This window comes from Brassica napus, unplaced genomic scaffold (assembly GCF_020379485.1).
Source record: "Brassica napus cultivar Da-Ae unplaced genomic scaffold, Da-Ae ScsIHWf_127;HRSCAF=226, whole genome shotgun sequence".
NCBI lineage: Eukaryota > Viridiplantae > Streptophyta > Magnoliopsida > Brassicales > Brassicaceae > Brassica > Brassica napus.
Window position 1 is genome coordinate 1 of NW_026014698.1, and position 68,034 is coordinate 68,034.

General features: G+C 36.3%; 12 protein-coding genes, 2 long non-coding RNA genes and 2 pseudogenes across 16 annotated transcripts in view; 11 read left to right on the forward strand and 5 right to left on the reverse strand.

The window, feature by feature from the left end:
• Positions 1–232: 232 nt before the first annotated feature.
• Positions 233–3,455, forward strand: LOC125596747 (annotated as a pseudogene).
• A 1,265-nt stretch (positions 3,456–4,720) lies between these two features.
• Positions 4,721–5,539, forward strand: LOC125596748 (annotated as a pseudogene).
• A 168-nt stretch (positions 5,540–5,707) lies between these two features.
• On the reverse strand, positions 5,708–7,462 carry LOC125596749 (prosaposin-like). The gene is made up of 6 exons (XM_048771802.1): positions 7,228–7,462; positions 7,041–7,145; positions 6,685–6,833; positions 6,413–6,610; positions 6,192–6,248; positions 5,708–6,088 (listed from the first exon to the last, which is right to left on the reverse strand). The coding sequence occupies exons 2-6, from the start codon at positions 7,132–7,134 to the stop codon at positions 5,942–5,944; spliced, it is 645 nt and encodes a 214-aa protein (XP_048627759.1). The 5' UTR covers positions 7,135–7,145; positions 7,228–7,462; the 3' UTR covers positions 5,708–5,941.
• Positions 7,463–9,041: 1,579 nt separating this feature from the next.
• On the reverse strand, positions 9,042–10,993 carry LOC106444341 (PAN domain-containing protein At5g03700-like). The gene is made up of 2 exons (XM_013885829.3): positions 10,507–10,993; positions 9,042–10,183 (listed from the first exon to the last, which is right to left on the reverse strand). The coding sequence occupies exons 1-2, from the start codon at positions 10,915–10,917 to the stop codon at positions 9,173–9,175; spliced, it is 1,422 nt and encodes a 473-aa protein (XP_013741283.2). The 5' UTR covers positions 10,918–10,993; the 3' UTR covers positions 9,042–9,172.
• A 1,965-nt stretch (positions 10,994–12,958) lies between these two features.
• Positions 12,959–14,998, forward strand: LOC125596753. The gene is made up of 2 exons (XM_048771807.1): positions 12,959–14,380; positions 14,462–14,998. The coding sequence occupies exons 1-2, from the start codon at positions 13,343–13,345 to the stop codon at positions 14,984–14,986; spliced, it is 1,563 nt and encodes a 520-aa protein (XP_048627764.1). The 5' UTR covers positions 12,959–13,342; the 3' UTR covers positions 14,987–14,998.
• Positions 14,999–15,872: 874 nt separating this feature from the next.
• On the reverse strand, positions 15,873–16,990 carry LOC106444351 (uncharacterized protein At4g04775-like). Its single transcript, XM_013885837.3, has 2 exons — positions 16,246–16,990; positions 15,873–16,163 (listed from the first exon to the last, which is right to left on the reverse strand). The coding sequence occupies exons 1-2, from the start codon at positions 16,417–16,419 to the stop codon at positions 15,873–15,875; spliced, it is 465 nt and encodes a 154-aa protein (XP_013741291.2). The 5' UTR covers positions 16,420–16,990.
• A 1,889-nt stretch (positions 16,991–18,879) lies between these two features.
• Positions 18,880–20,157, forward strand: LOC106444342 (short-chain dehydrogenase reductase 2a). Its single transcript, XM_013885830.3, has 2 exons — positions 18,880–19,059; positions 19,217–20,157. The coding sequence occupies exons 1-2, from the start codon at positions 18,971–18,973 to the stop codon at positions 20,028–20,030; spliced, it is 903 nt and encodes a 300-aa protein (XP_013741284.1). The 5' UTR covers positions 18,880–18,970; the 3' UTR covers positions 20,031–20,157.
• A 4,570-nt stretch (positions 20,158–24,727) lies between these two features.
• On the reverse strand, positions 24,728–28,795 carry LOC106440091 (patellin-6). The gene is made up of 5 exons (XM_048771811.1): positions 27,954–28,795; positions 27,632–27,706; positions 25,865–25,989; positions 25,629–25,770; positions 24,728–25,228 (listed from the first exon to the last, which is right to left on the reverse strand). The coding sequence occupies exons 1-5, from the start codon at positions 28,575–28,577 to the stop codon at positions 24,965–24,967; spliced, it is 1,230 nt and encodes a 409-aa protein (XP_048627768.1). The 5' UTR covers positions 28,578–28,795; the 3' UTR covers positions 24,728–24,964.
• Positions 28,796–29,278: 483 nt separating this feature from the next.
• Positions 29,279–30,215, forward strand: LOC125596756. 2 transcript variants are annotated; one of them, XR_007331226.1, is made up of 2 exons: positions 29,279–29,638; positions 29,725–30,215. It is a non-coding gene; the product is annotated as an uncharacterized LOC125596756 (long non-coding RNA). The 2 variants fall into 2 exon arrangements; XR_007331225.1 differs by having other exon boundaries at positions 29,279–29,619.
• An 11,062-nt stretch (positions 30,216–41,277) lies between these two features.
• LOC125596757 (macrophage migration inhibitory factor homolog) lies at positions 41,278–42,699 on the forward strand. 2 transcript variants are annotated; one of them, XM_048771813.1, is made up of 3 exons: positions 41,278–41,387; positions 41,467–41,636; positions 42,337–42,699. In XM_048771813.1, the coding sequence occupies exons 2-3, from the start codon at positions 41,526–41,528 to the stop codon at positions 42,562–42,564; spliced, it is 339 nt and encodes a 112-aa protein (XP_048627770.1). In that variant the 5' UTR covers positions 41,278–41,387; positions 41,467–41,525; the 3' UTR covers positions 42,565–42,699. The 2 variants fall into 2 exon arrangements, with proteins under 2 accessions (XP_048627770.1, XP_048627769.1); XM_048771812.1 differs by having other exon boundaries at positions 41,348–41,636.
• A 2,806-nt stretch (positions 42,700–45,505) lies between these two features.
• Positions 45,506–47,223, forward strand: LOC106442484. The gene is made up of 5 exons (XM_022705989.2): positions 45,506–45,690; positions 45,953–46,034; positions 46,106–46,217; positions 46,293–46,450; positions 46,519–47,223. Exons 1-5 carry the CDS (start codon positions 45,576–45,578, stop codon positions 46,592–46,594), a joined length of 543 nt encoding a protein of 180 aa, XP_022561710.2. The 5' UTR covers positions 45,506–45,575; the 3' UTR covers positions 46,595–47,223.
• A 1,666-nt stretch (positions 47,224–48,889) lies between these two features.
• LOC125596759 lies at positions 48,890–50,240 on the forward strand. Its single transcript, XR_007331227.1, has 3 exons — positions 48,890–49,160; positions 49,485–49,564; positions 49,674–50,240. It is a non-coding gene; the product is annotated as an uncharacterized LOC125596759 (long non-coding RNA).
• A 3,896-nt stretch (positions 50,241–54,136) lies between these two features.
• On the forward strand, positions 54,137–55,292 carry LOC111208341. The gene has a single exon (XM_022707402.2). The coding sequence runs from the start codon at positions 54,811–54,813 to the stop codon at positions 55,015–55,017; it is 207 nt and encodes a 68-aa protein (XP_022563123.1). The 5' UTR covers positions 54,137–54,810; the 3' UTR covers positions 55,018–55,292.
• An 877-nt stretch (positions 55,293–56,169) lies between these two features.
• On the reverse strand, positions 56,170–59,283 carry LOC106444344. The gene is made up of 9 exons (XM_013885831.3): positions 58,995–59,283; positions 58,614–58,805; positions 58,393–58,485; positions 58,052–58,234; positions 57,869–57,971; positions 57,424–57,612; positions 56,795–57,339; positions 56,433–56,734; positions 56,170–56,323 (listed from the first exon to the last, which is right to left on the reverse strand). Exons 1-9 carry the CDS (start codon positions 59,163–59,165, stop codon positions 56,266–56,268), a joined length of 1,836 nt encoding a protein of 611 aa, XP_013741285.2. The 5' UTR covers positions 59,166–59,283; the 3' UTR covers positions 56,170–56,265.
• A 5,422-nt stretch (positions 59,284–64,705) lies between these two features.
• Positions 64,706–65,462, forward strand: LOC106444345 (non-specific lipid-transfer protein 5). The gene is made up of 2 exons (XM_013885832.3): positions 64,706–65,117; positions 65,220–65,462. Exons 1-2 carry the CDS (start codon positions 64,771–64,773, stop codon positions 65,227–65,229), a joined length of 357 nt encoding a protein of 118 aa, XP_013741286.2. The 5' UTR covers positions 64,706–64,770; the 3' UTR covers positions 65,230–65,462.
• Positions 65,463–66,743: 1,281 nt separating this feature from the next.
• The window catches only part of LOC125596760 (non-specific lipid-transfer protein 12-like), a 1,403-nt gene continuing 112 nt past the window's right edge, over positions 66,744–68,034 (forward strand). The window contains exon 1 of the mRNA XM_048771815.1: positions 66,744–67,122. Coding sequence (XP_048627772.1) covers positions 66,782–67,122 — 341 coding nt within the window. The 5' untranslated portion in view covers positions 66,744–66,781. The remainder of the gene's footprint in view (positions 67,123–68,034) is intronic.

The following is a 68,034-nucleotide window of genomic DNA, read 5'->3' on the forward strand; positions in this document are numbered from 1 at the left end:
TCTATTTTTACGAAAAGATTCGTAAATTAGTGGCAACAAAGAATAAACGAACCTGAGAAGAAGACACTGCCAAAAAAGACAATCTCTTCGCCGACGAAGAAGAAGAAGAAGGAGCTTCGTTAAACTTTTTTCAAATTTCGTGACGAAAGATCACATTTTTAATAATAACTTCGTGTTTTGACCGAAACCCACATCTCAGATCTTCGTAATTCGTTGACATGAATCCAAAGCTTGTCCAATTCGATCTGGGTTTCCGCTCAATTGAAAGAGATGCATCACAATCCATTCACCACAATGCGAAGCTTAAAACTTGCCGAAGGTTGTAAAGGCACGCAAGTCTACGCTCTCAACCCTCCTCCTCCGCCTGGAGGAGTCGGTGACAAGCTACTCCAGCATCTTCAAGACCACCTCCGCGTAAACTCAATCCGATCCAAATCAAGCCGCACGTACCACCACCAATCAACCTCCTCCTCCTCCCTTACGGCCTCCCCGCCACCGATCTCCTCGAGCCTCAGATCGATCCTTCCCTAAAATTCCCCGACTTGGTGGAGAAGATGGCGGAGGTCTACCGCCGCATCGACGCCTCCACGAATCTCGAGAGATCCCGAGCCTTTTTAGAGCAATGCGCCGTCTTCCGAGGCTTATCCGATCCGAAGCTTTTCCGGCGGAGCCTCCGGTCATCGAGGCAGCACGCGGTTGACGTCCACGCGAAGGTCGTGTTGTCCTCGTGGCTCAGGTTCGAGAGGAGGGAGGACGAGCTGATCGGGACGTGCTCTATGGATTGCTGCGGGAGAATCTTGGAATGTCCGAAGGCGAGTCTTTTACCCGGGTATGACCCGGAGACCGTTTACGATCCGTGTCTCTGCTCCGGATCCGGAGGAGGATCAAACGGTGTCGTTGTTAACGAATGTTCGACTTCTGATGAAGCGTTCGAGTATGATATGTCCTTTTGTATAGGCGACGAGGAGGTTCGTTGCGTGCGTTACAAGATAGCTTCCTTGTCTAGACCTTTCAAGGCGATGCTGTACGGAGGGTTTAGAGAATCGAAGCTAGGGACCATCAGCTTCACGCAGAACGGGATCTCTGTGGAAGTGATGAGAGCTGCGGAGGTGTTCAGCAGGACGAAGAGGCTAGATGAGTTCCCTCCTCACGTTGTCTGGAGCTGCTCAAGCTGGCGAATAGGTTCTGCTGCGACGAGTTGAAGTCTTCTTGCGATTCGCATTTGGCGGTCTCGTTAGTACTCTGATGAGGCGATGCTGTTGATCGAGTATGGATTAGAAGAGTCAGCGTACCTTCTCGTGGCGGCTTGTCTCCAGGTTTTCCTCAGGGAGCTGCCGAGCTCTATGCACAACCCCACGTTATAAAGATCTTCTGCAGCGTTGAGGGAAGGGAGAGGCTGGCGTCTCTCGGCCACGCTTCTTTCGCGTTGTACTTTTCTTAGCCAGATTGCTATGGAAGACGATACGAAATCCAACCGACCGTGATGATCTTGGAGCGTCTGGTCGAATGCGCGGTGGAGAGTTGGGAGAAGCAGCTCGCCTACCACCAGCTAGGCGTTGTGATGCTTGAGAGGAAAGAGTATAAAGACGCTCAGAGAGCGTTCAACACCGCGGTCGAGGCTGGTCATCTCTACTCCCTCGTGGGGGTAGCTAGGTCTAAGTTCAAGCGTGACCATAGATACTCGGCTTACAAGATCATCAACTCGCTGATCTCGGATCACAAGGCGGCTACCGGGTGGATGCACCAGGAGAGGTCCTTGTACTGCAGCGGTAAAGAGAAGCTGCTTGATTTGGATACAGCGACCGAGTTAGACCCGACTCTGACGTTCCCTTACAAGTTTAGAGCGGTGGCGTTGGTGGAGGAGAATCAGTTTAACGCTGCCATCTCGGAGCTGAACAAGGTTCTTGGATTCAAGGCTTCCCCTGACTGTCTGGAGATGAGGGCGTGGGTTTCTATAGGCAAGGAGGATTACGAGGTGCTTTGAAAGATATCCGCGCGCTTCTGACCTTGGAGCCGAACTTTATGATGTTTAACGGTAAGATCCATGGTGATCACATGGTGGAGCTGCTCGTCTCTGGCTCATCAGAGGAGCCAAGCTGATTGCTGGATGCAGCTGTTTGATCATTGGTCTTCTGTAGATGATATTGGATCTCTAGCGGTTGTTCATGACATGCTTGCACATGATCCTGGGAATAGTCTCTTACGGTTCAGACAGTCTCTTCTTCTGCTACGGTATGAAACTCTTTTATTCTATTTAGGTGGTGTCAGAGTCTTTTAACAAAGGTGATTGGTTTTCATTACTTGACAGGCTAAATTGTCAAAAGGCAGCAATGCGTAGTCTAAGGCTGGCTCGTAACCATTCGAAGTTGAAGCATGAGAGACTTGTGTATGAAGGATGGATACTGTATGATACTGGCCACCGTGAGGAAGCCTTGGCCAAGGCTGAGGAGTCTATTTCTATACAAAGATCTTTCGAAGTGTTTTTCCTCAAAGCTTACGCCCTCGCAGACTCTACGCTCGACCCAAGTCCTCGGAGTACGTTATCCAGCTTCTTGAAGAAGCGCTTCGTTGCCCCTCTGATGCTCTCCGTAAGGGACAAGTAAGTATTAAAAAAAATTGTTGTGTACTCGAAGGTGGTCGCAGACTTTTTTTATTTGGTGCGTTTTTGATTCTTGCAGGCTTTGAACAACCTGGGGAGCGTATATGTGGACTGTGATAAGCTGGATCTTGCAGCTGATTGCTATACGAACGCGCTCAACATCAAACACACACGAGCGCACCAAGGACTTGCTCGTGTTTACCATCAGAAAAATCAGCGTAAAGCTGCTTATGATGAGATGACAAAGCTAATAGAGAAGGCTCAGAACAATGCGTCGGCGTACGAGAAGCGTTCTGAGTATTGTGACCGCGAAATGGCGCAAAGCGACCTTAGTCTAGCAACGGAGCTAGACCCTCTCCGTACCTATCCTTACAGATACAGAGCCGCGGGTAATGCTAATTACAAAAGCTAGAATGATATGATGATGGTTTTGTTTTATACTTGAAGTCTTGGTTTGCAGTTCTTATGGACGACCATAAAGAAAATGAAGCAATAGAGGAGCTTTCGAAGGCGATATCCTTTAAACCAGATCTGCAGCTGTTACATCTACGGGCAGCGTTTTATGATTCCATGGGAGAAGGAGCATCTGCTATCAAAGACTGTGAAGCAGCATTGTGTATTGATCCAGGTCATGCAGATACACTCGACCTCTACCACAAAGCTCGTGAAACAAATGCGACCGACCAAAAGTAGAACAAGACTACCATTTTGTTTGGTGGGCAAGTCTCTTCTCTTCTTTACCTCCTGGTATGCTTCTACACTGTTTCAATCAACAAGGTTTGGTTTGAGTGAACAGAGAAGCAGAAGAAGAAGCATAGCCATGAAATAGAAACTCTTAATATATATATATATATATTTTTTTTTCCTTTAATTTTGGTTATTGGGGGGGGGGGGGGGGGGGGGGGGGGGAAGGTGAGGATACTACAGCAGAGCAAAGAGTGTTTCTTGCTGCTGAAAGTAATACGTTTTCTTGACCTAAAAGGGGAAACCAGAAAGAAGAACTTTACCTCGGGTGAAACTGGACTTCTTCTACTGTCCTATTTCTACATGTATATTGTTTTTTTTTTTCTTTACTGGAATTATGTAATTGTGTATCTGTAAGTTTCTCTACTTTTTTCTTTACATGCTTCTTGTATTGATTCTCAAAGCATCCAGGGATGTGTTTTTTTTATCCTCGTGAAACAAAAAACAAAGAAACTATTCATTCACTATACATTTCCAACATCTTGGTTTAAGCTCTTGTTTTGGCCTTTGAAGAAACGTGATAATCAAGAACATTTCCATCAAAGGGACCTAGACACAGTCGATGTCTTGTCTCTCACGCAAGCCATAGACATGGTCCAACAAAAGACAGTGTTACGGAATATGATGATGGAAGCAGCGAAGGAAGTGACTCAAACGGCTACGTAACTATGGAGAGCACAGAGCGAAGCGAGGACATGTCGTCAAGCTACATAATAGAGCGGTTTCTGCCGGATGCAGCAGTTCTAGCAGCCGTGACATCGGCGGCTAGCCAGAGGAAGAAGCTCTCTGATTTGACTGCAACGGTGAGACAATCTTGTTTCTCACCAATAGCTTGTGGCTTGCATGTGTTGCTGCCTTGGAGCACTAAGCATAGGATTTGTGGAGTCAACAACGCATTTTCGCAACCAAAGTTTATTACAAAAGATAACTAGTTTAAGTAAAGTTCTTGTTGTTACACTATTATATTAAGGTGGTTAATAACACTATCATGTATAAACATAACGCATTTTAGCCAACTTGAAAAAAAAACCTTATATCTCTGAGAGTTCAAACACATGTTAACAAATCCCTATAACCGAGTAACATGTACTAGTCTAATGTTTAAGAATTAGAATTAATCTTACAAAATGTTAAGAATGGCACAAGGGATGTATGTGTAATGAGATAAAATATCAATATTCTTTAGAGGACATGTGTAATGTAATATATGGGTACACCGTACACTACAAGTTACGAGGTACGTGTAAGAAGTACATGGCTGCTTGTCTCGAATAGTAGACGTGTCGTGTCTTTCAGATTATCTCAGACCCATTGTGGATACCATATTGTCTTTCTTTTGGATATATACAATGTTTGTTAACACTGTATTTTCATTGATTCAATACAAAACATAGTCCATTTATTTATTCAGTGCTTTGGCTGGATAAAGAGGTTACTTTGACCAGGTGTATAATGACACCGCCATAAGGAAAAAAATGGAAGAGGGATTACCAGAAGCAGACAACCTCTCACGTATCAAACATAAAACAGAAGAAGAGGAAGAGAAGGGAGCTAATGGTGGGATTTTGAACAATCTGATATCCAACTTGATTGGTACAACAACAACAACAACAACAGTAAACGACAAATCTGGTGAAAACATCCCAAAATCTGAATGTGAAGATGGAGATCATGAGAAGAAGAAAGAGAGTTCAGGTGCTGGAATCTTGGAAATATTATTTCTCATCTGCCAGGTACGCCTTGTTTTAAGACATAACTCCATATTCGGTCCTAACACTAGGCGTATGTCTATTTTCATTTAGGATTCGGCTTAAAATGTTCCATTTGTGGAAAGTATTCACCATATAGTGTCTCTTCAGTGTTCACTCCTGTAATTATTTGGATGCTTCTGTGAAATCTAGATGTTTAGCGTTGAATCTTTAACAGAAATAGTGTTAGCTTTCAAGGTTTGGAAAGGATTTAAGTAGCTTATTGATAATTAACTTTGGTTTAATTAAAAAGACCACCTTTTGTTAAAGCAGGCGATATTGAAGTTCCAACGACAAAGGAAGCATCCATGCTGATCCACTCTGTGATTGACTGAAGAAGACTTAAACCACACGTCATTTCCATCGTTTCTGTTGTTAGGACTTCTGATTTTTGTGCCTCTCTTAGAGAAACCCTTTGTTTTTTTTTTTGCTTCTTAGTGAATTTGAAATCTTCTCTAGAGTCCAGGCTAAACTTTGAATCCATCATGGACTTATCTTGTCTATTTCTCAGCTCTTTAATCAAAAAACAAATAAATAACTTTTAGTTAAATAAATCTATCTATAAATGTCGTGAAGGCAACAAAAAAATCCAAGTTAAACATGGAACAAAGAAACGTGAGAGTAAAAAGAAGAATAAAGAGTATATTTTGGTAAAATACAAGCAGCTGGCGATGGAGATACAATTGTAGCAAAACGATCATTATTTACACAAAACGCAAAATAAACCATGTTTTTAAGGAGAGTCTTGTGTCTAAATCCAAGTTCACAATGCCCTTTGCGACAATTCTTATGGACAAAAATACACAAGCAACTTTTTTGTGTTCCTACCACCACCACCGTTTTAAACCATTCAAGAATCCGCCGACCCTGGCAGCCTTAGAACCGTTTGCTTGTTCGGACAGGCGCGTAAGAGTGTGCAGATGTCGTTTTTCACTAGGAACTCCTCTGCATTTACGAGGATCAAAGGTCCATACTCGAACACCAACTTCTTGCACTGTCACCAATAAAAGACACAGCGCCTTAAAAAATGAGAAAAGCCTTATGCTAACTACTACGATCATGCAATTGAATTCTTAAATATTGGATCCTAACCTTCTCTCGTATTCATAGTTCTTGAACGATTTGCACCCCTTAAGAAGCAGCTCAATTACATCCAGCTGGATAATCAAAAGAAAACAAAGTCAGTATATGAAACTCATAAACATTATAAGAAAAAAAAGAAACGGTCATAGTTAAACTTAACAGAGTAAATCTTTGAGGATAAATAACATAGCAAGGCTCAAACTACACAATCTTGTAGTTACTACTTTCTTCTACTAACCTGTGTGTCAGGATCTTGTAGTTTGATGAGAATCTCAGAAACAGTCCTGTGGCAGACATCGCAAGTATCCTGACGAGCTTCTTGTACAAGAGCAACGACGTGACCACAGAGATTCATCCTCTTGCAGAAATAATGAGGTTGGAAGGACTCGAGGTGCAAGAAGAACAGAGGGAGATAGTAGTCAACCAAAGTTACGCACTGCATCAATTTCAAAACACAGTTTTGTTATTATTATATACTAACACACAGAAGAAACAGAAACAGAAACAAACCTGCTGCTCGAATCCGCGGATAAGGGAACACTGATCATGAAGGTCCTCTAGTATCTGAGTCTGTGTTTCGTTTTTCTCAAGGTAGGCGAGAGCAGAGGTAACATACTCCTCACAAAGAGTGCACACGTTTTCGTTCTTGGATACTTCCTCTGCACAAAAAAAAGAAAAGACTTTTTCAGATTTTTAAATCCATTCAGAGCTTCTATTACACCATTCTTACAGAGGTAGTGACATAAAAAAAATATTCAGTTATGTCTAGTCTAATAAAAAGCCGAACTTTAAGGTAAAATCTTGTATAGGATCAATCAAGGAAGAAGGTCAAAAACCCAGCAAGAGCTTGTCTTCAAATTAGTTACCTGAGAGGGTGGGCTGATGAAGGAAGGATCTAGCGTCGGAAAGAAAGGTCAAACCCAGCAAGAAAAGAACAAAGGTTCCAGCTTTGGGTCCCATTGATATTAATCCTGGGGAAAGGTTAGAAGATTCCAAGTGTAAGACAGACTCTTTACCTCCTGAGATTCAATAAGGTGAAGGGAAAGCTTTTACCTTTTGTCTGAAGGATCGAGAGCTACTAATTCGTGCAAGGAGAAGGAATCAAAAGAGTTTGCAGATCCGTCGAGGTGGCGTTATGATAAGAGAAGATCAAATAATAATGAAGAGGAGTTATCTCAAACGACAAGCAATTATCCCTCCACGTCACCTTGATAATTCGAATATTCCCACTTAAAAACTATTTTATTTTCGGTTCCTTTACGTTTTATCAACTGAGAGCTAAATGAATGAAATCTCTTTTGTTTTGATCTTCTCTTGATAAAGTCAGAACAGAGGAGCTGTAAGAGTTCTTAAAAGAAAAAGAAACCAATCTGTTATAACAACAGTGATGTGTTCTATCTGTTATAACAACAGTTATGTGTTCTATTTTAAGTTCAAATTATCTTCATTCGAATCGTCTCCTCTCTCTCTTATCCTTTCCCATCTCTCTAAAAATCAAAACAGATCTCGACCACAAACTCAAAGAACCTTGCTGAGCTCCGGTGGCTGGTGTCTTGACCCGATACCCGACCACAAACCCCACCATTAGTGCAGGATTGTGTGTTGCTGTGTGGTGGTGCGTGGTCTCTGGTTCCGGCGTGTGACAGGATGTCAAGCTTCGTTTTGCCTTGTCATCTATGGCTAGGCGAGCTAAGCTTCTCATATGTCCTCTCTCCTTCTCTCTCTGCCAGTGTTTTGGTGTCCTTCTCGCCTTCCTGGAAGTGGTGACTTCCTTTGAGGCGATTGACTCTTGGGCTCATCCTTCTTTCCTCTTCGTTTGGCGCCGGAGGGGGCTTATCTCAGTCACTGGTTCTGATCTGTGCTTCGGTTCTCGGAGACAGGCTTATGGCGTTGAACTGGCGTAGTCGGGTTGTTCTCCGGTTGCTCAGTTCCTCGGTGGCTCCATTTGTAAGGGTAATTGCATCCATGTATCAACATTGGCATGTTGCTTTGTTCGTAGCGGTTTCCTTTTCAGTTCGTGTAGGTTATTAGAGTCTCAAGGATTCCGGAACAGCTTCCATCTCAAACCCGTCTTTGTGCAAGTTCAGAGCTTGTTATTTTTTCTGGGTGCGGCTTCCCGGTCGTGTCCGGTTCAAATAATTGCTCGTTCTGGTTGACACGGGTGTGCGTAGCCTCTCCCTTGCTGTTTATTCTTGTGGGCAGGTGCTATTGAAGTCTTCAGCGAGCTGTTCTCGGGTGGGCCATTATCTTTAAGAGCGGATCATCGGGGAGGCCAATATTACCGGGTTCCGGCTCTCGGTTGAACTTGGTTTATTCTTTTGCGGCAAGCGGGTGGTGCGGAGTTAGTCGAGCCTCTGATTTTCGGTTTTGGGTTGTTGTGTTTGCCCCTTTAGACAAGATAGAGCATGTGTTTAGATTTTATTTTCGGTTGTCCGCTTCTTGTTATCCTCCGTAATTCTGTCAAAAACTTAAAAAATTGGTAATAAAATCTTTACATTTTTACCAAAAAAAAAATAAAAAATTATCTTCATTCTTATTATTCTTGCTCTCTTTGTTCAAAACTTCACTAATAACTTCTAGAAAATCTTTTTAGGTAAAAAGAATATCAAATTTTGAGGATTATAAATATGGATTCACATCATTGATTAAAAAAAAAACTTGAATAAAGATGTTTTGTTTCAATCAAATTCCTCTCTAATTTCAGCACTTCTATCTCTTCCAATATTGTTAGACTTTTCAAGAACCAGTGTATAAAGATGATCTCCTCCTATCTTCTGACCACTATCATTTCCTCTGCAGTGTCTCCTCTGTTCCCATTTTTCACTTTCTACACCATATAACTCATTTTTGGAATATAAACTTCAAAAAACTTTGATAAAAAAAAACTTCAAAAAACAAAATTTTCTACAATTAATCTCAATACATTACAACTTTTTTGATATGGTAACCTAAAAAATGTTATCAAAGTCTGCATGAGCAACACAACTCTGAAAATCTATTATGTATTGGGCTCTTCCTGCAGCTGTGGTTGTGGCTGCGGCTGTGGCTGTGGCTGTGGCTGTGAAGATCTCTTCCGTCGCTTCCTAATGTAATAAAAACCAAAACCAGACAGAAGCAGCAATATGACAAGGGCATCAATCCCTCCAACTAACCCCACAACCCATTTTCTCACATTAGACTTCTCATCACTCAACCTCACTCCTTTAGGTATCTTCACCATATAACTCAACCCACTCACTCTCTCAATCTCCTTAACACCCATCACAACCCCATACATCACACAACTCTCATCAGGGACAGAGTAACTCGCCCCTCTACACTCACAGTCTTTCTTACACAACTCCTCACATCTTTCTTTGCTCACGTTCCTCGCTTCAGTACCGTTTCTCAGCACCGTCGTGACTCCTTCTAGCTCAACCATCTCGTGATCGCATAGCCTCTTCATCGAAAGCCATTCCTCCTCGTTGCTGTTGCAGTCTCCTTTGCTCATAACTTTAATGCAAGAACAAGACTTGGAAGATGTGCAGATTCCATATGGTTTACACGCTACTGGAAGATCACACGTGTTGCTCAAAGCTTGAAACGTTGCCTCGAACTTTCCCTTGTCCGGTTTATACGAGTAAAGACCTAGATTACCGGTTATGTTCCCAATAGCCAAGAATCTGGTCAAGGGCTGCTCTATTCTCCCTATCCTATGGCTGTTATCATCATATATGTCAAGACCATTTGGCCCTAATCTCAAGAAGTTGACTGTGTTGTTCTCTATAGGTTTGTACTCCCAGTAAGAGTACTTGAGCTTGTCCAAGTTGAGGAAGAGAGCAATCTTGTCACGTAGAACTTCAAAAGAGTAGAACATAGTCGAGTCTCTTGGGAATGAAGTTAGTTGCGTAGCCACATCAAGTCTCTGACCACTCAGCATCACATCTGTTGGGAAGTAAAAACTTTGCCACTTGATCATATTCATAGCATCAAGCAACACTAGATTCCCTGTGCTTTGTATCTCCAACCTCTGCAATATTTTTGTTTCCAAACACATAAATGTTATTCTATGATTTACTCCAAAATAGAGTTAAATTTTACTATAACATTTTTCCATTTTGGAGTAAAAAACAAAGCAATAAACAAAAAGTAATTAGATTACTCTATTTTTTGGAGTTAGACTTTTTTTTGTTTCATTTTTGAGTTAGAAATGGAATATGGTTAAAGTATATTTTACTGCAAAATAAGATTTGAAGCGAAAAGTAGAGTATGGATTGGAGATGTTATAAGTTACATGTTCTGTCTTTTAAAAAATGATTTTCTTCAAACCAATCTAATGTTGTTTTGTAATACCTCAATGCCTTGTCCTGAGGTTCCACTTCGCCATCCAACGCGCTTATTGCTTCTCTTTAACCTCATGTCTCCATCTTCTGTGAGCTCGAAGATGCATTTGCTAGAAACATACATCTTTGTGTAATGCCCTGAACTCCAAACTCTTACATCTCCAAGGAAAACTTGGATAGAGCACAAATATCGTCCCTTATAATCGCTTGACTCCATCGTTAATGCGGCTTTGAAACTTGGTTCCCTTCTTGATGATGTTTCTGTCTCCATTAAATAAGCTTTGCCAATAAATCCAGGAGTGTATTCTATAGGAGCAGAGAGTGGCAGAGTAAAACCAAGGTTGATATCTGATTTGCAGTGACCTTGGAGTTTATAGATTAAGCAAATTAAGAAACTGAATGTAATGATCTTCATCACCATATCATGAGATGTTTCTTCTGTTATTGATATTTGGAAATTTTGGGAAAAGAGGAAAGATGATAAGAAAAAAAGAAATTTTGGTATGAGTGTGTTTTTCTCTACACTTTTGCTGGGAAAAGGTTTTTTTTTTTTTTTTTGCTTTCATGTTGCCATGGTTTTGTTGTTTGTGGAGCCTTCTTTTTTTTTTTTGTGTGGAGCCTTCTTGTTATCCTTAACTCTTTCTCCTATATTTGGTATTAATTTTTGTTTTACTTAGAAATGTTTACATATTAATATTTCTCAGTTTTTCCACTTATTTGTATAGTTTCATAAAAGTTTAATAAAGCATGCGAGCAGGATATGATGCATGATTTGGTGTTCCACAGGCTGTCTTGTCTATGTAGGGTTCTGCCTCTGCATTCCACATTTTTATGACATAATATTAATACTAGTTCTTTTCTTATTGCATACACAAAATTAAAATGAGTCATTTAATCTCTGAATGTAAAAAGATATATGTACGTTTATTATTTTAAGGTAAAAATATTCATGTTCATTTTCTATTTCCACCTCAAAGCGTAAAAAATAATAGCTAATTTTTCTTTAAGAGGAAAAAAAATTACTCGTAAAAAAACAGAAAAAAAAAACATGAGTTAATTAGTGTGGTGTTTTCTAAAATGTCCCTAATGTCAAGTAATAACCGAGACCACTATGAGGTAAGTTGTACACGGGGATAGATATTGTAATATGTTCTTTTGAGCTTTAGTACGAGTTTAGTCTGGGTAATGAAAGGTTTGATTGTTTTGTTATAATGTCTCATACCGAAAGTAGAGTAACATCTGACATTAAAGGCTTATATAATGTTTAGAGATATGAATTTCTCTAATCATAGCCAGCTGATTTTAAGTTAAAGGCTAGTGAACAACAGGTTGCTAACAGTAATAGTTTTGACAAAGTTTATATATGTAATGTAAAGCAGGTATAAGTTGGGAATTAGGTGAGATTTTTTTTTTTTTTTGGGTCGAATTAGGTGAGATTTGTTTAGTGGTAATAATTTAGTCGGACTAGTTAATATATATGTTTATTTGATTTTCGGCTTTAACATGGACCACGAGCAGTGGCAATCCCTGTCTCTATGCTGTTAGGTGCAAAGTAATGATGTCAGCAATGCGTATGAACACCCTGGCCTCCAAAAATACTCAAAGCTTATAGGCTTCGACATTTCGGCCCGCGCATTATCCATAAACGCAATTTATATGAGATTTATTAACTTCTACTATCTCACTTCTTAAATGACAATCTAAAAGATGTTTCGTACTTATTACATACATACGTTTTTGATTAAAACTACCGCCGTGAAACTTATTTACTTAGTATTTTCTAAAGTTTTAAAGTGTTTTATAATAAGATTGAAAACTACGAATAGATATCCAACGTCTTCGAATATTTCTAAAACGCAGCACAATTTATGATAAGCTATGATGGCTTATGTTCCATGTTCAATATTTGAGAAATGGCCCAAAGTTACAAATTACACAAATCGGCATACAAGGCGTAAATCATTAATTGAACTCAACCGGGCTTCAGCACAGCTAACATGCAATAAATGGCACGGAAGGATTCTCAAATAAAGACTTCTGTTTGTTTTGATTCCATAATGAACTTAACATTTTGGAGGCCATTGTAAAAAGTAAACAATGGCCTAAACTTTTTATAATGTATGAATCCCTTTAGACAACAAGGAAAAAGATTTCGTTGAGCTGTTTTTCACTTTTTCTATGCGATATATATACAATAAGTTATTCACACTATTTATTTATAATAGAGAATTATTGAGAGGCTATATATATGATTCGATCTTAAAAGATTTGCCGTAGCTAGACTTATGTTAATCTATGTTTAAATTAAGATTAGATTTTCCTTATGATCGAAGTCATTCACTTAACAAATATAGTTAAGTGGTCCAATGGTTCAAATATTAATTGCATTAGCCGCAATGGTTCCATCAAACTACACTGCACACAAAAATATATATACATTGACTAAACAGGGCTGACGATCTATTTCCCCACCGGAACTATGGTGTCGCACTATTTCTCCATCAAACTATTGCCTCGTTTCATTTCCCCACCAAACGAAAGTTAAATATCTATATACCCACCATATCAAAGTTAAATATCTCTTTCCCCACCCGACAAAAATTAAACATTCAAATCCACATAAAACCATGTTGAGTTGGTTTATTAGTTTGGTTAAGACGGGTTACTCATACCGAATCTCGACTTAACCGAACTTAATTATTTTAACCCGACTTAAACATCCTAATCTATCTAAACCCAAAAAATCCCCAAATCAAAAACCCAAGAACCCTAGAACGTGAAATAGAGAGAGTGGGATAGAATTCCTGAGAGAAAACAACAGGAAATCGATTGAATTCGTGTTTACCATGTCTGTAGTACCTATAATCGGCGAAGGAGAGTTCGAAATTGATGATGAAGAAGTTGAGCGAGAAGAGTTTGAACTCGACGAATTGTTGCGAAATTTCGTGAGTGAGCCGCCAATTCAGCATGACGTCTTGCCTGAGAGTGATGAAGATAATGAGGAAGAAGAAGATCCTGAAGCCCCACAGAGAATGAGGACGCATATACGCCGTGGTGATGGGCATTTGTACCGAGACCAGACATTCTTCAATGGTGTGGCTTTCAAAGACAGAGTCCTCGATTATGCTCTTTGGACTCGCTGCAATATCAGACAATACAGGTATGATAAGGATAAGCTTGGTTTCGAATGTGCTGGTCTTGGTGAGAATGATGAAGCTTGTGGCTGGAAAATTTATGCTTCGATCCTTCCGAAGGATAAAATTTGGAGAGTTAGGTTGTTTGTAGATAACCACACATGTGAGGTTAATGGAGAGTGTGAGATGGTGAAGGTCCCTGTGATAGCTAGGTTGTTTGTGAACAAGATCCGTGAAGAGCCGGCATACTATATGCCTATGAAGATCGAGGAATTGATCATGGCAAATTGGTCTATTAGTGTGTCTAGGCCTCAGTGTCAAGCTGGTAGGAATAAAGCTTTGAAGTGGATTAAGAGTGAACATGATCAACAGTTTGCACGCCTTAAAGATTATGCTGCCGAGATAGTAGAATCAAATCCTGGTTCTTCTGTTGAAGTAGACACGTTCCAGAATGATGAAGGTCAAGATGTCTTCAATCGAATCTATATTTGCTTTGACGCCCTAAGGAATACTTGGAAGGAGAGTTGTAGGCCATTGATAGGACTTGATGGTTGCTTTCTCAAAAGAAGAATCAAGGGACAGTTATTGGTTGCTTTAGGTAGAGATGCAAACAATGCAATTTATCCAATAGCTTGGGCTGTTGTAAAGGTGGAAAATAACGAGAATTGGCAATGGTTTATGCAAAAACTGAAGGTTGATTTGGATCTAAAGGATGGTGACAATTACATTGCTGTCTCAGACCGTAGCCCGGTAAGTTTTTTGTTTTTTTTTTTTATTGAAATCACTGTTTCTTTATGTTGTTGTTTGATTAAGTTTGTGGTTCTGTATCAGGGATTGATCAGAGCTATTAAGATAGAGTTGCCTAAGATGGAGCATCGGAAGTGTGTAAGACACATCTACGGGAATTTGAAGAAGAAACATGGCAACAAAAAACAGATGAAGTCTTACATATGGAGTGTAGCATGGAGCTACAATGAAGCAAAGTATCAGCAAAACTTGGACAGGTTAAGTTGCTACGATACAGGTGTGTATACAGATGTTATGGCTACAAATCCGAGGAGTTGGTGCCGAGCTTTCTTCAAGCTGGGAAATTACTGCGAAGATGTGGAGAACAACTCGACAGAGTCCTTTAACAGCTCCATCAACAAGGCAAGAGAGAAGCCATTTGTGCATATGCTCGAAACAATAGCAAGACTTGCTATGGTGCGTATAGCCACAAGATCCAGAGAATCTCATGAACACCAAGGTAAGTTTTTTTCAATACTTCTAATATCTAAAAATATAAATTCAGTTAACTTAATTGGCTCTCTCTTTGTCAGGAAAATGTACACCATATGTGCAGAGAGTTCTCGCTAAGGCTCTTGTTGATAAGCCCTTTAAAGACGGAGCCAACAAATGTGTTGTTAGAAGAAGCGTTAAAGGCTACTTTGACTCAAGATTGAATGGCCAAACTCATCGTGTCCATTTGGAGAAAAGAACTTGTTCGTGCAGAAAGTTCGACATCACTGGAATTCCATGTAAGCATGCATATGGTGTGATGCTGAAGTTAAAGGTTGATCCGTCAGACTATGTTTGTGAGTGGTTTCGCACGGCTAAGTGGAGAAGAAACTACACAGATGGAATTGTTCCAGTCCGGGGTTCTATGTGTTGGCCCAAAACAGATGCTCCTGATGTACATGCTCCACCTGTAGAGGATGAACAAGGGGAAGAAACAGAGGGAGAACGAGGGAAAGAAACAGGGAAGAAGAAGAAGAAGCTCACCAAAGCGGATAAGACAAGGAAAAGAGGTGTGAATGAGTCACCAACCAAGAAGCTACCAAAAGCCAAGAAAAGGACTATGCATTGTGCCATTTGTGGTAAGGCTAATCACAACTCGAGGTGGCATACAAAGCAGGGCAAGCATGATGATTCGGTACCGGTAAGCACATCTCAAACTGCAGGTGAATCCTCACAAGGAACTCTCACTCAAGCTAGTGTTTCTCAAGCTTGAATGATTTGATATGTAATGACATCTATTATCTTTTGTTTTGAACTTAATTTTCGACAGCTATGTAATGACATATATCTTTGGTTTTGAACTTAATGGTCTTGGATCCATGTAATGTAATGACATTTATCTATCTTTGTTTTGCACTTCATATTATCTTTGTTACTGCAACTAGAAGCTTGTACACAAACCACAATGATCAAACACACAAAACATAAGATTACTAAAACAAAGGCCATTCCTATATAAACCTATTCAACCAAAGAGCTTACTAAACCCAACCATGACCATACACAAAACAACTACAACAACCATCATTTTCTTCATCGTAGAAGATGATTCAACCAAAGCCTCTTCAACTCTCTCGAAAATCTCCTTTTCAAGCTTCATTTGCACATTCTCAAACACTATTCTCTCAAACTCATTCCTCTCCATTGTAACTGTCTCCAGTTTTGCCGCAAGTGAAGCATTTTTCATTTTTAATGCCTCTATCTCATCTAAATAAGCCTCATCGACCCACTTGAAAGTGTGGTTGTCATTCGAGAGCTGTGCATTATTTAGACAAAAAATTATGAAAAGAAAACATTAACTAATACAATGAAGAAGAAGCAAGGATTAATCAAATTACCTTCTTAGATACAGCATATCCGCAACGATAGTAACGCCGATACGGATTGTTGCTGGATTTAGAAACCAATTCCATTATTTGAACCCCACAATGACAAATTCTCGGCACACCAAACACTCTGCCTCCAGAACGTCCACTTGACGAACCACTAGAAGCTCCAGACACGTTACTCATGGCTTTAGATCTGAAAATTAACACAAAGTGAGAAGAGATTAAGAACAAAAAGCAAAAAGCACTCGACAATAAGAAAAAAAGAAGAAGAACTCTGAGATTCACATTATACAGTTTTTTCTAGGGTTCTTATCAATTTGGGATTTTTTAGATTTGGGATTTTTGACCGTTGTGTCGGGTTATCACCGAGATATAGGTCCGGTTTAACAATATTTGGGTTTTCCTTCGGTTTACTAACGGAGGTTTGATGGTTTGGTACTGGGGTTTCGACATTTAACCATCGAAATTGGTCGGGTGGGAAAAGAGATATTTAACTTTGATATGGTGGGTATATAGATATTTAACTTTCGTTTGGTGGGGAAATGAAACGAGACAATAGTTTGATGGAGAAATAGTGCGACACCATAGTTCCGGTGGGGAAATAGATCGCCAGCCCGACTAAACACGCTCAGCGCGCGCGCAAAAAGAAATCTGATATATTGATCAGTATACTCAAAATTCAAAAACTATAAATTAACACAAGTGGGGACTAATAAAGTAAAGAAGATAATTACGGTCTAAGATTCAGAATCTATTGTTTACAAAGCACACAAAATAAACAAGATTTTATTCAACTAGCTACAAAATTAGGAGTAGTTGATCGGATTTGTATCTTAGTAGACTAGTAGTTGTGCATCATAGTGTCATCGTCCAGGACCATGTCCAAAAATGTGAATGTGCGTTATATATGGTAAATGTCTTGACGAAAAATAGCTAGAGAATAGTTTTGTGTTACTACTTTGGTATCAGCTGTTATCTTATTTCATTTGTATCCATTTAATTTGATTAATAATAATAATAATTCACTTTCTCATGGATTTAATTTTTAAAAAAATTAAGGTTCACGTTGCAGGTTTGATACCCATTACTTAATATATTAAAACAATCTAAAATGATTAAAATGTTTATGAAAATAAAAATAGTTTGTAAAATTAATCATGATATATATAACTAATTGAGTTGAAATAATAAAGAAATTTAGTATAAATTCGTTGTTAGAGATGAAAAACATAATTAACACATGATGAAAAAATTAATTAGAAAACAGTGCGTAAAATGGATTATGAGCTATTATATATATATATAATATACTAGCGAGTATATAAAGATGGGAAAACACATGCATATAACATCAGATGAATAAGACGATGATACATATTTAGTATACTCACTTAGCTCGAATCAATCAACCGGACGACGACACCATTGACCATTGATTTAAAAGCATCAAGAACACCTGTATTTATGCTATAATGTTTATATGGACCTCAAGTTTGGTGATTTTTTTTTTCCTTTTCGGACATATATTGAGCTTATGTAACGTTTGATTTTAATATTGAAAATCCTATTGATATTCACTGTGAAGTATCTAACGTTACTCCCATTTTTACTAGAATCCGATATGTTGCCACACATCACCACCAGTCACTCGAATCTCATAAAAGACCTTCACATCTGGAGAACCAATATAATTATTAGACCATGATTAATCCGGAGTTTTTAGAGTGAAGTTCTTAACGGAAGTTAAGAAACTGTTTCTTAACTTTTAACTAAAAAGGCTAAGAACCAGTTCTTAAATTCCTTATTTAAGAACTGGTTCTTAGTTTTTTTAGTTAAAAGTTAAAAAACAGTTTCTTAACTTCTGATAAGAACCTCATCCTAAGAACCCTGGGTTAATTATGCTCTTAGACTTTTAAACATATAAAACTTGTGTTTCATACGGTCTACCTAATTATATAGTTGCTTGATGGCTCTGATCCGCCAAAAAAATGATGTCCATTTTCTTGGGTCATTTGCTCTATATATCACTATCTCCCAACATACAACCACCAAAAGTTTTAAAACGTGTATTTTTGATGAGTGGAGTATTTTGAAAATAGTAATTTTCGTGAAAGCACATAAAAGTATGAATATGAGAGAAAAATGCTAATATTTATTGTGTTTTTACGGTAACATTTTTAAGTATGTACCTCGACCCTTTCTATATGGTTGAGGAGGACTCTGGTATATAACTGTAGCCTCTGCATTGCCAGCATAATAAATACTACTGGCTAGATCTCAAATATAATTACTAATGTACTTTATAGATTTTTCTGACATTAAATCTGATATCAAATCATCAATGATACATTCCAAAATTATTTTGTTTCTGGATGGTTGCGTCTAATTTTGTTTTATACAGAGATCACAAGTAGATCCAGTTGACCTAAATAAGATTATTAGTCTCTCTTAAGTCTTATCAATTTAGTTTCTATAATTTAGAAACATTCATCCAATAGATAAATATAATTTGTTTGTCTTTCCTATCTGTTAGCTTTTGTGTATACTAAATTATTATTTAGAATGATTCCAAAACTTGAGCATGATTGGTTGTTTCACACTGGTTCGGAACTTATATTTCGTACACATACACACTTGTATAAATAGGTGTAGATGTATGCATCTACTACTATTCATTTCAACGCTAAGCTACAGATTCTCCCTCTATCTCTAACTCTCTCACTAAAAATCCGCCATGCCGGCTCAAGTGATCACTGAGCAGACCTTTCAATCCCTCCACGACACCATCATGGAGGATACAAATTCAACTTTATTTCATAAGAGGTACATATCTATATTTACATACATATTACATTATTTGTCCGTCTGGTGAAAAATCATAAGTAATAAACACAAATATTATCAGTATAAGTGAAGTACTTTTAGTTTTCTTACATATAGTAGTATTGGTCACATCTCATTTCCTATATACTTTATATAGGTTGGAAGGAAAAGTAGCCATCATAACCGGAGGAGCACATGGGATCGGCAAAGCTACCGTCAAGCTATTCGCGAGACACGGTGCCACGGTGGTGATCGCTGACGTGGACGCCACAGCCGGATCTTCCCTGGCTAAATCGATCTCATCATCCCAAGTCGCCTTCATAAGCTGCGATGTCTCGGTCGAAGCTGACGTGGAAAACCTAGTGAACGTGACCATCGCACGTTACGGTCGGCTTGACGTGCTATTCAACAACGCAGGAGTTCTCGGAGACCAGAAGAAACACAAAAGCATATTAGACTTCAACGCTGAAGAGTTCGACCAAGTGATGCGTGTGAACGTGCGAGGCGCAGGGCTCGGCATGAAACACGCGGCACGTGCCATGATTAAAAGAGGCTTTAAAGGTTGTATAATCTCGACGGCGAGTGTGGCGGGCGTTATGGGTGGAATGGGCCCACATGCTTACACGGCGTCGAAGCATGCGATCGTTGGACTGACCAAGAACGCAGCTTGTGAGCTCGGGAGGTATGGGATTAGGGTTAACTGCATATCACCGTTTGGAGTTGCTACGTCGATGCTGGTGAACGCGTGGAGGAAGACGAGTGGATGTGGTGACATGGAAGATGGTGATGATGTAGAGGAGATGGAGGAGTTCGTGAGGAGTTTGGCTAATTTGAAAGGAGAGACATTGAGAGCGACGGATATAGCTGAAGCGGCGTTGTATTTGGCGAGTGATGAGTCAAAGTATGTTAATGGACATAACCTTGTTGTTGACGGGGGTGTTACGACTGCGAGGAACTGTGTTGGTTTGTGATGATATGCCTCTTCTCTAATTAATCTGATAATTAACTGCATTTGGTAAATCTTTTTGTTCGTTTTTTGTTTGTGCCTTTGCGTTGTTGGAAATTGCTGGTGAATCAATAAAACAGTGATTTTAATCATTTGTATATGTCAACGGTACCTTTCTATTTTTGCCGGCAATCGATTAATGACATTATTAAGTATGGCTGATTCCAAATCTATTCTTAACTGATTTATATATAAGTTACATTATGTACATGGTGGAGCTAGTTTTTTTGAGGGGGACATATGACCCACATGTGGTTCTTTATAGAAAAAAGTTTACTTGTACTTTGAGATAAAAAAAATGACGGAAATTTAGCTTATTAACCTACATAAAATATGCCTATTATGAAATTGACCTCAATAAAAGATTTAGCTGGTTCCACTATATGCTTAATTATTAAGTAGCGTTATAAAACGTCGAAAATTTAGTTTCTTTAGCAAATCAAGAAGTAAAACTAAGTAGCTGTCAAGTACACTCTATAGCGAATTTGGCTTTAAGCAATTTAAGCCAAGGAATGACAGTTGTTCTTAATGCTCGCTTAATTTATGTAAAGCTATGTGTAATGCAAGGTAGCTTCCGAATTGATAACTGCGAAATATACATATACATATATATATATATATATTAAACATTTGATCCCTAGTAGGTTAGTCTTAATATTCGTTTACGTCATTAGATAAGTGTATAGTTTTAAAAACTTAGAAAGTTTGTTAATTAAAACGCATTTGGAGAAGAAACCCAAAAAAGCGACCGACCGATTCAATACTTGTTCTAGGAACAATTCTCTGGAAAATGATATAGTACTAATTATTACTAATATAGTAATTAATAAGTATAATTGGAAGTATGGAATACGAATCTCTTGGACCAACTCAGAATTTTATACGTGTTTTGTCATGTTGAGGTTCACCAACAACGAATTTTACTTTATCTTATGTGAAGTTTTTTAAAAGAGAAGTTAATTGGCTTTTATAGTCGGAGCTAAAGGTTTGATCTTATCGATATATTTAAATGAATGCAAGGCTGTATTGGGCTGTAATACATATGATATCAACGAAAATATTAAAATCAATAGTAACTTTTTTTTTTGAAACACAAATCAATAGTAACTATTGCGGTATCGTGAATCGTTAAACTCAAATTGAAAAGTTCTGAGAAATGCACGAAGTAAAGATTGGTTCCCAATGTTCAAATACACAGCTATATACACTGAACACTCCTGAAATTAAGATTTTCTATAGTATGCACGTTTATTAAAAATTTAATAAATGTTTATAATTTAATTTATTTTTTACTTTTTTATACACTTTCCAATAAATTTCCACCAATAAAATTTAATCAATTCAAATATTCTCAATTAATGTTCCTCAAAAGTATAAAAAAATATATATATATATATATTTTTAATAAAAAAATACCTTAACAATATAGAAAATCTATCTTTGTGGAACAAAAAAAAAAATCTAAAACATCTTACTTTCGGAAATGGAGGTACTGTTCTTTTATTAAAATTGAACAGAGGAGGAAAGTGATCTAATATTCTGAAGCCATCACTTTAAGGACGATTCGCTTTCTTCGATAGCCTATATTTGACTATATGGTCTACTATTCACGTTTTAAACCATAATAATAAAATACTACAGAAATAAGAGCCATGTTATCAAAACTAATTAGTTTTTTTTTTTTTTGAAAAAATCAAAACTAATTAGTTTTGTTGACTTTTTTAGGTAGGTCATTTCTTGAGGTGTTCGAATGCGGAAACCTCTTCAACAAAGAGTTGAAACCATGTTAAGGATAAATAAAGTCATTGTAAAATTAAGTCAGTTTTCACTTAGCATGTACTTATCCTTTTGTTAAAAATATTTCTTGTGTTAAGATTTGAAAAGTTACCAAAATATTGGTAGTTTTGTAATGGTACAAGAAAGTTAAATCATTTATGATCCGAGTTCAAATCACTTTCGGTATAATTTTTTTTCTTAAATTAGAATATTTCAAAAATGATTTTAAAAAAAAATCTAAACGTAGAACTTCCATTTTATAATATAAGATTTGAAAGGTTTACCTCTGATTTTTTTAGAAGTGTAGAGAAAGTCATAAGTTTAAGTGTTTCAGTAGTGAGTTTAAGTATAAAGTAAATAATAATTATAATGTGGATGATTGAATTTTATCTCCATTTTTAGCTTTATTTATTTTTAAATCAACTAACTTTACCAATCATTATGTAGCTTTATTTTTAAAAATTATAGACTATATCATTTTTTTATTTATTTTTACCAAACATGATTTATCTTTATTTGTAAAACTACAACAAAAAAAAAGTTAAAGAATTTTTTCTATGCGTATTAAGCAAAACAAAACTACATATTTATTATTTAGGCCGTAAAATCTATAACATAGAAAATATCATCAATAAAACATCATTTATTACTATTTAATACTCCATACGTATCATATTAAATTCTGTTTAAAGTTTTTGCACAAATATTAAAAAAAAAATCAGAATTTTATGCAATTTATCTTGGTTACATAAAAGTAACAATTAAAAAAATGTAATATTTTGTAATTGGTCACAAATTTCAAATGACATTAAATTTTATCTTGAATAGTGAGAACATCACTTATTATGAAACAAAATAAAAATCTTTAAACACCACTTAGTGAATATTTTAATAATTTTATTTACTTTTGAATATTTTTAAATTATTGAATTTTTAAATAATATAAATTTTATTTATTGATTACAATAAATAATAGTAAATTTTGATAATGTATGACTTATTTATTAATATAACTTATTTAAATTGACAATTAATTTTTATATGTATATCACATATCTTATATATTCTATTCAAAAATATCTACAACTTAAATTGGGAGATACAACCAATTTAACTAAAGTAAAAATTTCTACAAAAAATCTACAACTATAAAAATACAACTACAACAACTCACCTACAACACAAATTTCACAACTAAAATTTTAAAGTTGCAGTGTAACCAATCATTCCAAATGTCATCGATTTCTTTAGTCATGCGTTCTCGCTATACTTTTAGTTTTCTACTCTCTATTAGTTTTATCATTTATGTTTGATTAAATCACTTTACACATCTATTAACTAAAGAAAAAGTTTATCTCATGTTTGTTGGTGTTCTGGTTTCTCCGTGGTGGAAAAACTAATTATTATTCTTTTGATTAGTCAAATTACTGTGAAATTGTTTTTCCAAGATAATGCTAATTTTTTCGTCTTCAACATGTATGTGCTTCTTTTTTTTCCTTCGTAATTTCAGATATTCCATTATAAAACTTTCTAGGTTTTTTTTCTTGCAAAATGTAAACGCAAATGATACTTTTTTTGTTTGTGTTACTAAACATTTTAGTATCCATTTATTAGAAAAAATATACTCCCTCTGTTTCAATATAATCCATGTTTTAAAAAAAGTTATGTGTTTCTAAAAATACATATTTCACATTTTCTATGCATATAATAATGGTAAATTGTGAATTTCAAAAACATTAATTGTGTTTACTGAATTTTGATTGGATAAAAAATATGAGAAATAGCTAATCACAAAAAAATAATACATTTAACAATATGTTTTTAAAATTTGTGTGAAAACTCTAAAACATACATACATCATTTAGAATCGGAAAAAGAGTATAAAATTTGCCGAAGAGATCAACATTTAGTTCACTTCACAAAATTGGTATTGTCGCTCTTATCTTATCTTGTAGGAAAAGAAAACTATCTGTTTCTGTGCGTTGGGCTTTTATATGCTATTCATTTTGGTTTGGTAGTTAGTTAGTTTTCCTTGGGCCTTTTGTTGCATTATCGTTGGGTATTTTTCGTTTTGTTTCTGATTTCTTCCATTGAACAAGTATTGGGTAACAAATGCATTAGGCACCAGAAGCAGTCAAAACATGCAGAATCTGGTAGATTAGGGTCTGAGGAAATTAGCTAATGACTGGGTCTTCAAGTTTAGGTACCCGTTTCGGCTCTTAAAGCTTTAGATTTTTTCTTGTAAAAAATTTCATAGTTGAGTTCACTCTGGGTCGAATTTAGTCACAGCAGGATGAAACATTGGTCATGATCTCCAATTTTTTTTGAAGTTTTTACAAGAATTAGTCCCTTAAATTATTTAAAATAAGTTTTATAAACTTTCTTAAAAGAATGTTTAGAGCCTCCTAAATCTCAAATCTTCCCCTGAGTTCATTTTCTTAAGGTAAACAAACCCAATACTGTCACTGAGAATGCAACAGAGACAAACTACGTACATACCATTGTTGGTCCTGAACAATCTCAACAATGTTTAAAATATAAGCACTTCTGGTCAAACGTCTGATAATATAAAAAATCTGTAAAGCCCCGATCGCCCACAGCTAATGGGCCATCCACGCCCGCTCTCTCGGTCTGTGGGCCCCATCTCATTCCAGCGATCGGTCTGTTAATGTTTTCAAATGCTCGAAATCATTGTTTACTGACCCTGCAATCACCACCCGACCTTTCTCCGTGCTTTGGCCTCACTAGCACGTTATCGCAAATCACTTCCCGATAGGTCATCAATTCTTCTATTACTCCAGCTCAAGCACGCTTAACTCTGGAATTCTTTTTGGATGTGATCCGAAAAAGATAAGTCAACTTTGGTGACATAGGTAGCCAAATCAATTATTTTAAGCTTTTTTCATATATCACGAACCGGAATGTTACTGAACATACAAGATTTTGCTACTTTTTCAATCTATTGTTAAAATATTAAGCCAAACATTAAATGTCATACAATCAATGTTTTTATACATATCTCGCATATTTAGACATCCAGTTCAGCAAGAATGTTGAGCAAACAAACCTCGACACAACCAAAAGGAATAGTAATATGAAATCCGTCTTCTGAACAAGAAGGTCTTAGACGGCTGTAGTAGATTTTCTGACAGTGTAATGATAAGCAGCAACTTTCTTCTTGCGGGACAAAGAGTTATCAACCGAGATAATGAGTTCCCAAGCTTCTCCTGTCGTGAAAGAGTTGCAAACAGCTTCATCCGAAGCTTTCATCCTTCTTGGTTTCTCAACCACAATCGCGTAACTCTCTTCAGCGTTTGGAACAAACTCTGCCGTATACTCTAAGTCCCATCCTCCAACTACTATGTCCCATGATATCGTTGCTCCACCCTGTAATGTCATAATCCACATACACATATTTCATAATTCATCAAATCATTTTTATTTAACTCACTTAGTATAGGCATGCGAGTTTGATTGTAATGCAGTTTTCGGTAAGTTTGGTTTGCACAAAATCTTGGCAAATTGGACCGAACAAAATCTTGGTTCAATAATCGGTTAGTTTAGTTTAAATTTGGATATGATTCCGGTTTGGTTTCATATAGCTTTGATTAGAGTTTAAAAAACAAAAAACTGACTAACTACCGAACCAAATCAAATCAAAAACTGAATTTTCTTTTCTAAATCTACCGAACTGAACAGAACTCTTAACCGAACTTGAACCAAAAACCAAAATGTTTTATTCGGTTAATGCCTTTAGTATCTTCAAAAATGCTTATTGATATATTACCTCAATGCCTTCGATCTGAATGTTAACTTTCTCACCACCCTTGATGGAGAATTCAGAAGCGGGTTTAGGTGGTCCTTTTTGAGAATCAGTAGGACGACTAAGGCCGCCGTATTGCACCGGAATATCTTCAGGTCTTATGAACCTGAAACAGCAGCAAATGGTACATGCAAATTTAAAACATAAAGCGCAATTAGCAAAACAAAATAGGATGTAAAATAGTTTCTTTTAGATTGTACTTGTAAAGTGTTTCGGCTGCATTTCCTTCTTTGGACATTACAAACTTGCTCTTTGTTCTATGAGTCAAGAAAGGGCTGAACATTGAGTAGATCACACTGAAGTACCAAGGCACATTGATGAATATCTGCAAAAGTTTTTTTTATCTGACTAAAATTTAACATTCTTTAAAAAAAAGAATATCTACAAATATTGAAAGAAACAAACAAATGGATTCATTATAACTCGAAGAGCAGACTAGTATTTTTTTTACTCAGTCTTAGTTTGGGCAATGCGTTATTTAGATATAATGCATAGTCTTGGTCAAATATTTTTAAAATGTGATGGTGAATGGAGACTGATTCTTAATAAACTAAGCGTACGGCCACACAGAATCCTTCAGTGTAAGTAACTGTAGCAGTAGAAGATAAAAGCTACAGAATGATGCCAACACAGAAACATCTAAAACCACTCTTAATTACTATTATTTCTTAATTCCATTTTCAGAATTCGAACAAAAGTAAAAGAGAACATACAAATAAACCAACAAGTTTCCAAGATTTACAGCTAAATACTACTACTTGTTAGTATGAAAAAGAATTTAAGGGAAAGATTTCTTGAATCCCATTAAGCAGATTTTTACAAAGCATTTAAGACATTTTTTAATTTCTTGAATGAGAGATTAGCAACTAGGCAACCCAACACGCAAAACATAGCAAAAGCACATGAAAAAAACCGTAATAATTTCGACAGTTTTTCAGACAACAAGTACAGAAACATAATTTCGAGTTTCAAGTTCTTGTCTCCCAAAAGAAACAGAAACCCACGGAGAACTCTATTTCCAAGTTTCTCGAACTCTATATTTGAAGTTTAAAGGTGTTGTTCTTTAAAACCAAAACTTCAAACTCAATTTCAAAACTATTTGTATTTTATAATATGGTCTTTATATTTGTCATAATCAATTTGAATTCATAAAACTTTTGTAAATAACTAGCACATATATAGACATATTACAACAAAATTAATTAATAAAATATTACATTAAAATATAAAATTTTAAACATAATAACTTAATTAATATTAAATTTCAAGCAAAATACCATATTATTCCATAAAGTGATTCTCGAAATGCATATATGATCTACTAGTGCATTTCGAAGTAAAAATGGTTCTCCTCATTTTTAGATTAGAGATAAAAATTGTTGAAATCAGGTGATATTAATATTTGTAAATACATTAGACCAGAACAAAAAAATAAAAGAGAAACATAAAATATTACTAAAAGACTAACTTTTACCGATGATATTAATACTCGTGAATATATTCAATATGAACAAGAAAGAATTGTACGAAAAGACATCATCAACAACAACAACCATCTTGAGTTACACAAAACAAATTGGACAATATTTGAAAATTTTGAATGTTCCGGATCAAACTTACATGACTATTAGTATTGTTGTAATATTTAAATTTGTGTAATAGTTATGTCTTCGTGTAATTTTTTTAAAGTTTTTTTTGTTTAGTTTCTTTTATATATTTTTGTTACTTAAATCTAGTTTTAAATATTTTAAATCTTTTTTTAAAGTTTTATTTGATTTTATGTGTACACTTAAATTTTGTAAACAAAACTTAAAATATTTATGAGATATAATTTTTATAAAGATTAAAACAATAAACAAGAAAATATTTATGAATCATAAATGTGAAGTGTAATTGTAAGAAATCAAAACGTAAATAAAAATATGAAATTTTTAAGAAAAAAAATCCAAAGAGAATCAAAGATTTACCTTAGTAGCAACCATCTCAGGATAATTATCCTGAAAGAGAGAAAGAATCTGGTTCGAAGCAACTCTAAGCTCTCTCTTAGAGCATCTTTATCCAGGTATTTTAGTGGGGTTTTTAGTGGCATGGGTCCCACTAAAATGATAAAACCGTTATTTGTGTTTGCCAAATAAGAACCGTTCTTTGTTTGATTCTTGCAGTGTTCGTCAGCTTCACTGATACGTTGGCGGTACGCGATTGGTTAAACTTTTAATATATTTTTTTAAGGCAAAAAACTAAAATAAAAAAATAAGAACCCCAGTTTTGAGTTTGTGGGATAAAGATGCCCTTAGGCATATCCTTAAGATCCGTAACTTGAATAATCGAATTAACACCACCAGGCTTAAAATGAAGCAGCTTAACACCTCTCTCCAGAACCTGAACTCTCCATCTCAGAAACTTGTTGAGTTTCTCCTCGTCACCAAACACCCTCTCGTACATCTCTCTCTCTTTAAACACACCGTACGCGTTGTAACACACGGGATGCCCTTCTTTGTCGTACCCTCTCATGTACGCTACTCTACCTTCCAAATCTTTAAAACCAAGATCCTCTTCGGTCAGTTTCTCGGTCTTGAACTCTTCTCTCCACTCCAGACACTTCTCAAGCATCCTCAGCGAGTCTCCGACTTTGAAGTCCCTGGCTCTGAGGAACTTGAGGAGGATGACGTCAGCTCTGTCGTCACCGCCTAGGAGCGGGACTCCCCACATGGAAGAAGAGGATGCGAAGGAGGAAGATGAGAGTTTTTGTTTGAGGTCTTGGAGAGATTTTGCCTCGGAGGGTTTGAGTTCGGAGACGAAGTAAAAGTCTTCTTTGAAGTGGCTGGGGCGGAGGGGGATGAGAGTGGTCATGAAGGTTTTTTTTGGCTCTGTGCTTTGGTGATCAAATGGGGTTGGAGACAGTGAAGAGTCCATTGTTTCTTCGAGTAAGTTTTTTTGTGAGAAAGAGACTATCGATGGAGGATAAATAATAAGCAAAAGCAGAGGGGAAGAGTGAGAGTGACGGTAGCTAGAGAGAGATAGAGAAAGATATAGGCGTTACTTGTGATTTCTGATTTTGAACAGATGAAAGAATATTTTTACTGAACTCTAATTCCAAAATATATTTTGTTTTTGGACAAAATTGATAGTGAAATCAAACACAACCTTCGTATTATTATTAACCTGTAAGAGACGGTTCTTAGTTTTTTTTAGATTTTAATTATGAAAAGTTAAGAACCGTTTCTTAAATAAAAGATATAAAAATCATATATTAGCCGAAAAGTGTAAAAAAAAAAAAAAAAAAGTGTCAAATCATGAGTTAAGAATCTCAGCTAAAATACCGGAGTTAATCATGTCCTTATTTCTCGAATGATATCTAGGTTTAGGTAGTGTTTGTAAAAGTCCAACTGTATTATTCTGTAAAACTTCTTACGGTTAAATTATATAGTCATTTCAAATGTTCTCCTTTGAAAACTGATGTTTGTTTTTTTTGTAAACGGGCTTTCTTAATTAAAATGCAAAAAGAAATAAAACATTACAAGCCATAAGCTTAAACTTGTTTTGGGCTGAGCCCAGTGTTTTAATCTTGAAATAACACATATGACAGGAACTAGTAGACCAATTGATTTTGAAAGGTCCTTGAGTTGAACTTTTGGAAGGGGAAGTTTGTAGAAACAACGAGTCTGTGGATTCCTTTGGTCGAACCGCCTGAGATCATGATCTAAGGAACCAGAGCTGTGACATCGCTGACGACGCTCTTGGGATTGCATGTCGGATGCTCTGTAGGCGATTACGGATCTGCTTATCAATCAGAGATATGATTGCTTCCGGCGGTTTGAAGGTCTGTCGATGGAGTCTTGAGTTTCGCTCTGTCCAAAGCCAGTAGATTACAGCCTGAGTTGCTAGAAGCGGGAGGCGGAGAGAGTCACGATTGGTTCGCAAGTCCTGAAGTTGAGCGACAATATCATCCCAAGAGGTGAGAACTCAAAGAAGAGGTGATTTCTACTCTTCTGAGCAGTATTGCAGAGTAAACATAAGGGATCAACATTAAGACCCCATCCATTTAACATGTCTCTTGTAGGACCAACCAAGTAAGGAAATTGTGCCGCGGGATGCTGTAAGAGATCCAAACGATCTTAGCCCAAGGAACCGTCGGCTGGGAACCTTTAAGATAAGTGTATATCACGCCTGTTTTGTACCTTTGTTCCAGTCTTCCATCAACCACCCATTCATAACCATCTTCCACTTCTGATAACTCCACCGTGAACCTGTAGTGCTAATTGGTTCTCAGTTTTTGCTGCAGGTAGATGCCAACTCCCCGCGGAGAAGCGTGATGCCACAGTTGCTGTCTTTGGGATACCAAGACGCGAAGTGCTGGCGTTCAGAAAATTGTATAGGTTTTCAAAGGGTGACCAATTATCAAACCATTATCTTTGAAAACTGATGTTCGAAAGAGAGAAGACCGTTTTAGTTGGATGTTTCATGTACGATGTCTCTTCCTTTATACTACATGAAATATGGATGTGCATGGAATTTACAATTATACAAGAATGAAATTAAATACTTGAAGCATGTAGAAACTTACTCGTAAAAGACTCAAAACTCAAACCACTCTTCACCAATCATAACTTTTATTTGTTTCAACAAATTGGTATCTTGTCACTACTGATAACCTATTTACTTTTTAGCTTCTAACCTTATATTTAGTGCTCTGTTGGCAAGGTCGATCCCAATCTAAAATAGAAGACGCTTGTGCTTTTTTTTTTGACTAATAAAACTTCAGTTCAAAAAAAATAAATGTATATACTAAAACTAGATTAAAACCCTGCACAAGATCTTATTTCATACAAATAATGAAGACGCTTGTGTTTGAAATATAAAATATGTGAAGGACATTAAATTTACGGAAGTTGTTGGTAACATAAGATTATCTCCAATCCTACTATATTTTACTCTATTTTTCACTATATATATAGAATAATTTTTTTTTGATCATCACTCTATTTTTTATTCTAAAATAGAATATCATTGGAACAACAACCAACTCTATTATACTCCCTCTGTTTCCGAAAGTAATATTTTCTAGGGAGAATTGCCAAGTGTGACTCAAAACTTGGAGTCAAACCCAAAACAATACCCCAACTTGGGTCAAAGGCAAAAGTAACCTAAAAGGCTATTGAAATTACAACTATCCCCTTGTGACCAAACAAGAAAACGGAATTTTTTTTACGTTTCTACCCCTCGCAAGTCGTCTGTTTAGACGACTTGAAAATAAGTCGTCCAGACGACTTAACTGAAAGTCGTCTGGACAGTTAGTCTTAAACATAATTTAAAAATTTTGTAAAAATATTTTGATAAGTGAAAAATGGGAATTATGTAATTAACATATGTCTTAGGAGGTATAAATTAAGATATAACAAATTTCAATTGTTTTCAGCATAGATGAGTGAAAGTAGTGAGTCATGATATTCTTAAGTTTATGTTTCATCAACATATGTTGTAGTATTGTATGTGTTCTTAGGGTTAGATTTTGGAAAGCATTAAAACCGTTTTTGAAAATTTTTAAAATTACTTATGCGTGTTCATTTCTGTGTATAGTAAACACTATTTAAGTATAATTTGATTTTATAACGTGGTTAGTTAGTTAATCTAGTCATTTTAGTTTAGGGGTTCATTTTAGGGTCTAGGACGACTTAATATTTTGTCGTCTGAAAACAGACGACTAAATATTAAGTCGTCTGTTGTACATTATCAGCCAGAATAAGTCGTCTAAACCGGACCAAACCTTAAAGTTTACCAATGTACTTTTAAAGCTAACCGGATTATTTACCCAATATATAAGGTGATTTTTACTTTTTTTGTTTCATTTTTCGCGAAATTCAGAAACCCTAACAGTTCTCTCTCAAAGGCGATTTCGAATTCCCACGATTTCCGAACAAACCATCGTTCTCAACGTCGGCTATCTATCTCACCGTTGTCGCCGCAGCTTCTTCTAACCCTAGCGCCGCCGATTCCTCTAAACCCTAGCGCCGCCGATTCCTCTAAACCCTAGCGCCGCCGCTTCCACTATTTCCGAACAAACCGTCGCCCTCGCCACCGTGGTCACCAACGTTCTCACCGCCGCTTCCTCTAAACACTAGCGCCGCCGCTTCTTCTAAACCCTAGCGCCGCCGCTTCTTCTCTGTAAACCTTAGCGCCGTTTCTCTGTAAACCCTAACGCCGCTAAGTCATCAATCTCGAGGAAAAGATGAACATAAAACGTTGTCTCTATCAATTTACTCATTCTCACCGTTTCACGTTTATTTTTTCAGATCTATAACCGCAATGACGAGTACTCCAACTCCTTCTGCGACTGGAAGACTTGTAAGTAATTTAAGTCGTCTGGAAAGTCTTCCAACTGGACGACTTAGTAGATGACTTAAATATAAGTCGTCCATTTGGAAGACTTTCCAGACGACTTAATTATAAGTCGTCTACTAAGTCGTCTGGACTTATATTGTTGTCTTTGATTATTTTGCAGACAAAAAGGATGGATATTCCAGAACTCCCCCGTAGGTTATACACATCAGGGGAAGAGCCAGAAGCCCACAATAGCATTTCGTATCATACGGATAACAGCAAGTTGCATACTGCTCTTAGGAAAGCTCTTACTGCTCTTAGGAAAGCTCTTACTGATGACGAATTTGAAGAGCTCAAGGAGTCGAGTTTGGGAGTTTTCATCAAGTTCAAGGAGCAGGGATTTGGTTGGGCTTCAAGGCTGGTTCACTACATGCTCAGTTTCAAGCTGGACATTAAGAAGAAGTATGAGATGTGGTCTCTCGTTGGTCCAGAACCTTTGAGGTTTTCACTGTTAGAGTTTGAAAACCTCACTGGTCTAAACTGCGAGTACATCGAGGACCTTGAGACACCAAAATGTGACGTTACCCCAGAGATGGTTTCTTTCTGGGGGATGCTGGGAGTTCATCTGGAAGCTGGGCCAACTACTGATCAGATAATAGCAGCACTGAAGAGATGCGGGGATTGGTCCAGGGAAGATCGCAAGCGGCTCGCGTACCTCTCCATCTTCACTGGATTCATTGAAGGGAGAAAGTTTTCAACCGCTACACGATCTACTCTGGCAAGGCTAGTGATGGATTTAGAACGGTTTGAGAATTATCCATGGGGGAGAGTCGCGTTTAAGGTGCAGATGGACTCTTTGTGGAACAAAGAAATTGCTGGCTGTTACACCGTGGATGGGTTTATACAAGTTCTTCAGGTCTGGACGTACACAGCTATGCCGGAATTGGGTGCTAGTATTGGTGGTCCCAGAGCAGACAGTCCGTCTCCACCGATACTGGCTTACGAGGGCAGCAGAGGCCGCAGATCAATGAAAGCTGCTATCTTGAGTCAGGTATTTACTTCAATCCAAAAGACTGCGCAGACGACTTATTATAAGTCGTCTGGAAGGTCGTCCAGCTGGACGACTTATCGGACGACTTATAATAAGTCGTCTGGAAAGTCTTCCCAGCTGGACGACTTATCGGACGACTTAATTAAGTCGTCTGGAAAGTCTTCCATCTGGACGACTTATTAGACGACTTATTATAAGTCGTCTGGAAGGTCTTCCAGCTGGACGACTTAGTAGACGACTTATAATTAAGTCGTCTATTTAGTATTTTTTTTCAAATATCTAACTCGATTCTTCTATTTACTGCAGACCCGCGTGATCAACTTTGTTGAGAAGGACATTAGTGAAATGTGGCCAAAATGGGACTCTGAGGTTGAGGACCTGCCCGCGGAGAACATCATTAAAGTCATGTATGAGCGGAGACCGTGGAAGTGGACCATGGATTGCTGGGAAGTCACTGGTACTAAGGTCAATACAAAACCTAAGGTTGTGACTCCATCGAAGAAGGCCAAAGAGATGGTTGTGTTGGAGGAGGAGGAGGAGGAGGAGGAAGACAATCCAAGACCTCGGAAGAAAGCTCGTAAAGAGGCTCCTAAAGTGGCTAGTGAAGAGGCTAGAGAATAGGCTAGAGAAGAGGCTAGAGGGGTGACCAGAGAGGAGTTGGAAATTATGTTCAAGGGCGTAGCTGACTGCATGAAAAAAGGGTTTAATAAGTGCATGAAGGAGTTTAGGAAGTTGTCCGATAGATTGGAAACTGTGGAGAAGAAGGTTGGTGTCACCAATCAGGCTACCCCTCCACCTCTAACCAATCAGGCTACCCTCAAGATAAACAGCCTACCCCTCTTGCCAAAGAAACCGGGGGTAGAAACAAACAGGCTACCCCTCATGCCAATGAAACCGTGGTTAGTAACCAGCCTCCTCCTCATCAAACCAAAACAGCAGCCTCCTCCTCCTCAAAAGAAACAGCAGCAGCCTCCTCCTCCTCAAAAGAAACAGCCTCCTCCTCAAAAGAAACAGCCTCCTCAAATCAAAGAGGTTAGTATCAAATCCAGGGTTAACTAGTTGTCCAGACGACTGTAAAAGTTGTCTGGACGACTAGTTGACCCTGGACGACTTAAACGTAAGTTGTCTGGACGACTAGTTGACCACGGAAGACTTAATTTTAAGTCGTCCAGGGTCAACTAGTCGTCCAGACAACTTTTATTTAAGTCGTCCAGAGTTAACTTGTGTGCAACTTTTATTGCAGAGATGGTTGCCGGAGGATACAGCAACCGAGGCGAACTCGGTAAATAAGATCTTGCCGGAGGATAAAGCTTCCACCGAGCCAAGCGATCCAGTTTCAGAACCGAGCCTGGTTGTATTGGACAAGCGTGCAAAGAGTAAACGAGCGAAGAAACCTGCTCTCACTGTGAGATCTCCTTATACGGCAGAGAAAAAAAAAAGATAAAGTGGCAGCCTATAATCCATTTCCGCCAGTAAACAAAGATAAGTTGAAGGAACTCGCTGATTGGTTGAAAACTGATCCGTAAGTGATTGCTTTACCCATAATAGCTTGATTTAGTCGTCCAAAACTGATTGCTTTTTTGTTTGCAGTCATTATTTAACTAAGACCGAGGACAAACCACGTACATCACCAACAAGGTGGTACCACTTCCTCCGGACAGCCAGAGGATGGCTGGAAGACTGCGTAAGTCTTCTGCACACGATTTAAGTCGTCTACAAAGTCGTCCAAGTAGACTACTTTCCAGACGACTTAAAGATAAATCGTCTGGAAAGTCGTCTACTTGGACGACCACGTAGACAACTTATATTTAAGTCGTCTGGTAACTTCTAACTTGTTATATTTAATATGCAGCATATAGATGCTTGGATTAATGTGCTAAGGCAGAGGTATCAGGAGAACCCACAAGCTTTCAGGAGCGAGCGAATGTGCTTCCTGGATCACAACTTTTCCCAGTCTTGGAGAGAGCAGTATCAGCTCTTCAAAACATCGGAACCTGATCACAAAGGTTTAGGAAGATATCTACCTGGTGGGGCGTCGAATTTTTATGACGGATCAATACCTTCATTTTGCCAATCAAACAAGAAGTGGGGGGAGGACATTGATGATATCTATGCGCCAGTGAACTTGGACGACAAGCATTGGGTTGCTATTTGGATATCGATCCCTAAGAGGCACATAGTCGTCTGGGACAGCATACCTTCATCTAGTGTACCAGACGCATGGGATGCGATAATGGAGCCTTTTCTCCAGATGGTCCCTTACTTTCCACTTAGGTGAGTTCCATCCACCACAATGACCCTTCTCTGATACTTAAAACCTTTGATAGAAGCTCCAAAAGAGAGAAATAGATACTTAAATCTTTTCATAGAATCAAGTTCTATCGCCGTGATAGAATCAGGATTTGCAATGGAGATTTGCTCGAGATATGATGCCAGACGCGAATACCCTTCTTCTGCTGATCCTCTCACCAATCTTTGTGCATATAACAGTGCTCTGTATGAAGTGGTGTAATCAAGCGCCATGCCAAACATGTTCCTCATTGCATCAGTGATATGCTGCGGAGTTATCCCATCAATGATTCCAACACGATCAATGAAAAGACTACCTACATACTTCGGAGTACAGTGTCTCCGCTGAGCGATTCGGTCTCCCGCTGAGCATAAATGTTTTTTCCACATACTTTGTTACCCAAAACGTGTTTGTCCCATGTTTGACACTCGCTCTGACCTTCCATCCACAATAGCTAACCGGACATGTTGCCACAACGAGAGTTTTCGTTGATTTGTATAATCTGAAAGAAAACTTACCCCTCACTGCTGCCAACCGCAGCTCTGAAAGCAGTGCACCCTTGCTAACAAAACTCTGGTTGACATAGATACTGGTACCATTCGATTTTCCTCCTTCAATAGCATTTGTCTTAGCATATGTCTTTTGGATTTCTTCAAAACAAATATTATCATCATCTTCCTCATCCTCATCTGGAACCTTTCCATAAAGACTGTAATCCCCACCATTCTGATCCGTTTCACCAACAATAGAATTATCAGCATCCTCCTCCCCATTTTCCTCCTCCCCATCTTGATTTTCATCTTCAACAAACTCATTATCACCAACATCTTCAAAACATTCATCAGCTTCATCATCATCACCAACATCTTCTTCCCATTCACCAGCTTCATCATTATCACCAACATCTTTTTCCCATTCACCAGCTTCATCAATATCCCTTTTCTCTGAAACCGTTTCGACCTTGCTGCGGCTTGATACACAAAGACATACTCTATGGGTTTTGAGTATCTCCAGCAAGTTTCGGACTTGTCTATCACTTGTAACATTAATGGGAAGACTGCCTGGAGACATCATCATTTCTGCTGGTAATGAGTAGCTAATCTCCACACTCACTGTTCTCATGTCCAGGTTATAATCTTCTTGAGCCATTGCAACAAGTTCAGCATGTGTTGAATCTTCATTCAATAAAAACAATCTTGCTCCTTTGAGATCATCAACCACAAAATCCCAACGGAAATCTCTCAACAACCATTCTCCATACACTGCATGTAACTGAAAAATCATCTGCAAATATTCAAAATAAAACACATTAGTAAACATAGAGAAAATGAAGAAGTTCAATAAACATTGCCGCAGACGACTTAGCATTAAGTCGTCCAGAAGACTTAAAGGTAAGTCGTCTAAAGAGGTCACTTTTGCAATTGAAAATTAAAAGGGACGACTTAATTCTAAGTCGTCCGGCTTTGTTTGTTAAAAAAAAACTTCAGACGACTTATATATAAGTCGTCTACGAGAAACGGGCTAGTTTTGCATTTGACCGAATCGTGTCAGATCTTTGACTATTTCTGGACGACTTATAATTCAGTCGTCTCTGAGAAAGTTAAAATTTCAATATTTTATGAAAACTTGACGACTTACGTGTAAGTCGTCCTAGGTTAGTTTTGTAATTGAAAAATAAAACTTGAAATTTAACTTTCTCCAGACGACTTAGATGAAAGTCGTCCAGCTAAACGACTTAATTTAAGGTCGTCCGGGATAAGCAAGGTTTGACCAGAAAATTGGGAAAAATTCTGGACGACTTTGCTTTCCCCGGACGACTTTAAATTAAGTCTTCTGGAGGGACGACTTTATATTAAGTCGTCTGGTTAAAGTTAAATTATGAAGTTTTATTTTTCAATTACAAAACTAACCTAGGACGACTTACACGTAAGTCGTCAAGTTTTCATAAAATATTGAAATTTTAACTTTCCCAGAGACGACTGAATTATAAGTCGTCCAGAAATAGTCAAAGATCTGACACGATTCGGTCAAATGCAAAACTAGCCCGTTTCTCGTAGACGACGTATATATAAGTCGTCTGGAGTGTTTTTTTTTAACAAACAAAGCTGGACGACTTAATTTAAGTCGTCCGTTTGACCAGAAGACTCATCAGTAAGTCTTCTACATACAGATGACTTACTAGTAAGTCTTCTACGCGAACAGATCTTGAAAAAAAATTCAAATTCGTACCTTAAACTAGGTGAGATGACTTCGTTTGCACACAGGGTCTTCTCCAACCACCCAGAACCTCAAACGAAAGCAACCGTAAGTCAAAACGAAAGAAATATGGCTCTGTCAACCATAGCCCATATTTTGAATCAAAAGCTTGAGTTTTTTGAATGAATATAGAGAGAAAGTGAAAGAAATGTTGTTTTTAGTTCATAACAATTGAAACAGAGAGAGTGTAAAGAGATTTACGTGCATTAAAGGGCATTAAAAGCTCCAAACAGTTCGTACAAGGTTGTTGCCACTATTCATTGCAGTGGCAATATTGTAAATACTTGAAGAAGATGAGGTTGAGACAGTAAAGAAGCCATTTTCGAAAAAAAAAAAAAAAATGTTAATGGCATTTTCGTAGATAAACTGCAGGTGTGAGGTTAAAATCTCAAAAAAAAGGAGTCAAAAGAAAATGTTAGTTTTCTGTTTGACTCCAAGTTTTGAGTCACTTTTGCAAAAAGCCCTATTTTCTAAAGTGTTCAGGCTTATTAATAATTCAATAAATGTTTATAATTTAATTTTTCTTTTACTTTATTATACACTTTCTAATAACTTTTCACCAATGAAATTTAATCAATTCAAATATTTTAATTTAATGTTTCTTAAAAATATAAAAAAGTACATTAAACATATATAAAATCTATCTTTGGAACAAGTAAAAAATCTAAAACATCTTACTTTCGGGAACGGAGGGAGTATAGAGTTACTCTATTTTTCATTATAAAATAAAGTATCATTAGAACAACAACCAACTCTATTATATATAATTATTCTATTTTAGAAAAAAAAAAAAAACCATTGGAGATGGTCTAATCATACGGTCCTTTTAGGTTTCTACAATGGATTAAATGTTTCAAGTGGAGCCTATCCTTTAATAATATGTTGGGCCGATACTAAAAACCTATGTTGGCCTGAGATTGCTCATCGCAATTATGATCTATTTATTTTTTGGTAAAATCTCAACTATGTACGTCAATAACCATAAAATTTGGTAGTGACTTACTCCAGAATAAAATCCCAGAAACGCAATACAAGATGAGTGTTAATCCAAGACTCAAAGCTATTGAGAAACGAAAAAAGATTCATAGTTGTAAGCAAAGTAAAAAAAAAGGAAAAAGAAGTCCCCTAGTGATTCATAGGAACGGTTTGGGTAATATATACTAAAACTTCAGTTCAAAAAAAATATACAATATAACCTCTTTAAATTAATATTCTATAAATTAATATACACTAAAAATCTCTATAAAATAATATAATTGTATAGTCCCAAAATGAGTTTTTGGTTCAATTAGTATATCGATAAATTAATATCTCTATAAATTAATAAAAACTTATAGTTTGGGTGTAGTCCCAACATTATTAATTTATAGAGGTTTCACTGTATATATATACTAAAACTAGATCAAGACATGCGCAAGATCTTATTTCATACAAATAATATAGTGTTCGTTAGGAATATGTACTGTGTTTTTGTGACTCAAATTGGATTTCTTCATTGTCGCATGGATCTTATTTCTCTGTATCAATAAATCAAAAATGACATAATTAGATAACTAACAAAGTCTCAAACTACTAAAAATATGACATAAATTTATAAATCACATGTCTATTTTGAGTTAGTTTATTTAGAGAAAAAAATTGAATCAGTTTCTCGAGCTACATATTATTGATGTCGACGATCCAAGCATATTTTTTGAGTCAGTAATCTAACCAAGGGCATGCACATATTCTGGTTAAAAAATAAAAATCATAGTTGATGTTCCAAAAATTTCAATTTTTTTTACATAAACCTTTATTTTCCATCGTCACCCAATTCTTCTTTTAATGACAACTATGAATGTTAAGAATGCATGCATGTAATGGAAATGTTGCTGATAATCGAGTATGGAAAATCCCACAGTAAATAAGCAAAAATCATTACAAAATAAGCATTGTCAAATTAAATATAATATGTCAGTTCAGTGGCAAATTTAGTAAATACTTTAGTTATAAAAGGTAAAGATCAAAAGAGATTGAGAAAAACTCTCATTACGACACGTATGCAAAACACACTTGTAAATAAGTCTGCAATTTCAGGTAATCGGATCAGTTTCGGATAAGACCCGTTCGGTTCCAGATATTTCGGTTATTTAGAAAGTGTATCCAAATAGTACTTGATTGAATCTCGATTTGAATTCGGTTCGGATCCGGTCGATTCCGGGTCGGTTTTACCATTTAAAACCCAAAATGTAAATATCTCTATAAACTTTGAGCAATTTAAACAATTTGTTATAGTTCCCAGCGGTCACAAACGTTATTAAAATCTCTGGCAATTCTGGTCCGAATGCCATTTTTTTTAGTTTTTCATTAATGAACGGCATTTTTGTAATTTTCTGTATCTGCTTTCTTGTGCCTCCTTTTCCCAAACCCAAATTTGCAGCCTCTTTTAGTGTTGCAGACTGAAATTCATCATTTGATTCGTGATTTTTTGCCAATTATACATAAAATATCAAGATTTAACATAGAATCACCGATTATAAACTCGAAAAATAAAAGAAATCATCTATTGTACACGTTCTTACATAGAGTTTTCGGATTAATCGGGTAATCTGAACAATTCCAGATATAAACCGAATCCCACCCGATACCCATGAATATTCATAACTTTATCCATCGACTAAATCTCATGGATCCGAAACCGAGCCGAATCGGTCCATTTCGGATCGGATCCGGTTTGGGTATTCGGATAGGATCCGGTTTGAGTATTCGGATCGGATCCGGTTTTGAGTATTCCAAATTCGGGTTAGGCAGTGTGGTAGCCAATCCACTCTGTAGCACTAAATGCGTTCCTCCCGAAGCCGATCGGATCAGCCCATAGGGTTTATCAAAAAAAAAAAAACCTGGTACCAAAAAAACGTGTAACAAGCATGTGTGATCGCAACTGCAAACCGTGTAACCAGTAACCATACCTAACGATTTCAATAAAAATTGAATTAGGCAGCTGTAGCCAATCGTTTTGAAAAATACCTTCAAATAATATTAAACCAAGTTTTTTGTTCAAAAAATAACATACAAAAAAATATCTAAAACAGTATTCATTAGATAATAAAATAAATATATTTATATATTTGAGTTTATGATTTATTGATAGAGTTTAGGGTTCAATTTATAAGAGGGACATGAAATTAGGGTTTAGAGTTGAAGATGTAGGGTAATTTAGTATTTTTATTGATTAATAAGTGCTATTTTAGAATTCTTTTCTTTAAATACTATTTTGTGACAAAAAATTGGTTAATGTTATTTATAAGTTTTGTCCAATAACTTTTATAAAAGTGAGCTTAATAGTAGAAACCATAATCAAATAGCGGTCCATCCGCACCACATGTATATGCAATTATGCATAACCAAGATCTGATGAAGTATATATTTAATCTGATTTAATTCTATCTTTCAATATTTCTCAGAAGGTTCCACGTATGGAGGAGATGCTAACAACATTGCTTCACCGTATTAGGTTAATCCTTTGGTTATCCTAAATAATAATTAATTAGGGACGTGTTTTTATTTGTTATGTGGTCCAATTTGGGTCTGAAACCAATTGTTTTAGAGGGCGACGTAGCTGTAGTAATTGATTCAGTCACACGTCAAGTTGTCAGATTTCACCAAAGATATTATCTCGTAGATTGTTCACATCTTACACATTTTATAATAATGCAACTCAATCATTTCTTATTAAACACTTCATTAACTTGGAGACGATTTTTTCTTCTTTTTTTTTTTTTTTGTCACAGAGACATGTTTTCTTCTAAGTTCTCTATTTATTGGCCATGTGAGAACTTCTTTTCTTCATCTTCAACTTCAACTCCATAATAAAGCCCTTCTTGATCCTTCTTTTTGTCTTTCTTCAGATTCTTGGAAATAAGCTTAAGGGCATCAAGAAACGGGCGTTGGTGTTGACGGTAACAAAATGCCTTGTCTTTACATTACAACTAACGTCAATTTGGACGGCTTCAAAACCGATCCGTTCTACTCGGAAGTCACCAAAGCCGTCGCTTCTATCGTTGGACGGCCTGAGAACGTAAGAAGCTCTCTTTACGGTTGATTCCTGTTTCCTTTAGAATTGGACTTACATATGCAACTTGTTTAACTTCTCCAGATGCATTTTTGTCTTTTAATGAAACTCAGTATTCTCTTTCCATTTTAGAGTTTTACACAAGTTAAAATTTGTTCAATGTATATAATGTTTTTACAGATCCTACAAATGATGTATCTTTTTCTAAATACACTCAATTACTTCATCTTCTCTAATTAGTATCTTGTATAAATAGAAGGAGCTATATTTTTGGTTTAGAAATATAAGGTCTTTGGGAAAGATATTTGAGGCATCTTGTACAACTTATAGAATTCGGTTGAATATTCCTAAATACTATAAAATGATACTAATAATTTTACTGGGATGCCAATGATAAAAATATTGTTTACTATGTTTCACTTAAATTGGCATCTTGACAAAAATATGGCTTATAAAAAGGTCAACATCATTGTCTTTTCTATTAGATATTTTATATGTAAAGAATTGATCAGATGTCCTCCTGGAATTATGATTAGATCTTGCTTATAACCCTATATTGTGGATCATGGTGCCTATTGAAACCCAAAGAATAATATCATGGCCAAGATTTGTTTTCTCTAAAATATTTATTATATGTGTTGAGAAGATGAGATTAGAAATCTTCCAAATTCTATCTTTATTAAACAAAAAAAAATGTTTATTGCAGTTGGTGATGGTGGTGTTGAAGGGGTCAATAGAGATAGTATTCGGTGGAAACAAAGAAGCAGCTGCATATGCAGAGATTGTGTCGATGGGAGGCATCACCAAGCAAGTTAAGAGGCAGCTTATTTCAACCGTTGGTTCTATTCTTCACACTCATTTTTCTATTCATCCCAGTCGTTTTATCTTTAAAGTTTTTGATATCAATTCTTTGCCTCTTCCTTCTAAACTATAGTTTTATGATCTGTCTATTATTGTTCATACTTGACTTTTTCGAGTTAACGAACAACACATATCTCTTCTTGAACCTTTTTGTATCATTAATTATATGTTTACAAGCTTTATTATACTATCACATCATCATTCGTAAGATCTTGACCATATAATCTTAATCCCAGAGACGTATATATACTGACTTATTAGACTCGGTCATAGTTTCATTTTCTTCTCATCATAGTCGCATATCTCTTCTTTTTGATTTGTTTCTATCATTGTATGCTTAGAAGCTTTAATATACTAATATCATCATTCAGTAAGATCTTGACCATATGATCCGTATACTGAGTCATTGGACTGGGTCATAATTTCAATTTCTTCTATAATCACTTTACCATTTTTTTTGATTAGAGAAGTAGACTCCTTGAAGATTAGGAACAAACTTTGAAGTCTATGAGTTTCCCATCCTTATAGTCGCTATCTTAAAATATGAACTGAAATGAATGAATAAAACAGACAAAAAACATTTCTAAAATTTAAAATATCTCACCAGTTTACAATTGTCTTTGGTTATGATCGGGACCAACCATTGGTACACACGTTCTTGGTTTGGACCACAATATAGTGGTATACACATTGAGATCAAAGAGGGATTCAGAGAATTGCAAGATGAAATTTCAAAATGCAACTAAGAGCATTTCAAGAATAATATAACTCAATTTAGAAAGTCAACCGATCCAAATACAACATGAAGAAAAGTAGTTAGAAATAACGAGGAAAATTACATGACGGGAGCCAAATTCAAACTATTTTACGTACAAGCTACTCTGAAAATTAAATACATTGGATACGCCTTATGATTTGGATATAAAGCAAATGAAAATGTGATTGATTGGTTACAAGCCATTAGCAAAGCTACAAGCCTACAAGCTATTGGAATAATAATTAAATTACTTTTCCCTATTTGTGCTAGTGGAAAGGGTGCACCCACTAGGACACTACCTTAAACCACCTCCAAGGTTCTAAAGTGAAAAAACAAAAATAAATAAATTAATAATGCTAAAATTAAAGAGAACTGCTGGCTAATCAAACAAGTATTAAAAAGGCGATATACTGATCAGAGAGACTGTCCACGTCGGACAGTTTAATCAACCAATCAGAAGTTCTTTTTTTGACACGTCATATCGGATATGTGATGTTGGGCTACGATTTTTTGTTGAAGCGAAAGAACGTTAATGTGTTGGCCCATCAAGCCCACCTCTATTGCTATGGCTTCTTCTTCACGCCGTCGAGAACTGAGATGCGAGAGCTCAACGTTTCCCTTTCTCTTTTCTCCAGATCCCGTATAGTTAGATCGAATCGTGAGACCTTTTGTTTTCCTCTCTTCGTTTCCGTTTCGCGGTTTGATCCACGATCATTCAATACGTCCCCCAAATCCTTTGTATATTTAATCTGATTTATGGATTCTCTAATCCTTTTGCGTTCTGATCTCATTTACAAAACTCTTAATCCGAGATTTATTTCGATCGAACTTGGATATCGCGATGAGTTCGACCGGAAAATTTACGTTGTCCGGAGATGCGAGTTCGAAGAAACACAGTGAGCCTTCCGGCCTCTCGGTTGGCGATCCCCATTCGAAGAAATCCAAAGGCGATGCGTCTGTCTCTTCTCCCGGTCTGAGCAAGCCCATCGACACGACAGGTGACTCTCCCGGCGTCTCCACCGGCGTATCTAACTCGAAGAAACCTAATGGTAAGTGAGCCTGTGTCTTTCGTTATATTATTACAAAAAACTGATGATTTGTGTTTTCTCTGACGATGAAAACGATTGTATTCATTCTGCAGGTCCGACAGTTGAAAGGGCAAAGACAAGTGTATCCTCCGGAGTTAGAGGCAAGTCCTCTGTTTCTTCTGACGTCAGGGGTAAAGCCATTGTCTCCGCCAACGTTGTGGAAGTGATGTTCTTCAAAGATGTGAAATTTGGTCCTCATGAAGGCGAGGTTAGGTTTCGGTTGATCCACTTTTGGGAAGCTCGGAATGTTCTGAAGAAAATTCTTCTCGGACTCGAGATGCTTCTCATTGACGAAGAGGTATAAATCGAGTTTTTTTTTATGTTATAAGTTAACAAATTGTTTAGACTACATGCTAATATATCATTTTAGATTCAAACTTATATGTCTATGCCTACTCTATATTGATGCATTTAATTTATAATCGAATGTTCGTGCTTGATAGTTTAACCACATAAGCTAATTCTTTTACTGTCTCGCATTTTGTAATCATTAGCTCTACCTTTTACGATCGATATTTGTTAGAACTTGCTGAGTTTATATCGACTGATGGGTATCTTTAATATATTTGTCATCTTTCTAAAGATTTCCTGTCCAGCTTTTCTAATATAACTCTTCAATGTTGTTAATAAGGAACTGTTATCCAGGGCTTCATCTCATCTGCAAGGATCGATACTTATTTGCCACACATGAAAGCGGGTGGCATTTACAGACTCAACAATTTTTTCTGGTCTAAAAATAAGACTCTGTACCGAGTAGCTGAGCCGAGTGTCACTCTCACCTTCTCATCGACATCTGCTATGTCTGTTCTGGATAACAGTCCAGCGTGTTTCCCTGATGACCGTTTCCGGTTCTATGGATATGAAGAATTCGAGGCTGCCTGTGACTTGAAAGGAGATCTCTATGGTAATTTCTCACCATCATTCTACACCAGCACCACTTGTATAGGATGACCTTTAGTTTTGTTTTGGGTTGTTCATTCTTATATGTGTGATTGCTGCGAATATAGTATATAAAGTCTTGATTTTGATTGGTGTCTTTTGCAGACTATGTAGGCCACATCAAACTTGTGAATGGTGAAGTTCCCCATGAGAGTCTCGTGCTAGATGAATCTGAGATAGCTTCAACCCGCCGCGTTTTGCTTCATGTTCAAACACATGAGTAAGCTAATACATATCTTCTTCCATTTTCATATATTGTTTCTCTTAGCACGCGTGTCTGGATGTTGTAGTGGCCCCGTGATGAAGCTATACCTATGGGACAAAGCTGCTTTGGACTTCTGTGAAAAATTTAAAGCAACTGGAGGAACTGCAAAAGTTATTTTAGTCACCACGCTGAACCCGAAACGTTTTGGAGGTTTGTATATAACTTTTGTTTATTGTTTAAGAAGATACATAGGATGGTTAGTGATTCTTATCTGGTTAGTTTAGCTTTGATGGATAGAGCTGTAATCGATAGGATTTGTAGTTTAACGGTTTGATCATTTGTTGAATCCGTGAAGAATTAGTTATGAGTAACTTAATATGGCATGGGTATCTTAAATTATAGATGAGCGTAGTATCTTCATCTCATTTAGCCAAGAATTTTGATCTGTATTACATCGTTGGAACTGGTATAGGTGCCCTAACTCTATCTTCCATGACTTCATCACGGGTATTTATGGACAGTGATGTCCAAGCAACCCGAGAGTATCTCACTTGGTAAGCATACTGTATATACATATCCTTCCTTATTTTCCATTATAGTGCTAATTCTTTGACACTATCTTCAGGTTGGTCTCAAACTCGGATGTCGCGAACAGAGTTGATGCAGACGTTGTCACTAAAACTGAAACTGTGACCATAGGCGAACTCTTTTCCTATATGAAGCAAGTAGCTGCCAAGGTAGTTTATTACTATTTGATCAGATTTTAATTATGATAGACTTTGTTTCTCATTTAATTTTCAAACATTTTGCAGGTTGCTTGGTTTGAGTGTACAGCAACAGTTGCTGATGTTGTGCACGGTTCAAGCTGGTATTACATAGGATGCGGTGTGTGCCACACTAAGGCAACCAAAGGGCCTACCACCCTTATGTGTAAGAAGTGTGGTAAAAGCAATATTGTCGGTGTTCCACAGTAAGTGAACCAAATTCGCCTATACTCATCCTTTCTACGTATTCATTATAAATATGCTCATGACACAGGTTTCTAGCCAAGATTTCTGTGTACGATGAGAGTGACCAGGCTTTTTTTGTTCTCCTTGGTGATGCTGGTCAATAGTTGACTGGAAAGAAGGCAGCTGAATTGGTTGAGAGCTATTTCGAGGTAATCACAGACCTGATCAACTTTGTCTTTTTGAAACTGAATTCTTACAAGTTATTTAGAAATGTGTAGTGACAATTGATTAAATGTATGTTAGGCCAATGAGAGTGTAGGAGATGATCACATGGTTCCAGTTCCTCAAGCGCTGTCTGATACCATAGGACAGACTCACAAGTTCATTGTGAAGGTATCAAATCACAATTTGGATGGCAAGACCCAGACTTTGACTGTGACAAAAGTGCTCCAGTCGGAAGCTCCAGAAGTTGAAGGCGAGTTGGAGGAAGATGTGATTGTCGCAGCCGCCCAGAAAACTTAGGATGATGGAGGTGCTGAAGATGATCTTTCCATGGACTCTAATGTTGAGAAGGTCAAAAGAGCTGCTGAAAATGATGAAGCAGAGAATCCTAAGCGAGCCAAATGTGGGTAGGATGTGGCTATAATAATTTAAATGGTAGTACTTATGGTTTCTAGACGTTTATGCTTTCTTCCTTTTCAATTTTAAACTTCCTCTTTGCAACAATTGAATGTCTTTCTTAAAACCTCTTTTTGGTTGAACTCATGTTATTGCCTTTTTCTATGTTTGATTCTGCTCTGATTATTTGTTGCGATACTCATATACAAAGCATAAAATGTTTGACATATACTATAGCTGAACATGCATCAAAATGATTTTGGTTAACTTATGTATCATCGCTTGGATGATACTGAGGCGTCTTTCACAGGCTGCTATGTGGTTGACAGCAATGCAAAAGGTTCAATGTTCTTTTATTTCATTCAAAAGAAACACGTAATGTAAATAATATAATGAATTTTTGTATGTTTATACCACATTCTTATAAAAAAATACGTTATGTAAATAATATAATGATAATACATTTTGTCCAGCTTCTTTCTACTCTTATCAATTAGAAGTTATAATAAATGTAAACATCCAATCATAATATAATTATGCTAAACAGAAAATTATTATATTCTCACACTATTCCAATACTAAGCACAACATATTAAACCCATCCCAGATTTATATTAAAAAATGTTAAATAATATGGTAAACATTTGCGTAGATAATATTAAGTAACTATAATAGACACAGTTAAATTCTATTAAATGTATATTATATGTACCAGGTAATATATATAAAATTAGTAAATCTATTACAAAAAAAAATTAAAACATTATTCCTATACTTTATAATCAAATATTATTTTATTTGGGGAATATAATTATAGATTGAACTATAATATATATATAAATATAAGATATATATAGAAACATATATCGTTTGAACTCTATACACACTAACTACCACAATATCATTTTCTGAGCTTATATCATGGTTTTCTTATTTATTGGAAATAACACCTTTAACACAATTTATTGGAAATATACATACATATATAATATAAGAGATAAATAAGATTACAGAGAAAAGTGAAATTATACCCATGGACTATATATAATAACACGTAATATTATAAGATTAACATCAATAATAACAAAACTATTCAGAAATATTATATATATATTTTCCAATCAAACATATTTGGTTTAAACTACTCTTTATTTGCTTAATTGGTTTAGTACAACAAAATTTATCCACATCCAGGGCCAGCTATTAGAAGGTTGGCTCATCAGAAACATTCAGCCAAATGATCCAAAAAATTTAACTAAGGGAGATACGTATGAATTTTCAAGATTCTCAGTCATACATAATTTACGACATCGAAAGCTCACCCAACTGCCGTACTACATTCAGATCAACCGAAAGACAATAGCATCGGGAGTTACAGACATCGGTCCAATATTCCCTGCTCACAACTTCTCTCTTTAGAATTACAAAAATCTATTGCGCTTATCCACTACACCCACCTACTTACCACGTAAATAAGTCAGTCCAATATTAATTAAAACAAACATGAATGTTTATTCTAACTCAAAATCAATGTTGATGCCACGATTGGTCTAAGGCTGAACAGGTAAGTCTAGCACTATAGGTAAAAAACGAAATCATAATTCTCTTCATACATACACCTTTCTTCATACTTACGTTTATTCACATTTTAAACAATTTTATCATTGTTTCTTTTTAAAATTCTACTATCACCACACTTTTACGCGCAACGCGCGGAGAGAGGACCTAGTTAAGAGGAAATAGAGTTGTTAAAAACCCCGTACGTGTAGCTTTATTATTGGCTTTTCTTTTTTTTTGCCCTCTCTCTCTCTCTCTCTTCCTCTTCATCTTCGTTCTTTGTTTTTCTTTTTGGTCTGAGAAATCGATGGGGACAATAAATTCGGGTGGGGATCGTTTTCGGTGGTGTAGATGGAACGTGGTTGCTATCAAGGAGATCGCCATGGAGATCGCGATGTCGGGGATTTTCATCTCGAGGAAGATCAATTAACCCAACATCATCAGCTTCATCGACATGATCGAGGTTCGTCTTCTTTTGCTCTTCTTGACATGATTGAGGATGTTGTTAGCTCGTATAAAGCTCCCATCTTTCTTGGACCAGCTTCACCACAACAGGTTTGGCTCTCAATGCTCTGTTTTCTCTCTTATGACCTTTGGCTCCTTTGCTTTCTGAGACAATTAGTGTTTGATTCTAATAAAACCCTTGAAATCAATTTAAACAAGTGAAAAAGTAAGGAAACAGATATAGGAATTTGACATTTAGAACCTCCATCTCCATGTAATGACGATGTTGGTCAACTTGTTGCATGCATAAGCTTTGATCTGTTCTGTTTCACTTAACCAATTGATAAGAAAGAAAAAAAATGTTTTTGGGTTCTTTCTAGATTTGGCTCTGTTCTTGGTTATGAGCTCACCTATTTTGTATCATCTTATACACAGAAGCTTATGATGCACTTGATCCAACTGGAAACATCACCATAAAATGGGATATCATTAGCTGGACTGCTGATGGCTATGTGGTAACAAATATTTATAACTTCATCCCTCAGTACCACTTGTTATATAATCAAATTCTTGTGTTCATAGTTGCCATACTAACCAACTCATAATATTTTCTTCTATCGTCAGGCTGTTGTATCGATCTTCAATTTTCAACAATACCGTCACATTCAAGCCCCAGGTTGGCAACTAGGATGGAGTTGGTATAAAAAGGAAGTGATATGGAGTATGGTTGGTGCACAAGCCTCAGAGCAAGGAGATTGTTCTAAGTTCAAAGGCAACATTCCTCATTGCTGCAAGAAAACCCCCACCGTCGTTGACTTGTTACCGGGAACTCCATACAACCAACATATATTAAACTGTTGTCGAGGCGGTTTGATTAGCTCCTGGGCACAAGACCCCGCAACAGCCGTGGGAAGAACAACCTCCAGCCGCTCTTGCAATGTACACAGCATATGTGTCCCATCAGAGTTCATTGACATGTGAAAACTAACTACAAAGAGTACTGGCGTGTGAAGGTCACAATCACAAACTTCAACTACAATATGAATTACTCGCAGTGGAATTTGGTTGTTCAGCATCCCAACTTCGACAATATCACTCAACTTTTCAGCTTTACACTCCCACAACGTTAGATTCAGATCTTGTACGCTTTGAGCTTATCATTAAGGTATATATGCTCAAAAACACTTCTCACCCTGATCTGGATTTTGAATCTAGTGTTCTAGTGTTTGTTTAATTTTTGTGTCAAATTCTATAGGAAGTTTTACTTTGTTTCTTTCATGTTTGTTTAAATTTTTTTTAATATTAATTAAAAATTTGTATTTCTATTTTTAATATGTTTCTATGTCATATTTGTTTAAATTTTATGAAATCCAATAATTTATAAGTTTTGTTAAATTTAAATTTAATAATTCAACTTCTAAAAAAAAAATATTTAAGAACTTCAAAGAGGTTCTATCATTGGACCATGAAAAATTTAATTAACTTAGAAAGGGTTCTAAACTTTTCGATTCACAAAATTAATTACTAATTTATTCATTAGAGTCCATAAAGATCTCTAACCAATGGACTTGATCTTAGTGAGAGCATATCATAAACAAAACTCTAGTAGTTTTTAAAATAAAATATTAATATTTTATATAATGTAATCATGTAATTAATTTTAAATTATAAACATACCAAACCAGTAAGATGACAAGTGTGCACAAAGTTCCTGAATAATTTTGTAAAAATTTCTTCTTCATGAATCGGTTTTTCTTGTTTTTTTCTTGTATTTTATAATAATATTTATAAAAAGATATGAAATACCATGAATGCTTAACATTAGACGATGTAAAATGGTTTCAATACCCTCCCATTTTCAATATTGTTTTTTCAAACATTTCACATCATCTGGAAGAGTTACATTTTATTGATTGTTCTATTTCGGTATGGTTATCCGGACCATTTCAAGTTTGAGTAATAGAATGATCTTTTGACGTAAAAAAAATCTTTTCGCATCATCTTATCTCTCTTCTACCTCATTTGTTCAACACCCAGTTTAATCTATACATCTATAATAGTTTGTTTTAAAAAATTTAACACTCTACTCCACAACCCTTAATTCATATTTTTGTTTTTTACGGTTAACTTAAAAATTAAAATAACATAACTTTTAATAATATTTATTTTGAATTATTATACTTAGCTTAATTTTTAAATAATATCAAAATATGTATTAATAAAACAATCAAAATTAAGAACATATTTTTTTTAAGTAAGATATTGTTAAGTAGGATATTTATTATTATTGAGATCTATTTAATAAGAAAAAAAATTTAAAATACTAAAATAGTTGATTATAATGAAAATGACATTTTTTCTGTATCTAAATGAAACGTGAGCCGTCTCTATTTATAGATCAAAAAAAAATTGAATTTTGATATAATTTTGATATTTTTTTTAAAAAAATTATTATATAATAAATGTGTTTGAATTATTGGGTGATGATAAAAACAAAAGAATTCTACACAGTTAATCAGAACACAATATTTAAATCTTAACCAGATTAAAATTTTTTTGATAAAGCCAGTGTGTGATGCGCTCACTTTTTTTGCCTAATTAGAAGGCGAAACGTGGGAGCACTGGGCCACAAAAAAAATGTTTCAACCGCTCAAACTTTACAACAGGTGTGTTTATGCCACGTAGATGAGCCCAGTTTATCAACACCTTATGCGATAGTTTCAACTGTTGAACCCCACCGTGGATGATCTTGGACAGAATAATTATAGTGATGGGCTGACAGAAATATATATTTAAGAAAATACTAAATGTCCAATCGAATAGACCGACATCATATGACATATATTATTTGAATAATTGAAGTAAGATATTTTGTTAAGTTAATAATATATTAATATGTGTGGATGCAGTTGCAGCCAAAATGACAAAGATATTTGTTTATATGCTAAAGAGAAAATTCAGTGATGCTTTTATTATGTTCCAAAAGAAAAAGAAAAAAAAGTGATGCTTTTATTAACCAAAGGCACTTTATCACTTTACTACCGCTTCAAGCGATCGCGTAGAGTAATACGCTTTCTCGCTTTTTCACTTTCGCCAGTATTTTTTTTCTTTTTTATCACAACTTATATTATAAAAGCTTAGAGATCAACAAAGTTTACCATCAAAGTAGAAGATCCCGGAGCCATGCTCGACGGTGAGATGACAATAAAAAGCATTGCAAAACATTGAAAGATAGAGCTTTCAAAAGACGAGTCAAGCTCAGCGGTATAAAGAGTCCCATGGAGAAACTTCATCTTTTTCCTAAAACGAACTGATAGTCGAAAACGACGTTGATACACCTGTAAGCAACAGTTGGAATGATGACCGACAAGAGCTTTTGGTGAGAAGCTCCATGACCGTATAGAAAACAAAGTCCTAACTGACTTAATTTGGCATTGACTAGAATAGATGGACTATGTGAATCCAGTAATGAGTAGATGACTATATCCACGACATTGAAAATATAATGAGGCTTGACGAGAACTTCTAAAGCAACGATGAGCAATGAGTTAAGACAAGAGCTTCTAGTTCCAGCATTACCGTGAAGGAACCATGAAGGTTTGGCCGAACAAACGCCAAATTGCCAGTCGTCGGACTCAAACAAGCTTTGAATGAACGAGCTAGAGTCGGGATTTTCAGATGGGCGAGCTTCTTGTGGTGATTGTATAGGAGAGGCGCGACTACGCAGCGGAGAGCTAGTCTCACGTCCGGTAGTGACTCGTCCAGGAGGCGGTGGCGTAGCAGGTATTAGATCTGGCTGGCGATGCATATAATCGAAGAGGTGAGAACGACCAGATCCGGTGAGGCCTCCCTCGAGCTGAGAAGCTCCGGCGTTTCTAACACCAAGAGGAGACGCAACAGGGACGAGAGGAAGTGTAGAGGAAACGGCGACGGCGTTGTGAAATCCGGCCCGGAAGGGAACATGGTGAGCTGAGGAGCAGTGTGAAGAGAGTAACATCGGGAGGAGAGTAACGTCTGGAGGGTCTGGTGGTTCCGGAGGGATGACGGGAGAGAGACCTTCAAACGGAACGTTCAAACACGACGACGACGGCGGCGGATCTGGAGGGGACTGGATACATGACGGAGGAGTAGTGACCATCATAGCCATGGAGAGGAGCATGGCTGCTTCAGAGGGAGGAGGAAGGAACAGCGTGGCTGAAGCAGGGAAGATCCATCGGAGGCGCCTTGGGATGCGGGTCTGAGAGAGTTTCTCTCTTGGGCCTGTCTCGCAAATCGCCAGTATTCAATTATACAACAAAAAGATTATACATTTGGTTTCGTTTATACGGGTTATATCGCACGTGTAGATTCAGTAGGAACATGTTCGAACACAAACTGAAGTGTGTTTTGACCTCACTACGTTTAAATCTTTGTTCACCAAAACCACTCTCTACATCTTCTCTTGGTTGTTCTCAACTTCACCCGCCGCCACATATTGCTTCCCGTAACCATTATCCCATTGAGGCTAAGCCCTTCACTTTCCTGCACAATCACAAATTGTACCATATGATTCAGCTCTTAATTCATCGCACATATTCAAGATTAGGCTGCTTAAGTTTGGTACCACTGAACAACACTCATGGATCTTTTATTTATACTCCTCCTGTTCAGTAACAGCAAAGCCTCTCTATGAATCAGCAACTTCGCTATCTTCCAGCAAAGCAACCATCAGCCACGTCAGCTCTAATATTCGGTTATCTATCAGTGAGATTAACATCTTGTCATCTGGCCATCTCAGCAAACTACAGAAACAAAAGGTCTTCAATCGAACAATCACTTAAACTGAGCCAGTTATTAGGACAAAGGTGTTCAAAGGGATTGTCTGGGGTAGGTTCATCAAGAGGATGCTTTCTGTTTGTATACTAAAAGGGAAACACTTCTCCGTGCTAGATAATGCAGGGAAGAACATAAACTACTGGTAATGGACCCACTAAAGTACAGTGAATGGCGATGGGAGGACAAAACTGATGGGATTGTCAAAGATACGTATAGAGGAAACCAACCACCAGGTTTTATACCGATACTAGTGGCATTATTATTCTCTTAAACCATGTCCCCGTCTCCTATCCATGTTGGAGCCTCGAAAATTATCAAGTGCATGTAATCAAGATTGCACTTCTGCTCGGTTTCCTTTCCTTCTCTTCACCATCAGAGCTGCTCTTATTTAAAAGGTTTATCCCTCTCGCTCTTTCCTTCTCTTCTAACGCTTCTTTTCCGTCTCGTCGATGATTTTCTCCTTGACAGACAGTAACAAGTTTGCTGCATTTCTATGCCTCAATTTTTCTCATCTCTTAGCTTTCTCTGTTCTTCCACTAGTCTTCCAACTTCTTCTCTCTACCTCTCCTCTGAAAGCTCCTTCTCTAGCCTAGCTTGTCTTTTTCTACCCTGTCTCATGATATTTTGGAAATAGAGTAGTAACATTTTGCTACTGAATCACTCAAGTAAATGACATGATATTTATTTTGTTTTGGTATAGCATTTTATTTGGAGTTGCTTGAACTCATTATTAATCAAGCAATCTATAGAGAGTTGCATTATTAACCACATAATCTTTTTTTCTATATGCTGGAGTCTTGCATGAGATTAAGTAGTAGTTTTTTCCTAGGAAATGTACAACAACTGAAACAATATTTCACAAACACAATACCCAGAAGAGAACATATCAATATGTTCAAGTACAATTATAAACATTAATTAGAATGACTGAAACAACCAGAAGAAGATGAAAAAAAGTGAAAGCAAAAGAAAGGATCCGAGGCCGAAGCTGTCTGAGTCAGTGGAAGTCGCAGAGGCAGGTGATGGTATAATGAGAAGGGAAGGGATCCATGGAGAGATCCAAGAAGAAGAGAAGACATGGAGAAGCAGAAGGAGAAGTAAGAGAAGGATTCCTACAATGAATGTTCCGGCTTGTAAGATTGGTAATATGTAATCCTCTAATAGCAAGATAAGGTATGAGCCGCAGAGGAGCCATCCAAAGACTACGACGAGCACAAGTGGAAGTACTGGCGACGGCCCTTTGCTCTCCATGTTCTCTCTATCGACACTTTAGCCCTTGGCTTAAGGATCTCTCCATGCATTTCATTACTTTTATATTCGTACGTGACAATTTTTTTAATATACATGATTTGGTTGGATGCATGAGGTTAGATAACCTAATTACCGCAAATTTCTTTTAATATTCCATTATGTTTTATTCTTATGTATGATCAACTCTTATTACTTTCTATATATTATTATGTATATTCTCTTCTTTTATGAATATTCCTATCTAGTGTGTTTTTTTTGGGGACAAACCAATCTTGTTTAACTTCACTATAAATTGCAATTCAATATTTACAGTTTACAACAACTTTTAAATGCGTTTTTCTACATTGTTTGTAAAAGTTGATTAAATGATAACAAAATAACTTAAAACTCATTCATATGTTTTGTCAAATTGCTAATCACATTACCTAATAACCATTTCCTTGTTGCAACTTTTACATTCTCCTTTCTTGAATTGTTCAACTGCCCCTACGTTTGATACGAGAAGATAAACAACCATCTTTGTCTAGGAGTCGGACATTTCTTATAATTCTTTTGATTATTTGATTATTAAATTATCACTCTATATTTTGTTTAAATAAATCGAATTTTGTTTCGGACTCGGAAGAAAAAAAACCCAAGAATGAAAGTTTGTTTATCTTACTCAAAGAGAGAAGACATTCACATTTTGGTAAACTCTATTTAGCAAAATATACACAGTTTACACATTTACAAAATATACACAGTTTACACAAGGACCCATATCTTTAATAACTTTCTTTCATCGCTAAGAAGAAAAAAATGCATTTCGAAGGCATCAACAGAGTAGACTATTGATGTTGAGGCTTGAAGCTAAACATCTTATAAATTAGAGGCTATAATATACTCGCAAACCTCTCTAAGTATAAAGTACAAAGCTCTTCGAAAGCTTTGTCCAGAGTTTGAGATTTGATAATAGTTACATAGATTAAAATTCTATAGAAAAAAAAGGGAAACAATAAACATAACCCAAAACAAATCAGTTCCATCTTTTTGTTTTTGTGTTTTTTTTTTGGGGATACGAATAACTTAAGGAAACAAAACAAACAAGTTAGAAAGCTATACCAGTTCCTATACCGGTCTAACGAGCAAGTTTTTTGTGATCAGATCAGAGCTACAAAGGAGGGAACTCCTGATCATCCGTCAAATTGTATGATTGCCTACATGTTACCCTACACGCACATACCACAATGAATGAAATAGTCACAGTGAAGCGGATTTGATGATCAAAATATTAAATACTTCAATGACGTTTTAATGGTGTCAGAGAATATGATGTACCGATCTTCCTGCATGGAGGAGGGTATAGATGTTGCGATATCACTTTGCTTGCTTCCCTCAGGATGGTCACGTACTTCAGCTGGTAGAGGCTCACATGGATGATTTATAAACCCATTGGTACCAAAGAAGCTTCCAAGTATACCAGCTTGACTAATATCACAACAGCCATTTGTTTGGTTGGGATAATGATGAAGATGACGGTGTCGTCGCTCACGGCTGTTTCCGTCACGGAAATTCATTTCTGATGGCCATTGTGCCGTGCTACCGCCGTTGTTAAGCCGTTGTCTATCCCCGTATTGGTTCTGCAGCAAAAGAAATGTTAAGAGGTCACATTTTTTAATTAGAGATGTGTAAGTAAATACCATATTGGAGAAGTATGTCCCAGTTTCTTGATGCTTAGTCAATTCCTCGAGACCAGAATCAGCATTTAGAATCATCTGAGGGTTCATATGAAAGACATGAGCGCTATTATCCGGGATGAATGGCAGTGCGTGTGGAAACACTTCCCATGAATTGTTATCCGGAAGCTGAGTCCATAGTGGAGACATAGGACCGTTTTGGACATAACCAAGCTGCCAGCGTCCATATACCAAACTGTAAAACTGGCTGTCATTATCCCCTGTGAGGTCAGCCAGAACATTTGGAGTGCCGGCATGCATGTCTTCTTTAACTCTTCTAGAATCAGCAAGACATGAATTCTCGTGCAGTTTCTCCGCAACGTTTCCATTTAATACTTCACCGTTTTCGATCCGATTGAGAGAATGATGGCCACTCCTATGCTTACGTAGTAGCATGTTCGAGAAGAAGTTTCGAAGCTCAAAACTTATGTCTTCCTCTGACTGCAAGATGATTTGCCGAAGCTTACGAGCACCAAATGTGAATGCAGTTCGTATCCGATTGAAGTTAGCTGTGTAAGAGAAAACAATTTATCCACGAGAGCTTTATAATTTTACCAAAACAGTAAAGAAAAGAAAAGAAAAGGAGTCTCAACCTTTGTTCACGCTGCGACCAAGATTGTTATTTTCTTTAAGTGGGTCAATTATATTAAGATACTTTGATGGAAACGCACGTGGATTTGTCTCTAAACCTTGTGAAGGTACATTACAATACATCACCAGACAGTCATTGAGAAAATCACTTGTCAGCAGTAGATCTTGCCCGCCATTTTCCGGAGTATCAACTATATAAATCAAAGAAATGCAGACACTGAGATCACAAAAGCTAGGGCCGTTTTAGCACGTGCAAGTGGAGCTGGCCTTGATTCTAAAAAAGTTTCAAAACTTTTAATTTTTAATTATACTTGTAAATTTTTCAAAACAATCAAACATATATGGATGGAGCTATTAACTTTTAAAATTATATCATTACTTCTTTAAATAATTTGAGACTGGCAATTAACATCTCAAATTTAGATAAACTTAAGCCAAGATGCTTACCAACAATTTCTGGTAGAGAGGAACGGCAGACAGGACCGCTCAAGCTAATGCAATACTTGTCCCAGTCAAACTTGCTGAAATACTCCAAGAATTTGTATAAAACCTGCAGAAAACAAAAGCTCAATGATATCAAATACGAGACTAAACAATGATTTGTCGCTGAAGATAGCTGAACACTCTTACTGCTAGTGGACCATCCAGCGATGAGTGGAAGAGATTGAAAATATGTAAGACCAAAGTCTCCAGAGCATATGTGGATATCAATCCATGTACAGCCCCGAGAATATGGCTCTCGTAGAAGCACCAAGCTTTGATGAGTATGATACTTCTCTTGAATAGATGGTCCTTTCCAATGAGGTGATCCATCTGCGTAAATCAAATCGTCAACATCATCAATCTTTGACATCCTTCAAAAATTGCTAATACGAACATTGTTCTAGGCAAATGCCTTTCAAACATGTTACTACAAGGTTCTGCACCAGAAGTATGATCACAACATAATGATACCGAAGAGGACAGATTACCTTCTCGAGAAAGCATAGAGTAGAAATCCCACCGAGCTGATTAAAAGAGATATCAACCACAAGGTTCTGCACCAGACATGTCACAAGCTTAACCTGCAGCAAGTAGATAACAAAAAAAAAAAAAAAAACACATGATCAGCATGCATAAACACCCACATACTTAACGGCCGAGGCTAGTTTTCAAAGTATAAAATAGCATAAGAGATTTTACATAAACAAACCTCAGCACGTATCAACTTCACATCCATAATTATAAACCGGGCATCCACATTATGTTTCTCCCTCTCATTCTCAAGCACAGCCAAAACTTTATGGGCCAGTTCATCATCGTTCCACGGTCCACCAAAAGCTGTGAGATCAATGTCTCCATCAGGAAGATACGTTTTCAATGGGACTGATCCAAAAGCATGTACCTGACAATACACATAAGAATAACAAGACAGAGCGAGCATAACATGAATATTTTGCTATAACACTGCACCCTGATTAAAACATAGTCGATTTCAATCATTAAACGCACGTGACTTCAAGATGTTAATGCAGACAGAAGCCAAATGTAATAACAACATTAACAGAGAATGTTTTTAAACAAAGGAATGAACCTCGCATCCTAGTGTCATTTTGATTAGTCTTTGCATATAATCAGTCACATCTCTTCTTCGATCCTCGGACGCAAGTGTTGGATGAACTTGCTCTATAATCTCACGGGTGGCTTCCTCCATTCTGTTCCAGAACTCAGGCTTATTAGCCAGAGACAGAGGCGGCGCAGCCATGGAAGAGGACAGAATAACGATTGATACGAGAGCAACCGATTGATCAAAACACGAAAGGAATCAGTTCGTTGTAAGCTACGCCTTTGAATTTGAATTCGGCGATGGCCAAAACAAAACAAGCGAGTACAAAGGAAGAGGATGTGATTGGTTTCGAAGTGATTAATGTTCAAAGGTTCGGTTCTGTTGTGTATTAATGTTCTTTCTCTCTTTTTTTTTTTAATTTGACTGCAATCAATAAAGTTTCTTCCAGACCCCTTTGTGACTGATGACGATGAGCTTTTCTTATTCTTAGCGAATGCAGTATTTGGAAAGGGAGACCAGCATTAACTAGATTTGGATTCTAGACACCATTTTGGAGTTTGGTTATTGATTCGTCAGTTATACATTATTATGTCTTTTTGATTTAGTCTGAGTTTGGTCAATTTTTAAGAGATTTAGTTCGATGTTTGTCTTTCTATTGGTAAAGAAAGTCAAATTTTGAGTCCGAATTATGATTTTTTGGGTATTTTGGATGCTTGCTTAGATTGTGAGGTGATTAGTTTTTTTTTTTTGGTTTATAACTTAGCATATTAAATTAAATTTGGTTAGTATAACAGTTTTTTTCGGATAACCGTTATCGTTAGTTAATACTTTATATTGTACCCGCGTCTTTTATTGAAGAAGTCAGTATAAACATCTTTCATAAAATTAAAATTAATTAAAATTTTAAAATTGATATTTTTTAAATAACTGTTACTGTTAGTTAATACATTATATTGTAACCGCGTTTTATCGAAGAAGTTGGTATACACATTTTATCTTCACAAAAACAAAAAAGAAAAACTAAAATCTTCGGATCGTGGTTTTCAAATAACCGTTATTGTTAGTTAATCTTTTATATTGTATCCGGGCTTTTATTGAAAAAGTCGGTATAAATATTTAATCTTTAGAAAACTAAAAATAGACTAAATCCTAAAACCGATCTCTAATATTGCACAAAAAAAAAGATATACGAATAAATTTTCTGGATCCTTGATATTTTTTTAAAAAAATATGCACAACTTATCTAAAATCTAATCATAAATATCCATTTTTCTCAAACTAGACATACTGAGTGCAAATACTCAATTTAAAAAGGTTCATGCAACATCTACCAGCACCAAATTAAATATATGGTATCCTATGTTATTTTTAAAGACACATTCTTAATTCACTAATTGGCTAATATCAATCTACGAAGCACCGATATGGCATATCAGGATTAGGGAGGCACATGAGGTTCTATCATGTAGCTTTGATGCAATGTTTTCCACCTTTTCCTTGCATATATTTTAGTTAGTGGTTTGCCAAATTTTCGTCTATGAAAATATTAGTTGGAAAACATATAACTGAAAAAAAAAAATTAGCCCATTAATTATTAGCTTTTAGAAAAATATGTACACATGGAGCTGACCTATGACCTTAAATATGCACACAAAGACAATATCCCTGTTCCTTCCTCAAACGCCAAGCGGGCAGCGACAATAAATAACAAGCATGAGAGAGAAATAGTGATGCATCGTTATTATACGATTGTCGCTGGTAACTGCCGCCGGTGGCCTTTTTACCATTTCTATAGCCGCCGTAAATTTTAGCTGCTCACGCACATGTATTACGTGCCGCTAGCGTTCAATTTTTGCATCTTCAAATTCATAATTTTGCCTTAGAAGCTGACCTGTCACATAAGATCTCTTTATATTTTTTGATTGTTTGTTATTGTCGCTGAGTTCAGTAAACGAACATGGCTAATAATCAACAGAACGGTAAATATTTTTCTACTAAGTATTGGCTCCTTAAAATATTAAAGTTATGTTGTGCTACAAGCACATGCTTGATTAAGCTTACATTGGTATTTTTTACTTTACATTTATAATTCATCTGCATATATATATATTTTTAGATAGGGAAACTTATGTCTTATATTTCAAAAAAAAATCATATTTGATATAAAAATTTATTCCAAAAAAATCCATAATACATAAAATCTAAACTAGCCTAAACTTGAAGGTGACCCAAACAAATTCAAAATCTTTGATAATGTTATCAATTAAAATCTTTTCTAGATCCATCATTAGTTTCAATTTCGGAGTTAATAAGTTTTCCGGTTGGATCTTTATCCCCATTTTCAATATCTATTTATGTTTGTTGTTTTTTTTCAAAGTTTCAAAATCAAAATCAAAATCAAAATCAAAATAAATAGTAAAGTTTATGGTTTATTCCGCCATCATATCCAATGAATGAATAAGATTTTTTTCCCTAGAATCATATATATTTGCGGATTTTAATGTTCTCACCACTTCTTAATTAATCATTAGGTTTGAATTCTACCATGAAACTTTTACATGAAACTGTGAATTTCATTTTTAAGTCTATTTTCTCAGTTTTAAATTTAGTCGTCTCTTCGGTAACAAAAAAAAAAAAAAAATAGTTGTTTCAAGACTATTAACTTTTTTTTTTTTGTTTTGGGAACAATGAATCTGCAAAAGCAGAGTAATGATCAAATACTGAATCAACAAGTTGGGTTGGGCTAAAGTTTTGGCCCAATAAGAGTGCTCTGTCGGTTGCTCATCATCGCCACCGTCTAAGTTCCTCCGTTTCCAGGCGAAAATGTCACGGAAGAAGCAAGTTATGGCGGCGGGAATGGTTGCCGTGGTGGCAGGATCGCATCCGTGGAACTCATTGATCCAAGCTCTACTTCTGCTATCACTATCGTTTCCGGCGGCGCTTACAGACCAGGAGCAAGATGAGGCAGCATATTAGCTGAGCTGAGCTGAGCTTACTATCTAATTTGAAGGTTCTCTTGTAGTTCGAGAACGACTTGGGATGATCTTTGCTGTTAATCGCGAGGTACTGCGTATATGATTAGGTTCTTGGTGTTTACGGATTATAATACCTTTTTCTGGAAATTAAATTGATATCGTGTTAATTTTTGTAGGTGTTGATTGATCCCCATAGCGAAACCTATATGGCCTACACTGGAGCAGATCCTTATTAAGATGTGAGATTACTGCTCAGATTATAATCTTGTAGGTGTGGCCATGTTAGTGGATAGTATCTAGCAATTTCTTGTTGTTGTTGTTGCTCAAGTAGCGCTAATGATGAAGACACAGTGATGATTCTGTCTCAGACTGTTTTTGCAGATTGTGTTCTTATTATCTATTTTCTGCTGTTGAATGTGGAGTACGATGTTGCTTTGTCCACAACTTCTTCTTGTTTGTACATTAGTCATGTGCTGAGTTGGTGTCTGATGTGTGGCTATGATTTTGTTTTTTTTTTAATTGCTTTTTGCTGCTGTGCTGAATATGTAGAGTACTATGTTGATTTGGGTTTCAGCTTCTCCTTGTTTGTAGATTAGTCATGTACTCATATGCTGATTTCATGTCTGGTGTGTGGTTATGGATGACTTTTTCATGCAGAAAATACCAAGTTGGAAGTGGAAAATTTTCTTATTTGGCTTATAAGTTCCAATGCTTGATTTCAATTTGGTATGTTTAGCATTGAGTCATTTATTTACTTTGGCTGATCAGTAAATTTGGTATGTTTAGCATCAGTTTCTAGTCATTTATAAGCTTTGCCTGATTAGTAAAGTTTCTGTGTTTAGCATTGGTTTGAGTCATTTCGGTGTGGCTTGATTTTTTTTTCGTTTGCACGGAGATATTATGGAGGAGTTTTGCTTGGAGTCACAGCTCAAGTTATCGACATTCCTCTTAGCTGTACGTAATACTCCTTATCTAGCTCATTTTTTACTCTCCTGAATCCTGATTTAGGTGTCTCCTTATCGTCTGTCTTCTATATGAATAAGTGTTTTTTTTTTCTGAACTACTAAATACGAATCTGGCCTAATCAGATATGTCAAGTCTTACGCTCAAATCTGAAAACTCAAAAATATCTGACATTATTTGGTGGTAGCGTCTCAAGATTGTGATGCCTTTGTTGCTTAAATCCCATGTCTTATGCCTAGTTAATCTCTCTGCTATCTATTATATCTAGGGTCTTACAATCTAGTGAAAGTTATATATTCACCTTCTTGGAGGCATTGGTTGTCCAAATACATAGATATTTATATAGAGGCAGTTTGTTTGATCATCTTTATTTTGTTTCTGCTGTTACCTTTTATGTCTATTACACAGGTTGATATAATTCATCTTTCTAGTGGCATTGCTACATGAAGTTTACATTGCCATGGTCATCTATTCTTCCATGATTTCTTTGTTTCGTAAAATGTTTATGTTAATATAGGGTTTGATAATGAATCTCATAGTTTCGATGCTCTGATTTTTGAATTTGCAATTTTGCTTCCACGGCCATAGAGTGGCACTCACTCTCTTCAAATATTGAAAGAAAGTGTTTTTGTCTGAGCTGAGATTTTCTTACCCATGAACAGCTTTGAATACACATCCGCAGACAGTTCTGGGATCCTCAACACTGCCAGAGCATATTCTTATTAGAAACACATGGTACAATAACTCTGTTGACCTTTTTTCTCCTCTCTCCTTGATAATAAGCTTATGCTTACAGTCAAGTAGCAGAGCTTCTGAAACATCATGTTACTGATATTTAGCTGAGACCCAATATTGTAACGCAGGAAGGAACAGTCAGAGATTGATGTCTCCTCAGGATGGACTTTGTGTCCTCTTTGTCTCAGGTAAATCATCTTTGTTTTTTTTTGGCTATTCAATAGGAAAAATAGGCTGTTGCTAAACATGCATCTTTCTTTCTTGAACCTAAGTCTTGTTAAATACACTGTTGTAGGTTTGTAAGAGAGACTGTTGTGGAAAGCAGCTCGAATATTGAAGAATTTGGCAATGCTGACTGAGAGTCATAGTCAAAAGTATGTATACTAATCAATAAGGTTAATTCTTTATCTAGGATTAACCTTATTGATGAAGAAAAACAATTCCAGAAAACGAAGAAATTTGACCAAAGTTGCAATAGTCGAAAGCAAATCTATGTATTTGCCATTAGGTTGTTCCAGACCATGTTTTGGAAGAGAATACACTAGTTTGTTGTAGGTCTTCTTGCTAGCATAAATTAAGGAATCAACAAATTGCTAGCATAAATTGCAAGAAATTAACTTTCATGTAACGTACATATATAAGATTTTGTTGTTTTAAAAGCCTAAATATCCAATTTACTCTATGTATCTTCTAACAAACTATGTTCTTCATTTTCACCTCCATGCATTAATTCTATAACTACATCAGACGTTGGTTACAATACAAAATGCTAAGCTGGGCATAGAGTAACATGATGATTGGTCTTTTACGTGTCTACAAGAATGATCTACACTTTCTGATCTAGTCTATAGATCTGATCTGACAAAAAAAAAGAGAGAACAAAACGGAGATCAGTATGTAGTAGTTGACATAGATTTACTAAAGTAGTATATAAAACTACAAAGATGAGAAAAGAGAGTAAGCAATGTATTAAATGAAACCAACCACCAACTACACTCACACCGCTCCCCTCACTTTCATGCATTTGCCCTCTTTAGCTCTTCTCTATATAAACACAGTCCTTATTAGCTCTCTTTCATCATCCAAATCCATTCCTTACTTAAGAAAAAAAAATACAAAAAGTTAAGATTATGGAGGGGCTCTTAAAGTTGTCGACGTTGGTGATTGTGTGCATGCTAGTGTCCGCTCCAATGGCGACCGAGGCAGCAATCTCGTGTGGCGCAGTCGCCAGCAACTTGGGCCAATGCATTAACTACCTGACAAAAGGTGGTTACATTTCTCCAGGGTGTTGTTCTGGCGTTCGGAGGCTCAACAGCATGGCTCGGACCACCACTGACCGCCAGCAAGCTTGTCGTTGCATCCAAGGAGCAGCTAAAGCCTTGGGTTCTAGACTTAACGCAGGCCGTGCTGCTGGTCTTCCTGGTGCTTGCCGTGTTAGGATCTCTTACCCCATCAGCGCAAGAACCAACTGTAACAAGTAATATACTCTTTACTTTATATATTTCATTTTACTTAAGGGTGTTTATTGGAATGTTGCTAACCACGTAACTATGTGTTGAATGTATTTGGTTGGTTGCAGCGTCAGGTGAACATGAGAGGATGTATACGTTGAAGGGTTTATCATATAATCGTCGAGAGAGTATTAAAGAATAATTAAGATGTCACTAGTATAAGTGTATCCAAATCATATTTACTGTTATCTGTTGTACGTTTTAGAATTTGTGTGTTTCATGTCTTTCTTTATATACGACGGTCCATTTAATTGGTCGTCTGTGTTATGTATTCCTCTCATGATATATGGAATTACGATATGTATTGTTTCCATCTTGTTGCCACGTTCTGCTTTTAATGCATCACTACTTCCGCAGGACCGTGCACTATAGGAATTTTTTAAACACAAATGTTATCAAACTGACTTAAGCAGAGGTAGAAAAAATATTTATAATCAGTATTAAGATAGTCCACTGGATTAATTATTGTGCTTTAAGTTTGCGAGAAAAGATCGTCACTATATATATGAGGAAAAACAACTGATCCTCACAAACACAAGAGACTTGACTCGTAAACAAGATCAGTCCTTGTGCAGTTTCTTCACACTATGATCATAACTTTTTCGCTTTCATTTCTCACCTTTTCGTTTGTGCTCTTGTTATTTGTTGGCGAGTGTGTGAAGGAATAAGTTGTGAGAGTGTGAAGTTTATGATCATACAATTTAACAGCTTTGACTACGATAGACATTGTCCTAATATCTTTTGCCCGGCTATTTGTTTTACATCCTCTCCTGTTGTCATTTTCCCTTGCTATCTATTAGTAAATCGACCATTATGAAAAACACAAATATAAAGATATATCTTGTAAGAGATAATCTAGGCGAATCAGAAGAAAAACTGAAAAGATTTAAGTAGTATTAGGAAAATTTGAAAAAATATATATATATCTATTAAAATTTTGATATTAATATCATTATATTAATTTAACAAATTAAATTAACGATCTGTAACAGTTGATGCACAAGACATACATTCTGCTAAGTTATCTCCAATAATGCCTCCAACTCTTAAAACCATTTGATGCTTTCGTTCATTAATATTTTGCTTGGATCATGTCCATTTTTTCCTTTATATCCTTGGACTGCACTTGATCATCATTTTCGGTCCACATGTCCAAAATCTTGTTAGTCTCTTGAACTCGTACGAGTGGCCTCATAATTTGTGCTTGGCAACCTGCTTTGACATGTCCAAATAACGTGGCCGCGCTTCGTTTACATTCATAACTAAATGATTTTACCTTTGCGGAAAATGTTTTTTTTTTTCGTGTGGACATTTGTTTAACGTAATTTAGTCTTTCGTACTATATTCATATATATATATATATATATATTTAGTCAACCCCAAGTAGAAATATCTATTTAGATTTCTGATGTTACATCTTCTTGAAACTCAACTACCCAAGATCGGGAAAGCAATGTATTAACGTTGGAATATGTGTACTATAATGTTTAATATTAACTTTTGTATTCATTAAATTTGCATGCATGAGAAATTAAGCATAATTAACGGGTACGCATGATATTCATGAGCTTTCCGAATTATAAAATCTCAAGAAAGTAAAACAATTAATTCAAAACAATAAAAACAAAAAATGGTGTTCCCTTCACAGATCACCACATGCCTCCTCGTCCTAGCCGTCTACATGGCAGCCCCATCAGAGTCAACCATAACGTGTGGGACAGTGACAAGCACACTGGCACGGTGTATAGGCTACTTGACCAACAGTGGTTCATTGCCATCAGACTGCTGCGTTGGAGTCAAATCATTGAACCAAATGGCTCAGACCACACCGGACCGCCGACAAGTCTGTGAGTGCCTAAAATCTGCGGCTAAGGATATCACTGGCCTCAACACCGACCTTGTGGCCACACTCCCTACAACTTGTGGTGTTTCAGTTCCCTACCCCATTCGTTTTAGCACCAATTGTGACACGTACGTCTCCATAACTTGTTCGTTCGTTTGTTTCATAGTATTACTTTCTTTTTCGAATGTGGAAAATAACTTTAAAGCTTTTTTTTATCCTAGGAAATATCTTCAAAGTTCATTTATACACGCGGCTCGAAAAAAAGTACATAGAGTTCAGTTAATGAATATATGTAGGCACTAATTAAACTACAACATAAATACATAGTTCAAAATATCTTGTATATACTAAAGTAAAGATTACGAAGAACAAAACAACAAACAAATCGTTAAAACAAAAAAAAAAAACAAATCGTTTCATTTTTGTAGTAAATGTCAATTTTTGTTTCAGTGTTATTTCAAAAGATATAATCAAATAGAATACAATTCTTTACACATATGAGTATATGACAAAATCAGCTAATTAGATCATCTCTAACAATAGTTAAAATGTCATATACTATCGGTAGCAATTCACGCTCGTAGAAAAAGAAGCGAAAGCTGGTGATCTTTTATTTTCATAACAAAAGTAGTACTTTTGACATAATATTATAATAAAGTTTTAGGGTCCGACCGGTAAGTATTCTGGAAACAAGAAGAACAAATAGAAAATGAACGTAGAAGAACAAAACTGCAGGAATAAAAAGAAATGGTTGTTTCATCCCATATTTAACAAGGAATTAATTTGTTCTTTATTTTTCTACAAAAAAAAAATGGTAGGGAATGAAAAAGAAAAATTATTCATTATGAATTGTGATTTTTTTAAAAAATGTTAGGGAATACATTTTTTCTTCGTCGTTCTTTGGTCACCATTCATACCTTTAATTTGTAAAAGTCAAGCATTCTGGATAATTAGAATAATGGAGTGATAATCCTTCCATTTTTGGTATGATTGTATGAATGTATAAATCCAGTTGGAGTTTCTGTCTTAGTGCATGGTTC

What these genes read in the sequence shown, in the direction of transcription:
- LOC106444351 (XM_013885837.3), bottom strand. Translation starts at nt 16,419, where the DNA reads ATGAGTAACGTGTCTGGAGCTTCTAGTGGTTCGTCAAGTGGACGTTCT. An exon ending in GATATGCTGTATCTAAGAAG is followed by an intron (nt 16,164 to 16,245) that starts GTAATTTGATTA and finishes AATAATGCACAG; the next exon opens with CTCTCGAATGACAACCACAC.
- LOC125596757 (XM_048771813.1), top strand. Translation starts at nt 41,526, where the DNA reads ATGCCTTGTCTTTACATTACAACTAACGTCAATTTGGACGGCTTCAAA. An exon ending in TCGTTGGACGGCCTGAGAAC is followed by an intron (nt 41,637 to 42,336) that starts GTAAGAAGCTCT and finishes TGTTTATTGCAG; the next exon opens with TTGGTGATGGTGGTGTTGAA.
- LOC125596753 (XM_048771807.1), top strand. Translation starts at nt 13,343, where the DNA reads ATGTCTGTAGTACCTATAATCGGCGAAGGAGAGTTCGAAATTGATGAT. An exon ending in CTGTCTCAGACCGTAGCCCG is followed by an intron (nt 14,381 to 14,461) that starts GTAAGTTTTTTG and finishes GTTCTGTATCAG; the next exon opens with GGATTGATCAGAGCTATTAA.
- LOC106444342 (XM_013885830.3), top strand. Translation starts at nt 18,971, where the DNA reads ATGCCGGCTCAAGTGATCACTGAGCAGACCTTTCAATCCCTCCACGAC. An exon ending in TCAACTTTATTTCATAAGAG is followed by an intron (nt 19,060 to 19,216) that starts GTACATATCTAT and finishes TACTTTATATAG; the next exon opens with GTTGGAAGGAAAAGTAGCCA.
- LOC106440091 (XM_048771811.1), bottom strand. Translation starts at nt 28,577, where the DNA reads ATGGACTCTTCACTGTCTCCAACCCCATTTGATCACCAAAGCACAGAG. An exon ending in ATCTTAAGGATATGCCTAAG is followed by an intron (nt 27,707 to 27,953) that starts GGCATCTTTATC and finishes AGATGCTCTAAG; the next exon opens with AGAGAGCTTAGAGTTGCTTC. An exon ending in TTCAGATCGAAGGCATTGAG is followed by an intron (nt 25,229 to 25,628) that starts GTAATATATCAA and finishes ATGACATTACAG; the next exon opens with GGTGGAGCAACGATATCATG.
- LOC125596749 (XM_048771802.1), bottom strand. Translation starts at nt 7,134, where the DNA reads ATGGGACCCAAAGCTGGAACCTTTGTTCTTTTCTTGCTGGGTTTGACC. An exon ending in TCATCAGCCCACCCTCTCAG is followed by an intron (nt 6,834 to 7,040) that starts GTAACTAATTTG and finishes TTTTTTGTGCAG; the next exon opens with AGGAAGTATCCAAGAACGAA. An exon ending in TACAAGATCCTGACACACAG is followed by an intron (nt 6,249 to 6,412) that starts GTTAGTAGAAGA and finishes TTGATTATCCAG; the next exon opens with CTGGATGTAATTGAGCTGCT.
- LOC106444344 (XM_013885831.3), bottom strand. Translation starts at nt 59,165, where the DNA reads ATGGCTGCGCCGCCTCTGTCTCTGGCTAATAAGCCTGAGTTCTGGAAC. An exon ending in CTCTCTACCAGAAATTGTTG is followed by an intron (nt 57,613 to 57,868) that starts GTAAGCATCTTG and finishes TGATTTATATAG; the next exon opens with TTGATACTCCGGAAAATGGC. An exon ending in GGACATACTTCTCCAATATG is followed by an intron (nt 56,735 to 56,794) that starts GTATTTACTTAC and finishes CTTTTGCTGCAG; the next exon opens with AACCAATACGGGGATAGACA.
- LOC111208341 (XM_022707402.2), top strand. Translation starts at nt 54,811, where the DNA reads ATGAAAAAAAGTGAAAGCAAAAGAAAGGATCCGAGGCCGAAGCTGTCT.
- LOC106442484 (XM_022705989.2), top strand. Translation starts at nt 45,576, where the DNA reads ATGAAGCTATACCTATGGGACAAAGCTGCTTTGGACTTCTGTGAAAAA. An exon ending in GAACCCGAAACGTTTTGGAG is followed by an intron (nt 45,691 to 45,952) that starts GTTTGTATATAA and finishes GAACTGGTATAG; the next exon opens with GTGCCCTAACTCTATCTTCC. An exon ending in ACCCGAGAGTATCTCACTTG is followed by an intron (nt 46,035 to 46,105) that starts GTAAGCATACTG and finishes CACTATCTTCAG; the next exon opens with GTTGGTCTCAAACTCGGATG.
- LOC106444345 (XM_013885832.3), top strand. Translation starts at nt 64,771, where the DNA reads ATGGAGGGGCTCTTAAAGTTGTCGACGTTGGTGATTGTGTGCATGCTA.
- LOC106444341 (XM_013885829.3), bottom strand. Translation starts at nt 10,917, where the DNA reads ATGGTGATGAAGATCATTACATTCAGTTTCTTAATTTGCTTAATCTAT. An exon ending in CCTCAGGACAAGGCATTGAG is followed by an intron (nt 10,184 to 10,506) that starts GTATTACAAAAC and finishes AAAATATTGCAG; the next exon opens with AGGTTGGAGATACAAAGCAC.